This window comes from Podarcis filfolensis (assembly GCF_964270895.1).
Source record: "Podarcis filfolensis genome assembly, chromosome: 13".
Lineage (NCBI taxonomy): Eukaryota > Metazoa > Chordata > Lepidosauria > Squamata > Lacertidae > Podarcis > Podarcis filfolensis.
Genome location: NC_139615.1, coordinates 42,068,521 through 42,140,609, shown reverse-complemented (window position 1 = coordinate 42,140,609; position 72,089 = coordinate 42,068,521). Strand labels below are relative to the sequence as shown.

At 46.2% G+C, this 72,089-nt stretch overlaps 1 protein-coding gene across 1 annotated transcript; it reads right to left on the bottom strand.

Annotated features, from left to right (window-relative positions):
- Positions 1–19,497: 19,497 nt before the first annotated feature.
- On the bottom strand, positions 19,498–52,453 carry LOC310748148 (bifunctional methylenetetrahydrofolate dehydrogenase/cyclohydrolase 2, mitochondrial-like). The gene is given in 11 exon segments (XM_083583753.1): positions 19,498–20,486; positions 22,960–23,085; positions 25,781–25,873; positions 26,546–26,653; positions 29,105–29,257; positions 43,678–43,800; positions 45,097–45,281; positions 50,206–50,246; positions 50,248–50,249; positions 50,738–50,790; positions 52,287–52,453. Coding segments are annotated over 11 exon segments (1,149 nt in total). The 5' UTR covers positions 52,439–52,453; the 3' UTR covers positions 19,498–20,373.
- Between the last annotated feature and the right edge of the window lie 19,636 nt (positions 52,454–72,089).

Sequence of the window (72,089 nt, the reverse complement as noted above, 5' to 3'; positions counted from 1 at the left end):
CACACCCCCCCCTGCTGTGGTTTCCAGCAACTGGTATTCAGAAGCAGTGGTGTAGCGTGGGTTGCCACCACCAAGGGCTCCGTGGAGGGTGGTGGTTGGGTGGCGGGAGGGAAATGGACAGATTCATGCGCATTCAACTGCCTAATGGTGTCTCGGGCACCCAGGAGATTGCAGCCGCAGAGATAAGAAAAGAAGAGTCATTCCGTTGTCTGGAGAGATCACGTCCAGGTTTGCATGGAAAAGCTGTTTTCGTATACATTTATGAAGAAACCAGAAGCCTTTCTCCTTGGAATAACAGGTTCTGAACTGCCCAAAAAAGGTGTAAAAGTATTTTTGTATGCCACAACTGCTGCATGGATTTTTCTAGCCAAAAAATGGAAATCACAAGAACTACCAACGGTAGAAGAATGGCAGATGAAGATGATGGAGTTTATGGAGCTGGCTGATCTCACTGGGAGAATCCGCGACCAGAAAGAAGCGGAACACCAAGAAGACTGGAAGAAATTTAAAGACTATTTGAATAAATATTGTAATATTAAAGATATGTAGCCACTTGAAAGAATTAATTAGGCCTAGGACTAAATTAGGATTAAATAAATAAATAAGAAAATGTACGATAAGAAAAGTTAGGAAATATGATTATGACTGTGATATGGTTTTATGAAATAATGATATTGGAAACTGCTATAATTACTAAGAAATTCAGATGGAAGAGATTAGAGGAAGTCAAGTAATATGTTTATGAAGATGAATTTTAATTAATTAACTAAGTTTTAGTTTACGTGGTGATTTGATGTATTTTATGTTTCATATTCTTTTTTCTTTTCTTTTTTTTCTTTTCGTTTTCTCCCCCCCCCCTTTTATTATTGTTTACTCTTTCTTTTGTTATGTTTTTGTATGAAAAATAATAAATATTATTGTGGGGGGGGGGAGCTGTTTTCAATAGAATCCAGCAACGAAAGCACACAGCTGTATGGAGGCAGCACCAGGTGCTGAAATTTTGCACCCCTAACCGTTTTGCGTCTGGCGCAACCACCCCTGTGGGTCCCCAACGCTGTGCCACTGCTCAACCTCATCTGGTGCCAGCCTTTGGGTGCTATGTGAACAAACATGCCCTTCCAAAGGAAAGACTGAAGTACAGAGTGGAGACATGAGGCAAACAGGTAGCGTTGTTGTTGTTTTTTAAAAAAATGTTTACCCCTTTTTGTTTTAAAAATTATAACCCACCAGGTAGCTCTGAAAGCAGATTAGAACAATAAATTATGCAATATAGCGGAACCTCGACTTACATATGCCTCGTCTTGTGGATGTTCCAAGTTGCGTCTGCGGCAAACCCGGAAGTAAACACCGGGTTTGCCGCGATTCGCACATGCGCAGAAGCGGCTTCTGCCATCTGCGCATGCGCAGAAGCAGCTGCCGCTGTCTGCGCATGTGCAGAAGCGCACTACCGCCGAATGTGCACGCGCACAAGACGCCTCTTCTGGCGTCCCGTTTCGACCAGCAGACGGACCTCCAGAACAGATTACAGTGGTACCTCGGGTTACATACGCTTCAGGTTACAGACTATGCTAACCCAGAAATAGTGCTTCAGGTTAAGAACTTTAACCTGTACTCACCTGGAGTACTGTGTCCAGTTCTGGGCACCACAGTTCAAGAAGGACACTGACAAACTAGAACGTGTCCAGAGGAGGGCAACCAAAATGGTCAAAGGCCTGGAAACGATGCCTTATGAGGAACGGCTAAGGGAGCTGGGCATGTTTAGCCTGGAGAAGAGGAGGTTAAGGGGTGATATGATAGCCATGTTCAAATATATAAAAGGATGTCACATAGAGGAGGGAGAAAGGTTGTTTTCTGCTGCTCCAGAGAAGCGGACACGGAGCAATGGATCCAAACTACAAGAAAGAAGATTCCACCTAAACATTAGGAAGAACTTCCTGACAGTAAGAGCTGTTCAACAGTGGAATTTGCTGCCAAGGAGTGTGGTGGAGTCTCCTTCTTTGGAGGTCTTTAAGCAGAGGCTTGACAACCATATGTCAGGAGTGCTCTGATGGTGTTTCCTGCTTGGCAGGGGGTTGGACTCGATGGCCCTTGTGGTCTCTTCCAACTCTATGATTCTATGATTCTATAACTTTGCTTCAGGATGAGAACAGAAATTGTGCTCCGGTGGCGTGGCAGCAGCGGGAGGCCCCATTAGCTAAAAGTGGTGCTTCAGGTTAAGAACAGTTTCAGGTTAAGAACAGACCTCCAGAACGAATTAAGTACTTAACCTGAGGTACCACTTTATGTCCGTAAGTAGAGGTTCCACTGTACGAAGCAAATTTCAGACAATGAACAAAACCTCCAAAATTTAAAACCTAAAGAATTTAAAGTCTTTACAGAAAATTTAAAAATAAAGTAAAACACTTGAGTAATGTTCAACATGTTCATCTCAACTCTCTCCTGAATTTCTTGGCTTTCGAAGGGTCCCCAGATCAATTCTCATTACTGTGCAAGGCCTGGGCTTGACGTTTACCGTAGACTGCGCTAAACTGACATTTATGGCCGCTGCTGTCAACACAGATGCAAATCCACTGCCCTCTGGTTCCTTATCTCCAGGTGACTGCTTCTAAATACATCCTCCTCCTCCCCTGCCCGGCCTTTAGTCATCTAATTCTACGAAGCAGGGCCTACGGATATTTTGAAGAGTCTTACTAGATCCAGGAACATTCTGACGCAAGCTACAACGGGGACTGGGGAGGGACAGGCCTGGGAAGTGGGAAAGGGGTCTCTCAAGTTAAAGGGCAGGTGGTGAAGTCCGGGGCTGCAGGCCATAGCTGTCAACTTACAGATTTGAAAATAAGGGACCAGCAGCCTCAGAAATAAGGGATCAGCAGCCAAAATAAGGGATTTTCCAAGCACAGGTAGGTTCAACTTCTGAGCCCCTCCGAGCCAAGGCAGAAAGCCCAGCCAGCAGCCAAACGAAGCCTCAAGCGGTGGTTCCCACAGTGCAGCAACCCGGCAAAGGGAATGCGGCAAGGAAAACCACCGTCACCTCTCCGCTGGGAAGCGCTGAGCAAAGGCGAGTCCCGAGGCAACGTGGCCGATTTGATCAGCACAAGGCATGCAAACTCCACCCCCCAGTCGTTCTTAGACTCCTTATTGGGTGAGCAACGCAGCCAAGCAACACAGTTGGAGCCTCCCTCCTCCCTGGCCGGCAGGGAGGGAGGGAGGGAGAGGAGCTGCTTCCTTTGAAACCCAGGAAATTTAAGGGACATCATCAATAAGGGACAGCAGCGGGAAACGGCGCTGGGATAAGGGACTTTCCCGCCAAATAAGGGACGGTTGACAGCTATGGCGCAGGCGCAGAAAATACCCCAAAGCTTCTGCCCTCTTTCTGCCAATTGTTAAACTTTATTTGCAGATTGACTCTGGGACATAGTCAGACGTTCAGGTGCTGAACTCTGGCAGGGAGCCTGTCGGATTCAGTGTGGAAGCTTTCACTCAGTAATTCCTGGTGCTATTTTATTATTATTATTATTAAAGATTTTATTGATTTACAAAAGTGTTTGCAATGTCTCTCTCTCGTATTTTACAAATCAGTTTCATTTGTTGAGACAAAAGCCCAAGACACAGAATTTCACAGTCCTCTAGAGTACACGGGTGGTGCTATGGTCTAAACCACTGAGCCTCTTGGGCTTGCCAGTCAGGAGGTTGGCAGTTCAAATCCCTGCAACAGGGTGAGCTCCCGTTGCTCTGTCCCAGCTCCTGCCAACCTAGCAGTTCAAAAGCACGCCAGTGCAAGTAGATAAATAGGTAGCACTGTGGAGGGAAGGTAAACGGCGTTTCTGTGTGCTCTGGTTTCCGTCTGGTGTCCTGCTGCACCAGAAGTGATTTAGTCCTGCTGGTCACATGATCCGGAAAACTGTCTGTGGACAAAGGCCAGCTCCCTCGTCCTGAAAGCGAAATGAGTGCCACAACCTCATAGTCACCTTTGACTGGACTTAACTGCCCAGGGGTCCTTTACCTTTTTGCCTTCCTTGAGCTCGGGGGTAGCAGCACGGGCGAGGGAAATAGGGAGTCCCCAGGATCCATTCAGAAGCCATTTATTTTATTGTACAGTACATTCAGAAGTAGTCCCAAGCCTGACGGAGATCACAAATGCATCCTCCTTGCTCAGGGCTCAGCAAACTTTTTCAGCTGGGGGCCAGTCCACTGTCCACTGTCCACTGTAGGAATTCTAAGGTCTCAAATATAGAACAAATGTTGATAATTGCAACAAGGAAAACACACATGCATAAGTATATAAACCACATGTCTAAAATAGTGCAGGAGAGCAATCAAAAAGCCATCTTGGCTCTCCTAAAGCAGGGATCAGCAAATTTTTTCAGCTGGGGGTCAGTCCACTGTCCCTCAGACCTTGTGGGGGGCCGGACTATATTTTGGAAGGGGGAAAAATGAACAAATTCCTATGGCCCACAAATAAACCAGAGATGCATTTTAAATAAAAGGACACATTCTACTCATGTAAAAAGACACTGATTCCAGGACCGTCCACGGGCCGGATTGAGAAGGCAATTGGGCCGGATCTGGCCCACAGGCCTTACGTTGTCTACCCAAGTCCTTGCTGAACTTTAGGCTCTTGACGGAAGCTTCCTTGTGCCTTTTAAGGAAGTGCTGGGTTTTATGGCGGCTTTTTATGGCTTAATTCTCCGTACGTTTTCTTTTCAGGTACACTACTTAGAAATGCAAATGATTAAGCGGTATGCACACAGCTTTAAATAGATCCGATAAATGTTGCCCGCTTGGCCCTCAGTTCCGTGTTGAGCCAGCAACATAAAAGCTGGCGCAGCAATCCTGGCAATGAGTGTGTTTGTGTGTGTGTGTGCATGGATTCAGGCGAGGCCATTGGGGCTCCAGTTCTTTTTTCATGTTAGCTGCAGGTGAGGAAGCTGGGTGAATCCATTGCAGCTGTTCGTTAAAGGCAGAGGCAGCTACAGGAATAAGTTAGTCACTAGGAGCATGTCGGAGGGACGCGGGTGGCGCTGTGGTCTAAACCACTGAGCCTCTTCGGCTTGCTGATCAGAAGGTCGGCGGTTCGAATCCCCGCGACGGGGTGAGCTCCCGTTGCTCGGTCCCAGCTCCTGCTAACCTAGCAGTTCGAAAGCACAAAGTGCAAGTAGATAAATAGGTACCGCTCCAGTGGGAAGGTAAACGGTGTTTCCATGCACTGCTCTGGTTCGCCAGAAGCGGCTTAGTCATGCTGGCCACATGACGCGGAAGCTGTACGCCGGCTCCCTTGGCCTATAGAGCGAGATGAGCGCCGCAACACCAGAGTCAGCCACGACTGGACCTAACGGTCAGGGGTCCCTTTACCTTTACCTTGGTTTATCTGATTTACATCCTATGCCCTTTTAAAATGTGTTTTTTTGTTGGGGGGCTATTGGGTTGTTGTTTTTATTTTTATTAGGTATTTTATCATTTTATATATTGATTTTATTCTGTGAACCGCTCTGAGACCCCCGGGTATATGGCGGTATATAAATTCAATAAATAAATAAGAGACACATTTAGCTTTTATTTTGCCATGATATATGTCTGCAGATTCAAAATCTTCCATTAATTTCAGTGGGAGTGGAAACGTGGAGCTTAGCCTTTCTGTTCAGCAGTTTTTATTTGCAGGCATAACTAAAATGGTTAGTTCAGCGCAAACTAAAAATGAGCCATCGTTTCGGAAATCTGCGTAGCAACTGGAAAAAGCAGCAAGCCTCCGAAGCTGATTAATGGTGCAACAGTGGCCTCTAGAGGCGTGCGCTCTGGTTTCTGAATGGCACATGACTGAAGCCTTCTGCACATTTTATATGAATAAAAAAGTTGTTTTTCATGCGCAAAGCGATTTGCGGTCCACTCGTCTGATCGAGTTACGCTGGCTGGACATCCAAACTAATTTTCTTCTTCTAGCAGATCTTGCAACTATACCACCTTTGAAAATTCTATATTGGTGCATCACCCCATTATGCCAGCATGGGGTTACACCAGGCATAGGCAAACTCGGCCCGCCAGATGTTTTGGGACTACAACTCCCATCATTCCTTGCTAACAGGTGGTCAGGGATGATGGGAGTTGTAGTCCCAAAACATCTGGAGGGCCAAGTGTGCCTGTGCCTGGGTTACACTGATGCAACGGGGGCCAAAAATGGGTGGTGATTAGGTTACAGCATGGGAACAGTGGTACTCAGTGGCGTAGCGTGGGGGGTGCAGGGGGGGCTGGCCGCACCGGGCGCAACATCTGGGGTTAGGGCAAAACCACGGGTTAGGGGGCGCAAATCCACGGGTTAGGGGGCGCAAATGCACGGGTTAGGGGGCGCAAATTACTTGCCTTGCCCCGGGTGCTGACAACCCACGCTACGCCACTGGTGGTACTTAGTCAGGGTTCTAAGGTTACTGAGACCTCAGCTGCACCCCACTCCACCCTTCCATCAATGATGTAATTCAATTTTATACAGCAAAAGAACAGTGAAAGTTAAAGCATTCCTGCAGAACTCAACTGGGAGCCAAATAGCACCATTCTGTCCCTCTCCTCATTCCACCCAAACCATCATAACAGAGCTTAGAGTGCTGATCATATATTGGGCATAGCTGTCAACTTCCCCCTTTTTTTAAGGGAAATTCCCTTATTCCAAATAGGATTCCTCACAAGAAAAGGGAAAAGTTGACAGCTATGATATTGGGGTTCATATGACCCCGCCCTCCACAGGTTTATTCTTCCATAATATTTACAGAATGTGAATTATAAATTGTAGTCATTGTCCTATCGTTTTTTTGAATTTGGCTCTTTTGCATTTTACCCTATCTTACTGTACATCTACTGTACATCTTACTGTACAGAGGGACGCAGGTGGCACTGTGGGTTAAACCACAGATCCTAGGACTTGCCAATCAGAGGGTCGGTGGTTCGAATCCCCGCAATGGGGTGAGCTCCCGTTGCTCGGTCCCTGCTCCTGCCAACCTAGCAGTTCGAAAGCACGTCAAAGTGCAAGTAGATAAATAGGTACCGCTCCAGCGGGAAGGTAAACGGCGTTTCTGTGTGCTGCTCTGGTTCGCCAGAAGCGGCTTAGTCATGCTGGCCACATGACTCGGAAAGCTGTACGCCGGCTCCCTCGGCCAATAAAGCTAGATGAGTGCCGCAACCCCAGAGTCGGCCACGACTGGACCTAATGGTCAGGGGTCCCTTTACCCTTTACCTTTACTGTACATCTCTGGTTATGAAATGATGGATAAATCTTTAAAGAAAGAAATGGCATTTGTGGGAACACATGAGCAAGCCCTAGCCTCTGACATGGCCCAGTTTCCCCAGTGTCTGTGTATTCAAGCTATGTCAGAAGGAATTATATTCACTTACTAATGGATGAACACACAGCTCCTCCCTGTGAGGAGGGACCCTGGACCAATCAGAGGTCCTGGTCCTCACATGGAGGAGCTCTACATGCATTCCCTGGAAGCCATTCAGGCATGCAAGTAGTAGATCTGTGAGTGAAATGATAGCAATAGGAACACATGTTGGAGAGAGAGGTTTAGAAGGTCAACTGCACAATGGCAATTTCTCCAAGCACATTGGAAGTTGCTTAGATTTACATCTGCTCTCACCCACCTTTAAATAAACGTTCCCCATGAAAATGCTTAGGCTAGAATAAATCAGAGACACTTAGCTTTGCAAACAAGTGAACATTTTACTCATAGAATTTCCAGAATTTGCATCAAATAAGTCTCCATCTGCAGGTAGTGAAACAAAGATGTGGAAAAAATGGTTCCAAACAACTTAAAAACAAAATAACTTGGTTTCCTCACAAAAAGGATCATGCAATCTTTGGGTTAGCAAAGATGCAGGCTGTAAAATCTCCCTTTGGAGAGATTCAGTTCACTTGGTTATCATTGCAGCTGGGAGCCATTGGCCGCACGACTCCTTCTTTGTTTGCCCCTGGAAGCATTAAAAAAAGTCTGAGAAGCAGAGGACAGCAGAGGCTGCTGAGAGGCTGGTAGGCCACACCCACTTGCACCCTGAGCTTCTGGGCTCAGGCTAACTCTTTCATGCATGCAAGTGTGAGTCAGCTACTGTATATTACAATAACACATGCATTGGGCTGTGAGTTGAACGCCTTCTGATGAAATCCGAATGTATGGGCATCTGGGAAGTGGAGTGCAGGGCTTCCACAAGTCTTCTGCAAGTGTGTGCTTTGCCATCAACATTTGGGTCTAATGTTTTTTTTCTTTCATTTTGCATTTATTTTGACTCTGTAGAATTTCACACATTGTAACGTCGGCATCCGTCTGTCTCGCGAGACAATGGAGGAGTGCGCTTTTGGGGGTGAAGTCAAACTGTTGGAAGGTTGCGGTGCCTGCTGCCGCTGCCGCTCAGAAGGAGTGGCAGGGCACTGGCACCCACCACATTTGATAATAATAATAATAATAATAATAATAATAATAATAATAATAGCATTTTATTTATACCCTGCCCTTCCCGGCCAGGGCCGGGCTCAGGGCGGCTAACACCGAATATAAATTACAATAAAACGTAATAGAAAAAAAGGGGGGAGCCCCCAAAACAGTTAATTAAAATGTGGCTTAAAATACGGCTTAAAATACAGCTTAAAATGCAGCCTCCTTTTAGTAGTAAATCAAGACCATAAAGGGAGGAAACATCAGATTTTCACCTGAGCCAGCTATCCATGCTGGTCCTACATGGGCCAGCAAAAAAGCCAAGGGAAAATTTATATGCCAAATCCCATATAAGGGGTCAGAGTGAGTCCAAGCCGGAGGCCAGGCAGAACAGCTCCATCTTGCAGGCCCTGCAGAAAGATGTCAAATCCCACAGGGCCCTGGTCTCTTGTGTTAGAGCATTCCACCAAGTCGGGGGCAGTGCTGAAAAGGCCCTGGCCCTAGATGAGACCAATCTAACCTCCTTGAGGCTCGGGACCTCCAAAGTGTTGTTATTTATGGACATCATGATGGAAACCAGAGCGCGTGGAAACACCGTTTACCTTCCCGCTGCAGCGGTACCTATTTATCTACTTGCACTGGTGTGCTTTCGAACTGCTAGGTTGGCAGGAGCTGGGACACAGCAACGGGAGCTCACCCCGTCGCGGGGATTTGAACCACCGACCTTCCAATCGGCAAGCCAAATTCAGTCCCCCACATCTCTAGATGCAAAAAAAGAGACCCAAGACTCTGCAGCAAACTACCACTCAGAGGGGACAACATTGAACCACATAGATCAACAGTGCCAATCGGGAGGAGAGAGCACATATTTCGCCTGGTCCATGGTGCAAGGCCTCTGTAGCGTTCTGCTCAGAAGCTAAGGACAAGGCAGGCGAGAAGGGTCCTTGCAGCTAGCAGCCTGCAAAGTCTTTTGCCGACTCTGGTTTTCTTTGGCCACCACACCTAGTTCATCAGGAAACTCATACACCACCCAGAAGACCTTCACAGTGCTGTCTCCTCACGGCAGACTTTGTAGGAGTGTGGTCTTTCTGTACCTAGGGAAGAAAAGGCAGCATGAATGGAATTGAGATCTAGGCCCCCGCAGTCATTTCTGATTACAGTGGTACCTCTGGTTACTGTTAAGTTGTGGGTGAACATATCAAATGACACAACGATTCTTCAAACAGCTTGTTTATTCACAGGCCAGAACAGAAGAGAACTGAACTGAAGTGTTCAGCCAGCCTGCTTATATAGAGCTCCACTAGAACGCAACAGTAGCCATTTTCTGTAACTATCCAATCACTGAACGTCACTTTCAATCCCTTATTTGCATATGTGGACCTGAGGGAAAACTATCTACAGTATCCCCCTGCTGGCCCGGGGTGAGAACTTCAGTATATAACAGTTACGTACTTAATTCGTTCCGGAGGTCCGTTCTTAACCTGAAACTGTTCTTAACCTGAAGCACCACTTTAGCTAATGGAGCCTCCCGTTGCTGCTGCTGCTGCTGCTATGCTGCCGCGCGATTTCTGTTCTCATCCTGAAGCAAAGTTCTTAACCCGATGTACTATTTCTGGGTTAGCGGAGTCTGTAACCTGAAGTGTCTGTAACCCACTGTACATGGAACGCTGGCAAGAAAAGTTTGCAATGCATTGTCACCGGGTAACATCGTCAAAGTACCAGAAAAGTTTAGTAAAAAGGAGGTCATGTTTTGCAGTAAATGTACTAGTGCAGGGGTCAGCAAGGCTTACCCGCCATGGGCTGGATCACTCCCACAGAGATAATCCGTGGGCCAGACCGGTGCAGCGCAACGCCGAAAATTGCATCTGCACATGTATGCGGCGCCGGAAATCACTTCTGCACATGCCCAGATACTGAAAATCGCTCCTGCGCAGAAGTAATTTTTGGTCTCTGGGCATGCAAGTGATTTCCGGTATCTGCGTGTGCGCAGACGCGATTTTCGGCGCCACTCGGCAAGTCCTCGCACCGTGCCGCTCTGGTTTAATGCAGGGGGACTTGCTGAGCGGGTCGCTCGGTTTGGGGGCAGATTGGGGGCTGGTAAAACGGTCTTCGTGGGCCGCATCTGGCCCACTGGCTGCACGTTTCCGACCCCTGTACTAGTGAATGGGTGAGCGTACCTTGGCTACTTTTTTGGGGGTGGGGATTTGATATCCCACTTTATCACTGCCCGAAGGAGTCTCAAAGCGGCTAACATTCTCCTTTCCCTTCCTCCCCCACAACAAACACTCTGTGAGGTGAGTGGGGCTGAGAGACTTCAGAGAAGTGTAACTAGCCCAAGGTCACCCAGCAGCTGCATGTGGAGGAGCGGGGAATCGAACCCAGTTCACCAGATTACGAGTCTACAGCTCTTAACCACTACACCAAGCTGGCCCTCATATGGAAGCGACTCAGTGTACAAAGCATTCCTGGGAAGCGTACACAGAAAGCTTATCTGTTTTCTGAGAATCCTTTTCCAACTTGCAATGTCGGTGCAAGTGTCATCATGACACACCTAACTGCCTGCCTCCCCAAACTAGGAATGGATGGATCAGCCTATTTCTGGCCTGTGTCAGTTATGGATATATTTATGTGAATCTTTGTACTTTTGTCCATTTACTGTATTTATTTCCCCCGATTTGAACTATAAAATGGTGGTTTTCTTGAGTCAAAATGAGAGTACCCCTAAACATTTTTATAGAAAAAGAGCGCTGGATAAGGGAACTGGAACTGTACACCCAAAAACAAGACACATCCGCACCACCGGTGGAACATCCCCTACAAAATGCAACAGGCAAGACAAATACTATTGTCTTCTCTTTCATACCTTTTTCTTAGGCAGCAGTAGATGGCAGCAAAAATACCTATTAGCAATATTCCAGCCCCAATCCCGACAGCAATGTAATGGTCATAAGGGTCCTGCGCATGGGAGTTCAACATCAAATGTTCACATCTCTCGCCACTGTAACCTGCGAGGCACCTAGAGTGGGGAAAATATAATAAAATTCCTAAGGAAAGGCTGCCTGGAAGATAAAACCTAGCTTGCAGTAGTCATAACCAAAGGGGCATCAATTAATAGCCAAATCACTCGTCAAGATGGCTTCTGGAGTCCTGTGCCCCAAAAGAGCCTTTTCAGGTACATCATAACATCGAGATTGCTGCACAACTAATAATAATAATAATAATAATTTTTTTATTTTGTTTTATTTTGTATACTTGTTTACCTGCAGGTGGGCACCTGTAGTTCCTTATTAAATATGCAGATGCCATTAATACAATAGCTGTGTTGATCTTCAAGACAGGATTGTATGTTTTCCTGATACGTAGAACTGGCCAGATGTCCTGCTGGAAGGGAGGAATAGATAAGAAAAATTAACATGGACAATAAATGTCCAGAATATTGTGTTACCTTGAAATGTCTGGGGCACAGGGCATTTATTTCTTCTTCGTTAACTCTTGCCTACGAGAGAGGTTGTTAAATAAAGCCAGCCTGATACACTTTTGCATGTGAAACATTGCATTTTAAATCCTCCACAGAAACAGAACTTAAAGGAGTTCACTTCTGTATTATTTTGGGGGAAATTCCAGCATTCTGCTTGTGCACAAAGAGGATAAATAAGAACAGAGACCTGCAGCTTGCCATAGATGTGAAAAGGATCTAGGGGTCTGGTGGGCAACAAGTTTAACATGAGTCAACAGTGCGATGTAGCAGCAAAAAAAGCTATTCTAGGCTGCAGCAACAGAAGTCTAGTGTCCAGATCAAGAGAGGTAAAGGTAAAGGGTAAAGGGACCCCTGACCAATAGGTCCAGTCGTGGCCGACTCTGGGGTTGCGGCTCTCATCTCGCTTTATTGGCCGAGGGAGCCGGCGTACAGCTTCCAGGTCATGTGGCCAGCATGACTAAGCCGCTTCTGGCGAACCAGAGCAGCGCACGGAAACGCCATTTACCTTCCCACCGGAGTGGTACCTATTTATCTACTTGCACTTTGAGGTGCTTTCAAACTGCTAGGTTGGCAGGAGCAGGGACCGAACAACGGGAGCTCGCCCCATCGTAGGGATTCGAACCGCCGACCTTCTGATCGGCAAGTCCTAGGCTCTGTGGTTTAACCCACAGCGCCACCCGCGTCCCAGATCAAGGGAAGTCCCACTTTATTCTGCCTTGGTCAGACCACACCTGGAATACTGTGTCCAGTTCTGGGCACCACAATGTAAGAAGGATGTTGACAAGCTGGAATGTGTGCAGAGGAGGGCAGCCAAGATGATCAAGGGTCTGGAAACTAAGCCCTACAAGGAGCGCTTGAAGGAGCTGGGAATGTTTAGCCTGGAAAAGAGGAGACTGAGAGCAGATATGATAGCCATCTTCAAATCTCTTAAGACCTGTCACATGGAGGGTAGGACTCAAACCAATGGCTTCACGTTACAGGAAAGGACATTCCGATAATAATAATAATAATAATAATAATAATAATAATAATAATAAGAAGAAGAAGAAGAAGAAGAAGAAGAAGAAGAAGAAGAAGAAGAAGAATTTGTACCCTGCCCATCTGGCTGGGTTTCCCCAGCCACTCTGGGCGGCTTCCAACAAAGATTAAAAATACATTAAAATGTCACACATTAAAAACTTCCCTGAACAGGGCTGCCTTCAGATGGCTTCTGAATGTCAGGTATGTCAGAATGTTTATCTCTTTGACATCTGAAGGGAGGGCGTTCCACAGGGCGGGTGCCACCACCTAGAAGGCCCTCTGCCTGGTTCCCTGTCACCTCACTTCTCTCAGTGAGGGAACCGCCAGAAGGCCCTCGGCGCTGGATCTCAGTGTCTGGGCAGAACGATGGGGGTGGAGACGCTCCTTCAGGTATACTGGGCTGAGGCCGTTTAGGGCTTTAAAGGTCAGCACCAACACTTTGAATTGTGCTCGGAAACGTACTGGGAGCCAGTGTAGGTCTTTCAAGACCGGTGTTATGTGGTCTCGGTGGCCGCTCCCAGTCACCAGTCTAGCTGCCGCATTCTGGATTAGTTGTAGTTTCTGGGTCACCTTCAAAGGTAGCCCCACGTAGAGCGCATTGCCGTAGTCCAAGATGAAACATTCGTCCAAATTTTTTGACAGTAAGAGCTGTTCGGCAGCGGAACAGATTCCCACAAAAGGTGATGGACTCTAATTCCTTGGAGGTTTTTAAACAGAGGTTGTACGGCCATCTGTCATGGATGCTTTAGCTGAGACTCCTGCTTTGCAGGGGGTTGGTCTAGATGACCCCCGGGTCCCTTCCAATTCTTTGATTCTACGTGTCTTCCTGATTAAGCAGCTTCAAAGCACCAATTGCTCTTGCTGCTTCTCCAGCTGTGTTTGAGGAAACTGGAGGGGTGACTATGTGACAACAGCCATTACTTTACCCAGTGACATCATCACAGTATAACTCAAGCAGCAGGTAACTTGAGACAGACAGTTGCAGAGATATAATTTGTCCAAACATCCTTTTTGAAATGAAATGAACTCCTGCTAATTTAAATGATTCGGTATTTGTTTTGATGTAACCCATGATGACGCGGGTGGCGCTGTGGGATAAACCACAGAGCCTAGGGCTTGCCGATCAGAAGGTTGGCAGTTCGAATCCCCGTGACGGGGTGAGCTCCCGTTGCTCGGTCCCTGCTCCTGCCAACCTAGCAGTTCGAAAGCACGTCAAAGTGCAAGTAGATAAATAGGTACCACTACTGCGGGAAGGTAAACGGCGTTTCCGTGCGCAGCTCTGGTTCGCCAGAAGAGGCTTAGTCATGCTGGCCACATGACCCGGAAGCTGTACACCGGCTCCCGCAGCCAATAAAGCGAGATGAGCACTGCAACCTCAGAGTCGGTCACGACTGGACCTAATGGTCAGGGTTCCCTTTACCTTTAGCTTTTTAACCCATGATGATGATGAATTGCTTTGGAAAATATTTGAAAGGAAAATATTTGAAAGGGGGGGGGAATATTTGAAAGTCCATTGATGGACTGTCTAGAATGTTAATTGCAATACCTTCCTCATCAGACAGGTTCCTGTAAAAGGATGGACAAACATGCTGGTACACACTTAACATGCCTTTGGACTATACGGATTCTAGAAAGAAAGAAAGAAAGAAAGAAAGAAAGAAAGAAAGAAAGAAAGAAAGAAAGAAAATTCTCACTTAAATCATAAATGTTTATCCCAAAATGTAGTGGGGAAAGTGATACATTACTTAATTCCATTTAAACTACTGGAAAATATCCTCATTATTTTTTTTTAGCGAATCACCCATTTTTTAAATATTTGCATGTCTGCTCAGAAGTAAGTCCCACAGAGTTCAAGGGGACTTACTCCCAGGCAATCAGGCATCCGATTTCAGCCTGGTTGTAAATTACCTTTGCCCATGAGCAAAACTAGAATGCAGGTGTGTTTTTGAAATACTGAACGGCATGTAAGAGAACTTGGAATTTAATAAGAAAGAGCTACCGCATTATTAGAAAAGAAAAGGATATTTGGTATATTTCTTTCCTACTACAGTAACACATCAACACCAAAATGGCTTTAAAAATAAAGATGTGCCCTTCAACAGGCTCAACAGAAATTTACTCTCTCACTAATTAATCAACAAAACTTTGATTATTCTGCAAACAAAACCCGCAAGAGTTTTCCACCCTGGTTTAATCACAAAATCGTGTATTTTAGAACCTTTTAGCAATCTTTATTCCTGTCTCTGTAAAACTCAAAAGTCATACCAGTCATCCGTGCTTGTGGGCTCTTTTCCCCTGTTCTTCTTTCCAAATATTTCTGTTCTTTCTGTTTGTGTTCTTTTGCCTCTCGCACATTTATAGAGCACAAATTGCCATCTTCTGTTCTTTGCAACTGAAGAGAATTGTGCATCTGGCAACAGGAGTGAAGCCCCAGAGCGCCTAGACATTGATTTAGGAAGCCGCTATCTTGCAAAGGGATCAGGTGGGATTTCTTTTTAAAGCACCAGCTTCCTGTTACCTGCAGGCATCGTTGTGCATTCAAGGACACTGCTTGAGGGGAAAATGTGCTTTGCTATAGGTGAAAAAAAAAAGGTACCCCTGCCCGTAGGGGCCAGTCTTGACAGACTCTAGGGTTGTGCGCCCATCTCACTTAAGAGGCCAGGAGCCAGCGCTGTCCACAGACACTTCCGGGTCACGTGGCCAGCGTGACAAGCTGCATCTGGCGAGCCAGCGCAGCACACGGAACGCCGTTTACCTTCCCGCTATTAAGCGGTCCCTATTTATCTACTTGCACCCGAGGGTGCTTTCGAACTGCTAGGTTGGCAGGCGCTGGGACCGAGCGACGGGAGCGATAGGTGAAAGAAGGTGCAAAACTGACTTTGCTGGATGTGCACATATGGAACAAGCCAGACACACGTTTGTGATCCAGTTGCTCACGAGAGAGGGAGCGATTCAAGGGACAGCGCCGTGACATTTGCTGTAACCAACTCCTAACTTTTAGAAATTTTAGTCGCAGACTCAGGAATCAAAAGTTTTGTGTATCTTTTGTAGGAAATGTATATTTGTGTGCATTCTGCAATCTCCATTTTGTCTGCAAAGGATTAAAGGAGGATAATTTGCAGAAATATTGTCAAAAGCCAAATTGTGCCCCACTACCAGATTAAGGGGACGCAGGGGGCGCTGTGTGTTAAACCACTGAGCCTAGGGCTTGCCGATCAGAAGGTCGCTACTTTGAATCCCCGCGACGGTGTGAGCTCCCGTTGCTCGGTCCCTGCTCCTGCCAACCTAGCAGTTTGAAAGCACATCAAAGTGCAAGTAGATAAATAGGTACCACTCCGGCGGGAAGGTAAACGACGTTTCCATGCGCTGCTCTGGTTTCGCCAGAAGCGGCTTAGTCATGCCAGCCACATGACCCAAAGCTGTACACCGGATCCATCGGCCATTAAAGCAAGATGAGCGCCACAACCCCAGAGTCGTTCACGACTGGACCTAATGATCAGGGGGTCCCTTTACCTTTACCTTACCAGATTAAGGGGACGTGAGTGGCGCTGTGGTGTAAACCACTGAGCCTTGGGCTTGCCAATTGGAATGTCGGTGGTTTGAATCCCCACGACGGGATGAGCTCCTGTTGCTCGGTCCCTGCTCCTGCCAACCTAGCAGTTCGAAAGCACATCAAAGTGCAAGTGGATAAATAGGTACCGCTCCAGCGGGAAGGTAAACGGTGTTTCCGTGCGCTGCTCTGATTCGCCAGAAGCTGCTTAGTCATGCTGGACACATGACCTGGAAAAACTGTCTGCGGACAAACATCAGCTCCCTCAGCCAGTAAAGCGAGATGAGCGCTGCGACCCCAGATTCGTTCGTGACTGAACTGTCAGGGGTCCTTTACCTTTTTACCAGATTAAGCTTTGAGAACTGCTGAAATTTCACACTCTCCAACATTCCTCAGATAACAAGACAGACATTTTCAACTGAGGAATGTTGGAGGTATGCTGCCCCTTTGGCTTCTGTATTTCTGCCACCCCCACCACACCTGCCCTGGAGTTCTCACTCCCCCCAACTGACCCTTATTGACCCCCCTGCTTTTCAGATTTGTGTGTGTTTGTGTGTGTGTGTATTCCCTTGACAGTTTGTCAGCGCAGCTTTTTCCTGACTCACTCTTATCTTCAGTCCGGGCTGTTGTCCAAGCCTGCCATTTGAAGTTTTATGACGCAGTAAATTCCAGATTTCTTGAATTGAACGTTCTTTTGGAAGCCCAACGTCCGACGGGGCTTCCAATTGGCTGCAGGAGCTTCCTGCAGCCAATCAAAAGCCGCGCTTTGTAAGTCAAATGTTTTGGAAGTCAAACGGACTTCCGGAACGGATTCTGTCCGACTTCCGAGGTACGACTGTACTTTTAAGTCACCTTGCATCCTGAAAAATGGAATATGCAGGTTAACTGAGATACAGCTCAGTGTTTTCTGCTCAAGCATGTTCAGTCACATAATTAAATCCAAGCTTTTTGAAAGCCTCTTAGGTGCTGGGTCAGCCCATTTTGGTTGGGGGATTTTGCTGTATCTTTAATTTTTCTGCCCAAAGCAGTATCCGTATCTGGGGGATCTTGCTCTCCAAATGGATTGTGTGCTATTTTTAACATTTTCCTGAAAGGCAAATGAAACTGGATGTGGTTTCTCATTTCACTCTTGCACACATTTTTATCTCCTGATTTTAGCCAGACTCACACCACAGCTTACTTCGGTTATACTGCTCCTTCCTTTGCAGTCAAATGCAGTGCGTTCAGTCAGCGGCATCTGACATACTGGCGTTAATTTCCACCATGTTGGGAAATTGTATCTTTTGTACAATTGTATAGTGGTACCTCGGTTTTCAAACATCTCAGAAGCCAAATGTTTTGGTTTTCAAACGCCGAAAACCCGGAAGTGAATACTTGCGTTTTCGAACGCACCTCGGAAATTGAATGGTTTCTGCTGAGTTTTTTTTTTTTCAATTTTCTCCATTGAATTTGCAGACCGCCCTCGGCACCTTGGTTTTCAAATGTTTTGGAAGTCAAACGGTTTTCCGGAACGTTCGAAAACCGAGGTACCACTGTAACAGGAAATTTTATATGTCTAATGTTTTACCATTTTTTATGTGCTGTAAGCCGCCCAGAGTGGATGGGGAAACCCAGCCAGGTGGGCAGGGTATAAATAAATAAAAATTATTTTTTTAAGCACATTGACAGATATCAATTTTCAGGAATTCCTGTGGGAGGCAGTGGAATCACAAACTAGCAAATCATGTCTGGAAGTATGATGGCTTCGTTCATCATTATACTTGTTCCGATACTGGCAATTGCTCATTTTGTGCAAGTGTCGTCACAAATAACCTTGACATAGCTATTATCTTCCACATTGTAAACACTTACCCTACTGACAATTATTACATCTGTTTCTTCATTAATCACTGGAGTTGCAATCCAGCATCATTTGTGGGGCCACAAATTAAGACACCCCTGCCTCAGGTGGTTGAGGAGAGTACCTGAAGGAGCATCTCCATCACCATTGTTCTGCCCAGACACTGAGGTCCAGCTCTGAGGGCCTTCTGGCAGTTCCCTCCCTGTGAGAAGTGAGGTTGCAGGGAACCAGGCAGAGGGCCTTCTCGGTGGTGGTACCCGCCCTGTGGAACACCGTCCTTTCAGACGTCAAGGAGATAAACAACTACGGTGGTACCTCGGGTTACAAACGCTTCAGGTTATATAAGCTTCAGGTTACAGACTCTGCTAACCCAGAAATAGTACCTCAGGTTAAGAACTTTGCTTCAGGATGAGAACAGAAATCGTGCTCCGGCGGCACAGCAGCAGCGGGAGGCCCCATTAGCTAAAATGGTGTTTCAGGTTAAGAACAGTTTCAGTATGGACTTCCGGAACGAATTAAGTACTTAACCTGAGGTACCACTGTATCTGACTTTTGGAAGACATCTGAAGGCAAGCCTTTTTAGGGAAGTTTTTAATGTTTGATGTTTTATTTTGTTTTTAATATTCTGTTGGGAGTCGCCCAGAGTGGCAGGGGAAACCCAGCCAGATGGGCACGGTATAAATGATAAATAAATCATCATCATCATTTGGAAGGTCAGGGGAGCTGGCAGGGAAGGGGAAGCTGAGAATTCTTTTCCAGTTAAGATGTTAATTCAAGCCACAAAAGATTCTTGGTCTATAAAGCTCTGCTCCACTATGATGTAGGCTTTCATACTGTAACTTATAAAATAGTCATTGCGATCTTCTCCCACATCTTAGTGTAGCCAAATCTAAATGGCAAGGCAATATAGCTAAACTTTAATACTTAAACGTTCCCATCTTACATTTTTCAACATATGAAGCAACAAAAAGAGCACATTTCCCTCAATTAACTTACTGTGGATTTATCCATTCATTTGAAGAAAATCTGTCTTCGTTCAAGCACTCGCTTAAAACTATAGCAACAACTACTAAATGAGTCTTTATATTCAAGCCCCTCCTCCAGCTGGAATAAAGACCGACAGACACCTAGTTGGTCTTGCACCAGCTTCTATAATGAGTCAATGAAAAAATAATAATCAGGTCCTTCATCCGTATGGTTTAGTTTCAGCAATCATGGGTATTGTTTTAATATTACAGTTCACTGGAATGGAAATACAATTCAGAAGGATTTTTTAAAGTTGATGATCAATAATGTAGACATTTTAAAAATATTTTGAATTCTCCAATACAGAATCAGTTAATATTACAGAAGTTCTCCTGTCCCTTCTTGACGGAAATGATGCTTCTTCAATGAGAATGAAATTGGTCAGCTCACATCTATTAATCTAAATAGGAATGATACGGATACTGTGTTTTGGGACGCGAGGGCAATACTAGACATAGAAGCAGACTGCAATGAAGTGTATTAACTCCCTTTGGAATGACTTTTTCACCTCTGACTTGGGATTACAGTACAAAGCATGCTTTCAAAAATCACACACAATTCACTTTGTTTTTAGCGTTTTCATACATGTTCAGTTATCGATACCTGGCTTTTCAGAGATAAATTCCTGATTTATTTCTATCAAGCATACTGGGTTCTGGGAGTTCCCCCCCTTATGCATAATGTAGTTCAAAGTATGAGCCCTTTATTATCCTTGGCTAGAGTGTGGCATGCAGTTAAAGCTCAGGCCCAGATCTCCTTTTCTGTTGCAAAAGAGACTCGCATTGGCGAGGGATGTTTTCCAAAAACCACACACCTCAAACTTGGACCAGGTGCTTAGACTGGAATTACGTAGAGAAATCACACACATCCGGACATGAAGAGAGTAGGTGCATATTCAGCAGCAGAAGTAATAAACATTTTTGTAAGTATGCAAAGAAACCCATTGTCCATATTCTGACATGAATAAATACAATTTAGAAATAAATATATTTGTAAGAAAAATAAATGTATATGTATCAATAAATAGAATTGCTTGAATTCATAGATCTTAATAAATAAGCTTCTTGGCCGCAATTAATGTATTCTTCAAAAGCATAGCAACTGTCATTGGTCCTACACCTCCTGGGACAGGCGTGATGAAACCAGCTTTCTTCTTTACCTCTGGGAATGGGGGGAGCAATAGAAAATGCAAATAAAACTTAAGTTAATATGCTGGTCATCAAACAAAGCAACCCACAAACAACAGTGTGAGGAACAACATTTCTGTTTGCCGGTCAAATTATTAATACAGAGGCCAATAGGCAATACATTTCAAAATGGTTTTGTTTTTTTTTTTCCAATCCCAGGATTTTAGAGTCTGGCAATCAAATTTATTATTTCATAAGCTTGATTGCAGTTGATATCTGCGAATCAACTCCGAAGATGGGTTGAAGTCTTCCTTTGTTACAGATTCATTATGAGGCCTTGGAAAAACCGGTCTCCACCCGCCAATCTATACACTGAGAACAAGAATTTATTAGTGCTAAGTTCTTTAAAAGGTAAAGGGACCCCTGACCATTAGGTCCAGTCGTGACAGACTCTGGGGTTGCGGTGCTCATCACGCTTTATTGGTCGAGGGAGCCGGCATACAGCTTCCGGGTCATGTGACCAGCATGACTAAGCCGCTTCTGGAGAACCAGAGCAGCACACGGAAACGCCGTTTACCTTCCCACCGGAGCGGTACCTATTTATCTACTTGTACTTTGACGTGCTTTTGAACTGCTAGGTGGGGAGGAGCTGGGACTGAGCAACGGGAGCTCACCCCGTTGCGGGGATTCGAACCGCCGACCTTCTGATCGGCAAGTCCTAGGCTCTGTGGTTTAACCCACAGTGCAACCCACGTCCCACTAAGTTCTTTACTCCAGTCCTAAAAGTAAAGCCATGTTTATTTCAGAAGAAATTGAGGGATGCTCATAAATCTTGAAAGCATAACTCCTGTTCTCGGGGGGGGGGGGTTACCTCACAAGGAGGTGGGAAGAGCTAAAGGTTTGTTGTTTCTCAAGCAACTGTCATGTTTTCATTGAAATTTATGGGAATACAAGACCTGGAGACTGGAACAGGTCTGAGCTGATAGTGTACCGTATTTTTCGCTCTATAAGACGCACCAGACCACAAGACGCACCTAGTTTTTGGAGGAGGAAAACAAGGGGGGGGGGGGGAATTCTGAATCTCAGAAGCCAGAACAGCAAGAGGGATCGCTGCGCAGTGAAAGCAGCAATCCCTCTTGCTGTTCTGGCTTCTGGGATAGCTGCGCAGCCTGCATTCGCTCCATAAGACACACACACATTTCCCCTTACTTTTTAGGAGGGAAACAGTGAGTCTTATAGAGCAAAAAATACGGTAATTTAGGCCTGATCTGAAAAGTGTCAATGTGAGGCCATTTTAGAAGGGTCCTGTTATGATTGCCGGTGTGGTTGCTCGAGAGCAAACAGGCAAGACTGGTCTTGTCAAGGCTTTATTATTTGTCCAAAATGTTCACAATGCAGACCGAATCAATTCCATGTCTGCTCAGTCGCTAGCAGAATCTGGGAGTGGGCGGTCCTTAAACTTTCCCCAGCAGAGCAGTTTTTTGACCCCCATTCTACGCCTCCCCTCTCTGCGCGTGAGCCTACTGTGCAGAGAGGGCGTGGGCAAAGGGGGACCTGCCTCCCCCGCCCCGCTTTGTTCAGGTTCGGCGCTGCGGCTCTCCCCTGCATCCTCCGAGCTCTGCATCCCTTCCTCACTGGAGGCGTGGCTTCGCTCTTCCCCGGAGGACGAACTGCTTCTCAAGATCTTTGGCAGCTCCCTGTAACCCAACTGCCCTTCCGCCTCCCGCCTCTGAGCTGATGGCAGTTCCCTGACAGGTCCATTCCATATCAAGTTTGGGGAAGGTTGCCCACAAATACATCAAAGCATCTATTTTAGGTGGTGTGTTTTAATTCTCTAAATACAGCTAAACTTGGTGGAACAGTATCAACATTTTGCAATACCTTCGGTACTTTCAATGTTTTTTCAGCTTCTAAAAGCAACGAAATCCATCTTGACAAACTGGATCCTCAGCTTTGGAAGCCCTCATTCTTGGGGCTTTTTTTAACTGGAGAACTTCAGGCCAAATAGGATATATTAGCCCAGAATACTCATCTCCCTTTAGTTAGCAAGAGCCAAGCAAGGAGAAAATACATAGTTCTTTGAACAAACCTGGGACACATTTTACATTAGGTACTGGGGGGGGGGGTTGTGTGTGAAAGAACTATATTAGCAGAACACTGTTGGTTAATGTTTAAATCATATGAATATATGCACACACACAACACTATTAAAATGCTCAACATAAAAGAAAATTATAAGAGAAAATGGAAGTACTGATAAGCCCCATGAGATGAACTTTCTCAAAAGTTACTCAAGAAAATAGCTGGGTAAAGCACCCTTCAGATTCTCTAGGGTGTCCAATTCCTCTAAATATGTGAGTTAACTTTCAGTATGGCTCTTAATATTTCTCTTTTGGCCAAGGGAAAAATAATGTGTTATTTAAACCCGCTGCTTCAAGAGCAGTTGCAACTGGAACAGATTCCTACTCCCCCCCAAAAAACAAAAAACACACTGCCATTTTGCTTACCTTCAAAGTCCACATCCCCCACTAAGTTGGTCTTTCCTGTGAGAGGATCATGGATATGGTTGATCCCGACATCGATCACTGCTGCCCCTTCTTTAACCATATCAGAAGTAATCAGCTTTGGGACACCTGAAACCACCAATCCAATTAGGATTCACAGATCCTGAGGGGCGGGGGGGAGAAATGTGAATACTTAAGCTTTTAAGCACTTTATATTTGATGAGGGATACTAATACCTCAGTCATTATGTCCATATTTTCATCGGAGAAATGATAGATGGTATGGTTATGCGAGCCAAGGAGACGAGTAACTATACAGCCTTTAGAACATGGGTAGGCAAACTAAGGTCTGGGGGCCGGATCTGGCCCAATCGCCTTCTAAATCCGGCCTGCGGACGGTCTGGGAATCAGCATGTTTTTACATGAGTAGAATGTGTCCTTTTATTTAAAATGCATCTCTGGGTTATTTGTGGGGCATAAGAATTCGGTCATTTCCCCCCCTTCAAAATATGGAGGTCTGAGGGACAGTGGACCGGCCCCCTGCTGAAAAAGTTTGCTGACCCCTGCTTTAGAAGACATCTGAAGGCAGCTCTGTATAGGGAAGTTTTTTAAATGTTTAACGCTTTATTATGTTTTTATATATGTTGGAAGCTGCCCAAAGTGGCTGGGGCAGCTCAGTCAGGTGATTGGGGTATAAATATAATAATAATAATAATAATAATAATAATAATAAGAAGAAGAAGAAGAAGAAGAAGAAGAAGAAGACATCACTATTGTCATCAGAGAAATGTTGGGAGGGTATGTAGTGGTGTGTTTATAGCACTGTGCATGGCTTGAAACGAATATTTAGAAACCATAAGGTCCCTTGAACCTTATAGACTAGCAGAATAGCAAAGAAGGCCAGCACTGCCACTACAACCTTCAAGGGCAAGTTACGAAGAAGAATTACAGACCTCTGGAGGAAGGGCAAAGCAGTGACAATGTCAGAGGAGGGGAAAAATAATACTCAGAAAATGTTGGTATTTGTAGAATTAAACAGGCCTATAATTATATTGGCGTACCAAGAATTCTGCAAATACTCAGGTGTAATTAGGCAATTAAGGCATTTCTAAGTTTGAGGTTGATTTTTTTCCACAGACATTTTGGGCTACCATGAGCTACCAGCTCCTCCTCACCCCCAAGGATTTCAAAATAAAACCTCTTGCTTATATAACTTAAACCTATTGCATAATAAATACAGCATTTTTACAATTCCAATACTGCAACTGTAAACCTTGCTGTAATTTGGATATAAGGATGGTAGAACCCAGGACCAAAGTTTTCCATCTCCCTATTTATTAATTCTGTACTATTCTTGTAAATGCTAGACACTCTGAAATTTTTTATTCCTAAAATGCCATTGTTCCCAAGCTCTTGCCAAATTCTAGGCAAGTTAAGTAAATGCTGGGCAACTTTGCATAAATAGCTGCTAGTGAAAACGTGAACTCTTCAGTGCGAAAGTGAGCCTGCGCCATAGCTTGCACCCATAAAATCCATATTGTATGCAATTTTCACTTTACTGCGGCACAAGCATGAAACATGCGAAGTTTGCGGTCACAGAGACAACATAATAGTGACTGTCAGACCTACGACACACAGGCCCCACTTACAAAACATAATGCATTCCTTGGAAATTGTTAACTAGGCAAGGGTTCGCATAAGAGTTGATGATTGCAACTGATTCCTATGGGAAATTCTCTAATGTGTTCCCTGTTAGAATTCCTGCTCTGTGATTGCAGTCATGGAATTGTTGTCTGTCACATGACGGTGTATGTTTTGACTCCACAGTGTGGGAAGTGACGGAGACAGGATGTTTGTGTTACTGTGTTCTGTGAAGTGGGACTATTGTCCTTTGTTCTTTCTCTCTTTGCTGTCTGATGCTAGAGAGGGAGCCATGTTGCAGTGCTCCGTGCGCGTAAATAAAGAGGGACGTGGGTGGCGCTGTGGGTTAAACCACAGAGCCTAGGACTTGCCGATCAGAAGGACGGCGGTTCAAATCCCTGCGACGGGGTGAGCTCCCGTTGCTCGGTCCCTGTTCCTGCCAACCTAGCAGTTCGAAAGCACGTCAAAGTGCAAGTAGATAAATAGGTACCGCTCTGGCAGGAAGGTAAACAGCGTTTCCATGCACTGCTCTGGTTCGCCAGAAGCGGCTTAATCATGCTGGCCACATGACCCGGAAGCTGTACGCCGGCTCACTCGGCCAATAAAGCGAGATGAGCTCCGCAAACCCAGAGTCCGCAACTGGACCTAATGGTCAGGGGTCCCTTTACCCTTTACCTTTAAAGTAGATTAGCCAAAATGCGGTGTTGCTGAGGTCTGTTATGCAAACTGCGAACACTCTGCGGATCCCTAAGTGTGCTGGTGTCTGTTGGCATCGGTCGCTGGTGTCTGTTGGCATCGGTCGCTGTGATGTTCAGGCTGAAGAAAGCTTTTGAATCTCCCAAACAAAAGACCAGGAGGGAGAGAACATGCCAGTCGGGCATGTGTCTCTGCCAGGGTCCTACTCGAGTGTAGGACGAGCTCCTGACATTCCCTACCACACCCTCACCCAAAAGCAAAAAGACCGAACAAACCCTTGGAAACACCTAGAAGAAATGCTCTCTTATTTGTTCAATCGCTCCCTGCTCCTTGCAGATATCTGAATCTGTCGAGTGTATAGCTAGGTTTGGGTACTAATTCCTCATGCTTGGACATGAGAATTTTTCCATAATAAACGTTTGTAAAGTGGGATGTGTGTGTATATTTGAATTTTATCGTATTTTAAAACATTGACAGTGCTACATTACCTGCAGCAACTATTACAATATCAGCAAGCTGTGTATGGATCTTCAGCTGATCTTTGGGTGTATATCTGTGAGCAATTGTAACTGTAGCATCACCTGAAATACATATATATTAGTCCCAATTACTGATCATTTACAAAACTGCAATGCAGTTGTGATTAAAATGATCTTCCTAGTGTTAGCAAACTGTTTACAGCACTTTCTTTAGTTTGCCATTATTTTGGAAGTACGGTATCAGGCCTGCAAAATAAATTCTATTTCTGGAAGCCTCAAAAGCAATACAAATGTCTTATCACACAAGGTTTTCATTCTAGAATGCACTTTTGGCACAATCCACTGGAAAATTATTCTGTGCAAGGCCCATTGAAATCAATGCAAGAGAACTTTGTAACCGTGGCCTTCTTTTTCCATACAGACATTAAAAAGAAACACTGACATCCGAAAATATCCTCATCTTATCTCAAACTCAAACTCTAGAGTAGTCCAAATGATCACAGTTTGGAAGGTCAAAATTACTCAGTGCCAAATGTCCAGCAGATTCTGTTAAGAACAGCTGCCATTCATCATACTATATGGGCAGGTAAGAGTATACAAATAGCAAAATGGGTTATGTCCCTAACAGCTAAGGATCTAAAACATTATTTTGAAAATCAGACATTCTAAATCCTGTTATGCATTCAGATGCTTACGAACTATTTTTTCTTCCTTTGCACCTTCCCTTTTCTCTGTGCTGAGGGTTTCAACAAAACAGAATGTTATTCAACATACCTCCGGGCCTTTCATGTCCTCCGTCGGTATGCAAAAGCATTGAAATAGGCATTCCAACATTCTTTGATCTCCCAACGACAACGACGTTTCTTCCAAATGTTTGTATTCCTTTCAGAACAAGAAAAATAATATCGAAGAGAGTGACTCATTCCTATGGAATGAAAGGCTTTTGATCGTACAGATTTGAAATGTTAGATTATTATGAATTGTGATTAGTGGCTTTTCTTTACAAAACATAACCCAAAACGTCTAACAAAATAGTACGAAGATTAAAACCAGCATAGTGTCAAAACAGAATAAAACCTTTAAGAAATCCATACATATAAAAGGCAGGTCTAACGCACCCCACCAGTTGAAAGAGGGCACAAATATCTGAAACTCTCCAAATTAAGGGCTTGGGTAAAGAAGGTCTGGGTAAAAAGAACATTTTTTGCCTGGCACCTAAAAGTAGATAGTGATGTCATCAGAAATACCTCTCTGGGGAGAACGTTCCATAATCTGGGAGCTACCACTAAAAAGTTCTCATGTTGCCACTCTCTGTACCTCCTTGAATGCCACATGCAGAGTCCAGTTTGGTTCATGTGGCGAGTGGCAGTCATTGAGATAGGACAAAGTCTGCACCAGTAAAACCAGATCTAGCTATCATACGTCATTTTCCTTTTGGAAACATTTGTTCTTTTTCTAGCATAGAAACTGTGGTAGGGTACCATAGTTAAGTGTTCCTTGTTGCTGAATTAACCACTATGTGACTGACATTACAGTTGTACCTTGGAAGTCGAACGGAATCCGTTCCAGAAGTCCGTTCAACTTCCAAAACGTTCGGAAACCGAAGCATGGCTTCTGATTGACTGCAGGAAGCTCCTGCAGCCAATCAGAAGCTGCGGAAGCCCCATCGGACGTTCAGGTTCCAAAGAATGTTCGCAAACTGGAACACTCACTTCCGGGTTTGCAGCGTTCGGGAGCCAAAACGTCCGAGTACCAAGGCATTCGGGATCCAAGGTACTACAATACAGCAATGCTGTATGCCTTTTGGAGGTAATAGTTTGCTAGATAATTTCTTCTTGAAATACCACATCTTATATCGACACCAGACTTTATACCAGAGCTTACATATTTATGTAGCTCTATATAGAAGGAGCGTCTCCACCCCCATCATTCTGCCCGGACACTGAGGTCCAGCGCCGAGGGCCTGCTGGCAGTTCCCTCGCTACGAGAAGCCAAGTTACAGGGAACCAGGCAGAGGGCCTTCTCGGTAGTGGCACCCGCCCTGTGGAACGCCCTCCCACCAGATGTCAAAGAGGAGAAATAACTACCAAACTTTTAGAAGACATCTGAAGGCAGCCCTGTTTAGGGAAGCTTTTAATGTTTAATAGGTTATTGTATTTTAGTGTTCTGTTGGAAGCCGCCCAGAGTGGCTGGGGAATTAAGTTCTGGAAACATCCTGGGCTGGGTTAAAGTAATGCACTGCCTTGGGGGCTGCTGCTAAAAACAACCCAAAAAATTAGTGCAGAACTCAGCTGCCCAAATTTTGACTGGTCCAGCCAGAGTGACCATATTACACATCCAAAAAAAAAAATTGCAAACGCTCCCTATTTGGGAAATTATTATTAAATTATTACATTTATGTCCTGTCTTTCCTCCAATGACCTCAAGGTGATGCACATGGTTCTCCTGCCATTTTATCCTCATAAGAACTCTGCCAGGTAGTTTAAGCTGAAAAATAGTGACTAATCCAGTCTCCCATTTGAACTCCAGTTTCCTCATTTCTAGCCTACCACTCTAACCACTATACCACACTGTTCGCCTGAAAGCAACAGGGATCAAAAAAGAGAGAAAACTGTGGTTTCTCTGCACCTTGTACCAAGCAGCTTCTCCCCGTTTGCTAAATATTAACAAAAAATATTTTGGTGCAACAAAAAGATGGACTAAGCATATCCAATGCAACAAACCACAGTGCAAATCCAAATTTTATAGCATCTCCTATTTCATTTTTAAAAAGCAGAGACATCACCTTGCCAACAAAGGTCCGTACAGTTAAAGCCATGGTTTTCCCAGTAGTGATGTATGGAAGTGAGAGCTAGACCATCAAGAAGGCTGATCGCCGAAGAATTGATGCTTTTGAATTATGGTGCTGGAGGAGACTCTTGAGAGTCCCGTGGACTGCAAGAAGATCAAACCTGTCCATTCTGAAGGAAATCAGCCCTGAGTGCTCACTGGAAGGACAGATTGTGAAGTTGAGGCTCCAATACTTTGGCCACCTCATGAGAAGAGAAGACTCCCCTGAAAAGACCCTGATGTTGGGAAAGATGGAGGGCACAAGGAGAAGGGGAGGACAGAGGAAGAGATTGCTGGACAGTGTTCTCGGAGCTACAAACATGAGCCTGACCAAACTGTGGGAGGCAGTGGAAGACAGGAGTGCCTGGTGTGCTCTGGTCCATGGGGTCACGAAGAGTCGGACACGACTAAACAACTAAACAACAATTTCATTTAGGATTTAAGCACCGTAGGATCATATAACTTGATACCCCATATTTCTCTGAAATACCTCATTTCTCTTACCTGTTCTTTTTATTATTTCCCAGACAGCAGCAGCAGTGGCAGGTATAACAGAAGGTTGGTCAAGACACAGTTGTCCTATATTGAAAATATGAAATCCATCCACATCCTTTTCAGGGGCAACAGTGTTACACACAGTTCTTTCATCAACGTGACCTGGAAAATACGATTTCATGTCCTTTTTGTTATTTGGAACTTGTCTGATGGGCTTTATGTTCAGTGGATAACAAACAGTGCTGAGCATAAGGATGTTTCTAGGATATATTTACCATTACAGTGGTACCTTGGTAGTCGAACAGCTTGGCTCCCGAACAAATTGGCTCCCGAACGCCGCAAACCTGGAAGGAACTGTTCCGGTTTGCGAACGTTTTTTGGAAGCCGAACGTCCGACACAGCTTCCAGTTGAGTGCAGGAAGCTCCTGCAGCCAACTGGAAGCCGTACCTTGGTTTTCGAAAGGTTTCAGTAGTCGAACGGACTCCTGGAATGGATTAAGTTTGATAACCAAGCTTCCTTTTCTATTACACATTGTTATCCATCTTATTTAGCATTCCAGTAAAACGGAACTTGTTTATTCTAATAGAAAAAGAAGCATGAAATTAGGTTAAAGGTGTGTGAAAGAAAGTAATAGAAGTGGAAAGAAATTACAATCCATCTTATTGTTATCCATCTTATTTAGTATTCCAGTAAAACGGAACTTGTTTATTCTAACAGAAAAAGAAGCATGAAATTAGGTTAAAGGTGTGTGAAAGAAAGTAATAGAAGTGGAAAGAAATTGCAATTGAGTAGATTGGAAGTCTAACACAAAGGTGGGGTGAGGGGTGGTGGATGGTGATGGGAAAAGGAATTATCTGTGGGGTTGAGTGCAGGTATGTTTGAACATTTTAAAGGATTGTATGAAATGTATGTTTGTATGTTTGTATATTCGCAATATGTGTGTAATAATGCTGAATTATTTTAACAATAAAAACTTTTCTAAAAAAAAACAAAAACAACCAAGGTACCACTGTACTCCTAGATTTTTGATGTCCACAATCTGTCCTGTGGGTTTCTGGAGATCACCAGCACATATCCTTAGCATTACTGTCAACATGATCTGGACAGATGATCTCCTCCCACAGACCACCCACAAAAACAAAACCTGTTTGTGCTGCCTTTAGAGGATGAAGAGGCTCTGGTGAATTTTCATGCAGAACTTCTGGTCAATAACCTGGACTGTGGCAATTTGGGCTTATACTTGGTTGAATGGGAGAAAAATGAATGTTTTTTGGCTGTCCAAAAGGACTGCTGTGGTTTGGCCTGCCTTCTTATTTTTGGTTTCAAAATTCACCAAGCCAAAGAACTTGGCAATGGAAAAGGGGCACCCTTTTATTACAATTCTAGGTCCACAATCCAGTGACAAGAGCCATGTGTGCATTCTGGCTATGATCTTGGAAATCATGAGTTTGGAGTTAAATCTAATCATTTCCAAGGACAAATTTGTCAACAGTGCAGCATACAAATAGTTTTTCCTCAAGACATCTTTTACTGCCTTTGGAGTAAGGTAAAGGTAAAGGGACCCCTGACTATTAGGTCCAGTCGTGGCCGACTCTGGGGTTGCGGCGCTCATCTCGCTTTATTGGCCGAGGGAGCCGGCGTACAGCTTCTGGGTCATGTGGCCAGCATGACTAAGCCGCTTCTGGCGAAGCAGAGCAGCGCACGGAGACGCTGTTTACCTTCCCGCCAGAGCGGTACCTATTTATCTACTTGCACTTTGACGTGCTTTCGAACTGCTAGGTTGGCAGGAGCAGGGACCGAGCAACGGGAGCTCAACCTGTTGAGGGGATTCGAACTGCCGACCTTCTGATTGGCAAGTCCTAGGCTCTGTGGTTTAACCCACAGCGCCACCTGCGTCCCAACCTTTGAGTAATGAGGTTCAATTATGTCAGTGATACGGAAAGGGGGGGGGTACCATCTTCGGCCCCTCCACCAGCTCCAGGGGACTCGAGGCGATGACCTCGACAGCTCCCTAAACCCCCACACTGTCGCACAAGCACCACACTGCACCCTCTGCACCCTAGTCCTGTAAATAAAGGACTTCTCTTTCCCTCTCCCTATACGGGCGGAATAAGCCCACCATCTTTCCTTCGTTTCCCTCTCGCTCCATTCTTAACGTGAATAGACCGTGTCAAAATGTATCTCCCATTGACTATAATGGCCGCGCTTTGGCCAATCAGAACCGTGCATTCGCCTTGCAGAGGTAGCTCAGCTAGCTTTGCACGCCTCATTTAACCTCCTGACAGGTTGTTGACAGCTCCCCTGCTGGGAGAACAATGGAATCGAAACTCCTGGACCCCTGAATGTATCAAGAACTGCAACAATGTATCCATTCACTTCCGACTTTGATTAGCAATATGAGAGTGAACTTGAAATAAGCTGAAACTTCTAAAATTCATATAAAATCAACCCTAGCACCGATTTCCTTCGTTCTGGTGTCAATCAGCTCAGCTCCCTTCGGACTCTACGATACCCTATTCCCCTCCATAATCTCCTAAGCGACAGGTCACGTACTCAGGAAGACCCTAATCCTGTCAGATCGTTCTGCCAAGCCCTTCCTCCGGGCAATGCCAGGTGGCAGACGATGCATATCTGGACTATTGTTCTATCACCACCGGTGCTCAGGAAGTGCTTATCTATGCATATCTCTCACTCCGCACACTGCCCCCCTCCCTTCCCTGAAATGCTAATGTGTGTAACCCCACCTTTCTGTAACATATTCATGATGTAAGCTGTGAAACCCAACCTTCCCATAATGTATTCATGACGTTTATTGCACTGTATTCTGGGACTTGGAGGGAACTTTTAAAAGTTCATGTCACCCATTTCTGGCTGTTCAATCTTGCCTTGAACCTGTTGCGCAATAAACCTTGGATCTCCGCATCTTGCTCCTGTGTCCGGCTGAGCTCATTTTTCCGCTAGGACCCGCGGACTTAGTCCGACGAGCCGGGAGGCTGAGCAGACTCGCACCCGGAATTTTACCGTAACATTTGGCGCCCAACGTGGGGCGGGCGGTTCTCCCGTGCTGCTGACCGGGGGCCCCGAAATCTTCAGCCGGCTCCGGGCCGCTTTGCCCGGGAAGACCTTTTGGACCCCCGGCCATCCTTCGGGCGGTAATCAAACGTCCCAGGGTTCAGCCGGGGAGCAAAGGACATCCAGCCGGCTTCTTCGATCCCGGGATCATCATAGAAGACACGTGAGTATAAGGAAAAGGAAAACCCAGTGCACTGGTGGGAAGGGGGTGGAATCTCCTGGCAACTGAATTCTCTGCCCTCCTCTCTATCGCTCTTTCTCGCTTGTCTCTTGGTCCAGTTGCTGAGAGAGACCGTGGACTGCCACTCGACCCGAAAGGGGGGTTCTGAGCTCTATCTCTTTTCCTCTCAAACCCTCCAGTCAGCCGCACCAATTGAGAGTCCGAAAGTAAGACGGAGAGACCCGGCTTGGAAAGACAGCCGACTCCCCGCAACGGACATCTCAGTTGAAAGCAAGGGGCTGGAGTTCTTCTTCCGAACTTCCCGAGCGCCCTTACGGAGGGGGCAGGAAGGGGTCTTGCTTTCTATCAATAATCCCAGCCGCACCGGTCGGGCCACGTAACACGTGTATCGTGCGTGAGCCCGCTTCCGAAAGCAAGGGGGATTTTCCGTCAACAAACAAAAAACTCTATCAAGGGACTACCCGATCTGGCACCGCACGGCGCGGGCGTCCAGTAGGGCCCCTTTTCCTGAGATTGTAACGATAGGTAGGAGGTTGCCAGGAGGGATAGCTCAAGAGGAATTGGGCGGGATTTGGCAGAGTGGAAAGGAAAACCCCAGGAAATAGATAAGTAAGGAAGAAGAAATAAGTGAGAAAGGAAAGAATTTTAGGAAATAGGTAGAAGAGCTCTCTAAAAGAAACCCTGTTAGGAAGTTGCCAAGCAACTGAGGATAGCATTCCCTGATAAACCCCAGCCCCCCTTTCAATAAACCTCTCTTCTTTCACCCCAGACACACGTGGATTTAAAATGGGTACCCAAGCTTCCAAATACGAGCGGACTCACTCCGGGAGGAAGGCTTCCAGAAAGCCATCCGAATCCCAGAGAGACCCCGACTCCCCTCTCGAGGTTGTCATCTCTTATTGGAAGGCTATTCCCGGGCATAAAGTACTATCGAGACAGAAGTTAGAAGACCTTTGCAAAGAAACCTGGCCTACAGGCACAGCCTCCGCGAGACCTGAGCTACGATGGCCAAAAGGAGGCTCTTTTAATGAAGACCGCCTACGATACCTCAAAAAGTATCTGATGGAGGAGAAGCCCCGTCAGTTAGAATACCTAGCCGCCTTCGAGACGGTCAGAGGAATGTTCCAAGTTCCGAAGGAGGCTACGAACTATCAATTGCCAATCTTAAGTCCTGCAAGGCAATCTCTACCCCCCCCGTATGAAGGATATCCTGCAGATGACCATACGGAACAGACACTCATCCCCTTCTATTATAGGGGAACTACTCGACCCGCTCTAGATGAGAATTCAGACAGCGATGAAGGGACAGGAGAACCAGGAGCACAAGGGGGCATAAAACAGAGATTGCGAGCTAGAGATAAAAGGAATGTTACCGCAGGAGACTCTAGTCATGCAGAGAAATCCAAAGAGACCCCGGGGACGTCTAGGGACACGGATCCGGTAGTCACCCAGATGCCCTTAAGGGCCCTACCGATCCCACCCTTGCAGCCGGACGGACCCCCTCGGATGGTATACACCCACCAACCATTCTACACGGCAGACCTGGTAACCTGGTCAAATCAAATGCCATCCTTAAGAGATGACCCGGACAAATGCCACCGCCAGGTCAGCGCCATTTTTTCAACCCATAACCCGACTTGGCCGGACGTCCATGTTCTCCTGAACGCCCTTTTTAACGAAGCCGAGAAGGCAGATATTTTAGCCAAGGCTGCAGAAGCAATTGAACTCCCGGATTATCAAACGGGACGCCCAGAAGGGGTAGAAGCACTCACGGCTCAATGCCTGCGCGTCGAACCGGCCTGGGATTATAATACTACAAATGGGATTTGGTGTTTAAAGTTATTCAAGAAAGCGATCCTAGACGGCATTAAGGCTGCTGGACAACGTACTGTTAACTGGACGAAGGTCCAGACCGTGTTACAAGGGACCAACGAACATCCGTCCGACTATTATACCAGGCTGGTATCAGCCATCAAGACCTGGGGGGGGATTGATCCAGATAACCCCCAGCACGAAGTTATAGTGAAGGGCTTCTTTAAAGACCAAGCGTGCCCTGACATTAGAAAGGCTCTGAATCTACAAATAGGGTATGACGGAAAAAGCGTCAGTGAAATCCTCTCTATTGCAAAATCTGTTTTTAACTCTCGAGATGAGAGGAAAAGAAAAGACCCCAAACCTGAAACTGAGCAGATTCTGGCCCTTAGTATGGAACCACACTCCACCAGAGGTAGAGGTTTCAGTCGAGGAAGGGGGGTCCGGGGAGGAGGACCTCCGAACCCTCATAGACCGTGGGGACCCACTACTGGGGGATGCTTTTACTGTCAAGAAGACGGGCACATAAAAAGGTTTTGCCCCTACCTCAATAATATGGCCTACGGCGTACCGCAACCTAATATGGCCCACGGGTATGGAAACCCCACACCCACCACCTATACCCCTCATACAAACCCCTCGGCCCCCTTCAACCAACCGACGCCTCCAAGTGTACCTGCTCAAACCCAAAGACCCCTACCAGGACCGAGGACTCAGATGCCCGCAATAATCCCACCTACTCACCCTTGGACAAACGCCACCGCACCACCCTTGCACCCACCTAACCAACCTCCCCCGGACGATATAGAAACCTACTGACAATTAAAAGGGGATCCCAACCAAACTCAAACTATCTGTCCGATCCTAACCTTATCTCCAGAAGACCCGTTTTGCACCATAGAGATTGACGGCCATCCTTATCAATGCCTCTTAGATACCGGAGCCACATATTCCACCCTAACGAATAGCCATTTGGAACCAGGCTCAGAGACCAGAAAAGTTATGGGACTGGATGGGATACCCCGTACTTGTCCACTTTCACGCCCATCTAAAGTTACCCTCGGACCCCTGCTCGCCGAACATACCTTCCTCTTAACCAGCAGCCCTGTAAACCTCCTCGGAAGGGACTTACTTTGTAAATTAAATGCGACAATTAAATGTTCCAAGGAGGGCATCTACCTACACATGCCCGAGGAATCTATCCCCGCATTCCAGGGAATAATAGCAGAAGAGAAAGCAGACAGGCAATCTCCAGAGCTCCCTCCAGAGTTGAAGGACTTACCCTCCTCCCTATGGGGCACCGAGTCAACATCAGTGGGCCTCCTACTCTCAGCAACCCCCGTAAAAATCACCTACAAAACTGACCTACCTTTCCCGTGCACAAAACAATATCCTTTGCCCAAGGAAGCCATCGAAGGACTAACACCCATGATAGAGGACTTCCTTGAAAAAGGGATCCTGGTTCCTTGTGCATCCCCATGCAATACCCCAGTGCTCCCAGTTAAGAAACCGTCCGTAGAAGGAGCCCCAGTCCGATACCGCTTTGTCCAAGATCTCAGACTGGTGAACCAATTTGTGATACCCCGCCACCCAGTGGTGGGCAACCCAAATTCCCTCTTGAACGCCATACCGGCAGAGACTGAATGGTATACAGCTGCGGACCTATGCTCTGCCTTCTTTAGCATACCCCTAGACCCTGCCAGCCAATTCCTCTTCGCCTTCACATGGGGCCCTAGTCAGCTAACCTGGACTAGGTTACCCCAGGGGTATGTGGAGTCACCCGCGATCTTCTCAGCCATACTGCATCAAGATCTGCAGGATGTACACCTCCCTGCTGGCTCCTCCCTCTTGCTTTATGTAGACGATCTGCTCCTCTGTTCTACTAGTGAGGAAGCATGTAAAACCGACACCAAACATCTTCTTGCTGAACTAGCCCGGAAGGGACATAAGGTCTCACCAAAAAAACTACAATACTGCAGGCAAGAAGTAAAGTACCTCGGGCACATCCTAGGAGTGGGCACCCGAAGCTTAGCCACTGACAGAATAGAAGCAGTGACAAAAATTCCCCTTCCAAAAACTAAGCGGCAATTGCGGGGTTTTCTGGGCATGGCTGGCTTCTGTAGAGCTTGGATCCCAGGTTACAGTGAAATAACAAAACCCCTGTCCGCCATGACCCGCCAAGACCACCCGGACATCCTAATATGGGAGGAAAGAGCCTATAAATCTTTTGAGCGGCTAAAGCGGGAACTAAGGTCTGCCCCCGCTCTAGGTTTACCCGACTACAGAATCCCCTTCAACTTGTTCGTCCATGAACACATGGGGGTAGCCTCAGGGGTACTGACTCAGCCTTTCCGAGACCAAGAGAGACCGGTAGCATACTATAGTCTGCAATTAGACACCACCGCGAAAGGGGCAGTAAGTTGCCTAAGGGCCATAGCCGCCGCAGCAATCCTCCTTGAAAAAGCCCAAGAGACGGTCCTAGGACACGAAATCATCATTCATGTTCCCCACTCTGTCTCCACCCTCCTAACTTTGAGAGGCTGCCATCACTTTTCAAACTCCCGACTAAACAAGTATGAAGCCCTCCTATTAACACCATCAAACGTTACTATCAAACGAGTCAACTCCCTTAACCCAGCTACCCTTCTGCCTCTCCCTGAGGACGGAACCCCACACCACGACTGCGCCACCATAGTTCGACAGGCAGAAAGACCCAGGGAAGACTTAGATCATCTACCTTTGGAGAACCCGGACCTAATACTTTACACAGACGGTAGCTCAAAGGTTGTGGAGGGGGAGAGGAAAACAGGATACGCCGTGGTCACTGATTTTGAAATCTTAGAATCCAACCCAATTAACCCCCAATATAGTGCTCAAGCTGCAGAATTAATAGCACTCATACGTGCCTGTGAGATCAGCGAAGGCAAGCGGGCTACCATCTATACCGACAGTAAATACTGCTTTGGATTGGTACATACTACCGGTCAAATCTGGCTACAAAGGGGCTTCCTGACGGCAGCCGGCTCTAAAATTTCACATGCTGCCTTAGTAGAAAGGCTCCTGACTGCCATCCACCTACCGGCCGCGATCGCAGTTGTGCATTGCAAAGCACACACCCGGGGTAGGGACCCAGTATCAAAGGGTAACAGACGAGCTGACAAGGCAGCTCAATCAGCAGCACTCCGCCCCCCGAACAACGAGTCAGAATTTCAGGCCGTACAAATCCCAGCCAACATAGATCCCACACAAATTTACAAAGAAACCCCTGAAGAGGAAAAAAGCCTCTGGCGCTCTGTGGGTGCATTCGAGCAAGATGGCGTGTGGGTCCTCCCAGATGGCAGGACCGTCCTTCCAAAATCCTGGGTTCCAAAATTGGTGAGGGTCCTCCACCAACGAACACACTGGGGAAAGGGGAGGCTCGTAGAGCATGTTAAGAGGTCCTGGTACGCTCCGGGACTTGCAGTCGCAGCCACAACCGCATCAAAGAACTGTACCACTTGCAACTCCTTTAACCCCAAGCGACAACCCCGAAAGCCACCGGGAGCCAGGCCGTGGGCATTCGTCCCCTTTGAAAGCCTACAATTGGACTTTATCGACCTACCACACTGCCAGGGCTTCAAACATGCCTTGATCATAGTAGATAAGCTCTCCTCCTGGGTAGAGGGATTCCCCTGTAGGAAACCCACCGCTTCTGTAGTAGCCAGAGCCCTCCTACAAGACATCATTCCTCGGTTTGGCATTCCCCGCCGCCTAGACAGTGACAGAGGAACCCATTTCACTGCTCAAATAGTGCAATCAGTGGCAAAAGCTCTACAAATAAAATGGGATCTCCACACACCCTATCACCCTCAGTCCTCTGGTCAAGTAGAGCGCATGAACCAGGAGATCAAAATACAACTGGGAAAACTCTGTAAGCTCACTGGACTGAAATGGGTAAATGCACTCCCACTAGTTCTCCATAATATAAGGAGTGCCCCTACTGGACCACTGAAACTATCTCCATACGAACTCTTATTCGGGAGACCTCCCCCTGTCTATAATACCATCTTTCCCCTCTCTGAACTCGAACTAGGGGAGGCAGAACTCACTAATTATGTCATTCAGCTTCAGACACAGCTACAACGTCTCCACCAGTACGTGGCTCTCGAAGGACAGAATCTGCCCATCGACGTCGAAGCCCACTCCTTCCATCCAGGTGACTGGATCCTCGTCAAGGTCTATCAAAAGGAACCCCTTCAACCTGCGTGGGAAGGCCCCTACCAAATCCTGCTGACTTCACCAACCGCCGTGAAAGTAGGTGAGAAAAACTCCTGGCTACATCACACGAGGTGCAAGTCGGCACCCCCCCCTCCGGAGACGGAAGAAGACTGCGGTGACGACTTCACCTTTTCAACTCCGCCCGCTTTGCCAACTTCATACATCGACGACGAAGATCAACAGACCGGACCAGATCGGAGCCAAGATCGGGCTCAACAGACCGGACCAGATCGGAGCCAAGATCGGGCTCAACAGACCGGACCAGATCGGAGCCAAGGTCGGGCTCAACAGACCGGACCAGATCGGAGCCAAGATCGGGCTCAACAGACCGGACCAGATCGGGGCCAAGGTCGGGCTCAACAGACCGGACCAGACACCGCTACATCCAACTGGACTTCCGAGATCATCCCCGACACCAACGCCATCAAACTCCGCTTTAAACGGGTTTGACAGCTCACTTTGACAGCCGCTTTGACAGCTCCATAGACTTCCGCTGGTTTTGACAGCTCGCTTTGACAACCACTTTGACAGCTCCATAGACTTCCGCTGGTTTTGACAGCTCGCTTTGACAACCACTTTGACAGCTCCATAGACTTCCGCTGGTTTTGACAGCTCGCTTTGACAACCACTTTGACAGCTCCATAGACTTCCGCTGGTTTTGACAGCTCGCTTTGACGGCGATTTGACAGCTCACTTTGACAGCCACCCTGATACCTCGCTTTGACGATTGGCTTCGCAGCTTACCCTGACGACCCCGTGGATTGCCTCCTTCCTTTAACCCCGTGTGACTATGAACCTGATCCTTTTCCTCCTTTTCCTCGTCACCCCGACCGGAGCATCGCCTCCCTCATCAGACCACTGCACCGGACTGCAAACGGACTATCATTTCCTCGACTACCACAAGGTCGAGACCGGAGGAAAGTCCAACCCTGACCGAATGGGGGACTTTGACTTCTGTCTCCCGGAATCCCGGACCCTTCTGCGCCATTCGCTTGTACCCCGGCTCACAAACAATGAATATTGGGAACTCTTCATCCGCGACAAAGACCTACACCGCATCGGGTCAGCTGCCCTCACGCTCGATCACTCGTTTTACCGATTGCAGTGCTATAACGGGACGTACCTTCTCTACCAAAATGGAGAGGTCACGCGGAGCCCTAATTGGACCGAAAGCAAGGTACGGAGAGCTTCGCCGGCATACACGGACTCGAACCATCCCTCCGAAAACCTGATCTTCGGATTCCAGTGCCTCCTCATGACCCCAGGACCCCGGAAGCCTCAACTCCAGGGACTTTGTCTGAGGCGGTTCTGTTGCTTGTGGGACCTTGGAGTCACCCATGACTGGAAGGGAGCCGAATACCTGGAAGGATGGCATCATCCCGTGCACCCTTCACGCCCCCCCATATGGGACAATGTCGGACCACTAAGGTGCGGAGGCATCGCCAAGGAGAGGCGACTCCTCAATACTACCGATCCTCTTCACCCAGTAGGTACTGCACCCCGACGACTCGGCACAGACCCCTCCATCCCCGGAGAAGACCTCCTCTCATCCTGGGAACAAAACTCTTACATCAAGCTTCTCAGTCAGGTGGCAAAGGAGGCACCCTACTCTGACTGCTGGATCTGCGCCCATGCACCCAGCCACCTCCAACAAAGCTTACCCCTGGTCCCAATACCAGTAACCTTGGAGCAGTTCCGCTCCGGAGACGTCACCTCCTGGAACCTAACTGCACTGAACTTAACACATCAATACCTCTATCTCACCGGACCCACGAAGGGACCCCTCTGTCGTGCCTTCACCGGAGACGGGACCTTCATCGGATCTAGCACATGTAGTTCCAATTTGGAAATCCTGTCCACCGGCGAGGTCACCGTTACCGACACCACTGGCTCCCACACCTACCCCAACCTCACCAGTGCTTGGGCCACTGTGGTAGGGCACCAACCCCATTGGAAACCCCAGCCTACGGACTCTATACTGCTGCAAGCTCTTGCCTCCGGGAGGATGGAATCTTACCTTAGCGGCTTATTCTGGGTATGTGGACACCGCGCATACACCTGGGTAAGCCCCCATATGTCGGGATCCTGCTTTGTTGGGTACATTGTTCCCGGAATCAGAGTGGTTCCACACCTACCCCCCGGGAGGCAGAGGAACAGGAGAGAACAGAAGGGGCTGTCAGACCTGTCAGATGTCGCTGCCAATGGGGAGACGGTAGGCAGAGCCCTCTTCCCCGCTTATGGAGCAGGATCCAACCATGTGGACATCCTCCGGCTCACTGACATCCTACTTAAATTCATGCAGGAAGCCACCCAAATTACAGATTCCCTCATGTCGGAACTGTCCGAGGTAAGGCAATTAAGTTTACAAACCCGAATTGCGACAGATTTCCTGCTGTCCAGTCAGGGAGGGACGTGTGCCTTAATAGGTACCGAATGCTGCACCTATGTGACCGACCAATCTCTAAATATCACCGGACATTTAAATAATATCCATGAACTAGCAGGAAAACTAAGCGACATACAGCATGAGGGACTATCCGATCTAGACCTGTGGGGGTGGCTACCGAAGCTCGGATGGCTCCGACAATTACTTAAGGTTATGCTTGTTACTGTCCTTGCTGTTGTCCTTTGCGTCTCAATGTTCTGCTGTACTATCCACTGTGTGACTCCTTGCTGTTCTCTCTTTCGCTGTCCTAAACAATCTGCCCCTCTTTCCTTCCAAGCCTATTCCCGTTCACACAGTGCCCCTGTCTTCCCTGAATATGTGCAGATGAGACACCTAGGAGAAGGGGAGTATGAGATCACAGAAATATAGGGTGCGGAGAAAGGATTTGCAAGTTCTTACAGAACTTTAATGCAAATCTATCTCCGAATGGGGGACTGATACGGAAAGGGGGGGGGTACCATCTTCGGCCCCTCCACCAGCTCCAGGGGACTCGAGGCGATGACCTCGACAGCTCCCTAAACCCCCACACTGTCGCACAAGCACCACACTGCACCCTCTGCACCCTAGTCCTGTAAATAAAGGACTTCTCTTTCCCTCTCCCTATACGGGCGGAATAAGCCCACCATCTTTCCTTCGTTTCCCTCTCGCTCCATTCTTAACGTGAATAGACCGTGTCAAAATGTATCTCCCATTGACTATAATGGCCGCGCTTTGGCCAATCAGAACCGTGCATTCGCCTTGCAGAGGTAGCTCAGCTAGCTTTGCACGCCTCATTTAACCTCCTGACAGGTTGTTGACAGCTCCCCTGCTGGGAGAACAATGGAATCGAAACTCCTGGACCCCTGAATGTATCAAGAACTGCAACAATGTATCCATTCACTTCCGACTTTGATTAGCAATATGAGAGTGAACTTGAAATAAGCTGAAACTTCTAAAATTCATATAAAATCAACCCTAGCACCGATTTCCTTCGTTCTGGTGTCAATCAGCTCAGCTCCCTTCGGACTCTACGATACCCTATTCCCCTCCATAATCTCCTAAGCGACAGGTCACGTACTCAGGAAGACCCTAATCCTGTCAGATCGTTCTGCCAAGCCCTTCCTCCGGGCAATGCCAGGTGGCAGACGATGCATATCTGGACTATTGTTCTATCACCACCGGTGCTCAGGAAGTGCTTATCTATGCATATCTCTCACTCCGCACACTGCCCCCCTCCCTTCCCTGAAATGCTAATGTGTGTAACCCCACCTTTCTGTAACATATTCATGATGTAAGCTGTGAAACCCAACCTTCCCATAATGTATTCATGACGTTTATTGCACTGTATTCTGGGACTTGGAGGGAACTTTTAAAAGTTCATGTCACCCATTTCTGGCTGTTCAATCTTGCCTTGAACCTGTTGCGCAATAAACCTTGGATCTCCGCATCTTGCTCCTGTGTCCGGCTGAGCTCATTTTTCCGCTAGGACCCGCGGACTTAGTCCGACGAGCCGGGAGGCTGAGCAGACTCGCACCCGGAATTTTACCGTAACAGTCAGATACCCAGGTCACACATCGACTGCCTTTGCAAACATCAAGTTGGCAACTGATGCTCTGAGCAATACTGCTGAGGCTTTAAAGCTTGTCTTTAGAGCTACCTCCATGGACATATCACAAGAATTCATAGCTTTGCCTTTGCTCTCTGCAGTACATAAGAGCACAGCCTAACCTGCATTCACCACACAAGTTTTAAGTTTGTCTATGGTGCAAAGAGTCAACGAACAGTGCTGAGCCAGGTTCAGTTTATGTTACACTGCCACCATGTGGTCAATCTTTCATTCTCATTTATTTATGAAATGTATAATTTGAACCAAATAGTTCTAGGGTAGAAACTGCAAGCAGGTGAATAAAATCATCATCATCATCATCATCAATCTTTATTACGGTCCAGTGACCCAACAAATCGTTACAAAGCAATACACAATTCATACAGCCTACCTCCAGGTTAAACAAGCATTTTGTTCAGAATATACGTATCGTTGGTTCTTGCAACCACCGATAAAAACTTTGCCACTGCTAATGTTCTAGCGTTTGTCCGGTCTTCCAATAGGAACCTGACATAGTGAGCCTCTGATTTTCCTGGGAAAGGTACCAGCAAGGGTAATATCAGTTCAGCCCTGGCTTGCTCATATTTTGCACAGTGCAACAAAATATGTTTTATGGAATCGATGTCTTGTGCACACGAGCAAAGTCTGTCCTGGTAGGGAACTCCTCTCAACCTGCCATCCATAACTGCAGAAGGAAAGACGTTTAGTCTGGCTTTGGTGAAAAGCCTTCGATAATTTGGTACTGTCAGGTTTTTAATGTAAGATGTTAACTTAAAGACATGCCCATATTGTATTCCTACTGCCAACGGACTACAGACTGCGTGTGATCGAGATCGCAAGTCACTGTGTGCATTATCCCATAATCTTTGCTTTAACGTCTTTAGGGCGCCTTCATAACCCAGGTAATACAGTTGGGGGGGGGTGACAGGGTGGATGTGAGGGCGATCTGGGTGCGACATCTGTCACCCCATTGATTGCCAGGGTTGATTCGGCTGAATAAAATCAGCATTCTAGCCTGCAAGCACATTAATAAAAAGTGGTATTGAAAATATGGCCCCCACTGGATGTTGGAAAAATAATTACCAATACGGTCAAGGTACTGAATAGTTTGGTTATTTATAAACCCTTTCTCTCATTGCAAGGTTTATATCAAGTTAAGTGCACTTGATTTTTCTCATTTATTCCTCAAAACCACCCAACTTTGTGACATTGTATAAAATAACATTACCTGGCAGAGGTAACTGGACTAATATACCACTGACTCTTGGATCCTTGTTTAATCTGCCAGTCAGATCTAAAAGTTCTTCCTGAGAAATATCTTTGGGCCTCAGTATTATTTCACTACAAATGCCTAAAGTAAAAAGAGGAAGCAAACAATATCATCAGCAAAACATTAGTTCCGTTTAGTCACATGCAACAAAATTCAGATTGTGCAATTCTATCTATCGGTAGCATTTTTAATTAGAATACTAAAATAAATTCACACTCAGTATTTAATGGTTTATTTATTTTTTAAATATATTTTTCCTTACAGATAGTGGGTGAGGAACCCACAGCCATGGGGATGCTACAAGCCTTCTCTAGCTCTCAAGATCACTCTTCTGTAATGTATCTCTCTGTGTGTGTGTGAAAGAGAGAGAGAGAGCGACAGAGAGACAGAGACAGAGAGAGATGCAGTAGCCTGGGAAAAAGAACCTTGCAATGAGCCTCAGGGTGGGGAGCCTGGATGGGAAAAGAGAGGGGAGGGCAAGGGGGAACACAAATAAGAAATATTTGAGGGCGGGGGGTTTGCCCGATTTTGTCCTCGCTCAGGGAGCCATATTACCAAAGTCTGGCCCTGGAGGAGGAGCCTTCTGCAAGTCATCAGTTCCAAAATTTGTTAATTTTCGTATTTTTCGCTCTATGGGACGCAGTTTTTCCCTTCTAAAAAGGGAAGTATGGAGCGAATGCAGGCCGCGCGGCTAAGCCCAAAGCCTGAACAGTGCTCCGTCTCACTGTTCTAGCTTGGGGATGGCTGTGCAAAGCCTCCGCAGGGCAATGGGTGAGGCTGCCCTGTGGAGGCTTCACAGGCTGTCCCCGAAGCCAGAACAGCAAGAGGCTATCCCAGAAGCCATATCCCTCTTGCTGTTCTGGCTTCTGGGGTTCAGAATTTTTTTCTTCTTGTTTCCTCCCCCCCAAACTAGGTGCGTCTTATCGTCTGGTGCGTCCTATAGGGCGAAAAATATGGTAATGGGGAATAGCGGGGAGCCAAAATGGAGAGATGGGAGTGGGGGTAGGAAGGGGAGTAGAGAGACTGACAATGCTCCCAGCAGGTGTCAAGCCAATAAACAACGATTTTACTTTTAAAAGACAACTGAACTGTTTAGGGAAGTTTTTAATGTCTGATGCTGTATTGTTTTTAATATTCAGTTGGAAGCCGCCCAGAGTGGCTGGGGAAACCCAGCCAGATGGGCGGGGTATAAATAAATTATTTATTATTATTATTATTATTATTATTATTATTATTATTATTATTATTAATGCCACAAATTCTGCCCTCTGCCAGCATGGAGATTACCTCCCGGGGAATGCAGCCTCTGAAAGGAAACACACATTGTGTCCAGAAAGTTGCCATTGTTCGGAAAACTGTTTGAAGAAAAAGGCATACCTACGGCTGCCGCTGCTTTTACTTTATTTCTCACATACGTGTGACTGGCTGGGTTGTCTCCTACTAAAACAACGGTGAGATGAGGCCTCTTGTTCCCAAGGGCAAGCCAGGAGTCTACATCCTTTCGTATCTCCTCGCAGACCTGGGCAGCCAGCTTTTTCCCTGAGATAATAGTTGCTTCGGTACTATAAAATACAAAGGATAAAAACGAATTGTTAAAAGGCTAAAGTTTTAAGGCGAACATTTTACCGCTCAGCAAATATGTCGTCCTAAAGTGCACATTAATAAACGTTGCCATTATAACACTTTAACCTGCGTATAAATGGCATGAGCACAATATAGCTACCGCACCTAGGACAGGGATCAGCAACCTGTTTGGATCAGTCGACAGGTTTGGGAATTTGAGAAAGTGCTGTGTAAAGGTAAAGGTAAAGGTAAAGGGACCCCTGACCATTAGGTCCAGTCGTGGCCGACTCTGGGGTTGTGGCGCTCATCTCTGTTTATTGGCCGAGGGAGCCGGTGTACAGCTTCCGGGTCATGTGGCCAGCATGACTAAGCCACTTCTGGCGAACCAGAGCAGCACACGGAAACACTGTTTACCTTCCCGCTGCAGTGGTACCTATTTATCTACTTGCACTTTGACGTGCTTTCGAACTGCTAGGTTGGCAGGAGCAGGGATCGAGCAATGGGAGCTCACCCCGTCGCGGGGATTTGAACCGCCAACCTTCTGGTCGGCAAGTCCTAGGCTCTGTGGTTTAACCCACAGCGCCACCCGCGTCCCTAAAGTGCTGTGTAGGGCATAACAAAACACACGAGAGCTGTTACGGGGGTGCAGCACAAACACAACATGGCTGCCATATTGAAACAGAGGGAAAGCCAGACATTTGCATGCATCTCCTTCCACTCAGTCACAGTGAATCTATCAACAAATTCTGCAGCAAAGTGCACGACACCAACAGCAACAGGCAAACCCCAGGAAGGAAACACACAGCTCATAATGCAGAATGTGGAACGAAGCTGTATCACTCTGACCTCAAGCCAGGAGAGTTTATATCAGTGTTTCCCAGCCTTTGGTCTTTGGCAGTTTTTGGACCTCAATTCCTATCATCCCTGACCACTGGTCTTCCTAGCTAGGGATGATGGGAGTTGTAGTCCAAAAACAGCTGGAAACCCAAGGTTGGGAAATGCTGGTTTATACAGTATCCCAGAGGGAGTTTGATGATACAAACCCTTATGCAACAGCGTGGCATCCTGTTCCAATAAGACTGATCAAAAAGGCATATAGCCAAAGTTGACGCTCTCAAAAATCCTTACCAAAATCCTCACCTCAGAAACTCTGAACATTAACATCCAACATAAAATTGCACTCTGTTCCTCCAACTAGGGGTGCAAACCTTCCCTCCTCCTCCAGAGCTAATCAAGGAAGAAAGAATCTCATGCCTTATTGTATTACCATTGTAAATATTTCCTCCTCCCCCCCCCCCCACCTTGCGATGCATGGAAACTGCACTGGCTGAACAACCCTTCCTTCCTCGGTAGCCAATACAGTGGCACCTCGGGTTAAGTACTTAATTCGTTCCGGAGGTCCGTTCTTAACCTGAATCTGTTCTTAACCTGAAGCACCACTTTAGCTAATGGGGCCTCCTGCTGCCGCCACGCTGCCAGAGCACAATTTCTGTTCTCATCCTGAAGCAAAGTTCTTAACCTGAAGCACTATTTCTGGGTTAGCAGAGTCTGTAACCTGAAGCGTATGTAACCTGAAGCGTATGTAACCCGAGGTACCACTGTAACAGTGTCTCCCATACAGGTAGTGCCAGATTTACATATAAGCAAAACAAGCTATAGATTAGGGCCCCACTCTCTTGGGAGCCCCAAAAAAACTTAAAGGAAAAAAATAACCCACATACAGCAACAGTGTTTTGTGTTGTGTAGGCTCCTATGATGTAAGTAATGGGCCCCGACTGCTAGCCTGCTCCCTAAAATATGCCCTCTTTCTCTTTACATTTCCAACACAGTTTAGAACTTGTTTTGTACATTTTAGCAATTTTACTCGGTGTAGTTGACAAAGGACAGCTGGACATATAAAGGGCCCCATTACCTTCAGTAGGTAATCACGGAAATAAGAGTCTAAGGGAGAAATGCTATAATAATCAGCATTTTATACTGTATTAATATTATTACGAGTTTAAGGTAAAGGTAAAGGTAAAGGGATCCCTGACCATTAGGTCCAGTCGTGACCGACTCTGGGGTTGCGACGCTCATCTCACTTTAGTGGCCAAGGGAGCCAGTGTACAGCGTCCGGGTCATGTGGCCAGCATGACTAAGCCGCTTCTGGCGAACCAGAGCAGCAGACGGAAACACCGTTTACCTTCCTGCCGGAGTGGTACCTATTTATCTACTTGCACTTTGACGTGCTTTCGAACTGCTAGGTTGGCAGGAGCAGGGACCAAGCAACGGGAGCTCACCCGTCGTGGGGATTCGAACCGCCGACCTTCTGATCGGCAAGTCCTAGGCTCTGTGATTTAGCTTAGGGCCTCATCAAACCTAAATCCGGCCCTGCATACAGGGTGCACAAAATCAATGGGCTGTGTGTTGAAAAGTGGCTCCTAGGCACTCCCACCCCCCAAGCTTCCAATATGTCAGGGTGGAGGCAAATGGTGCAGAGACACCTATGTAAGCACCAATTTATTCCAACCATATCTATTGTTGGCCAAAGCACTCATGACCTATTTTATCTTGGAAGTATGAGCCTAACTACACAGAACAATACAAACCGAAACTTCAGAATTCTCCTGCAAGTCCCTATGCCAGGGTGCTGTGGGGATCATGGTCTTACTAATCTTCTTTTTTGTCGATCACTCGTAGCAGAGTAAGATTGTCTTCCATAAACATGGATTTAACAATGAGTCCGTAAGTGACTGTGAAGGCCAATTCTGGAGGGCCAGAGTTTGCCTATGCCTGTTCTAGATCATTCCTATCATCAGCAATGGAGGGATTTTCCCACAGTGCACTGGGCAGGTTGAAGAGCAGCCTAGCTCTCAACCACTCTTTGTTTTGGTGGAAAACTAGGCCCAGCTAGACTTCTCCCTGAATTCATGAGCTCCCCACAACCCCTTTTCTAAATTTGCCATATTAGAAGGAAAGGGAGAGGCAGCGGGAACGCATAGCAAAAAGAATAAAAGGAAGACACTTTCCTGTTAAAGGTAAAGGTAAAGGGACCCCTGACCATTAGGTCCAGTCGTGACCGACTCTGGGGTTGCAGCGCTCATCTCGCTTTATTGGCCGAGGGAGCCGGCGTACAGCTTCCAGGTCATGTGGCCAGCATGACTAAGCCGCTTCTGGCGAACCAGAGCAGTGCACGGAAACGCCGTTTACTTTCCTGTCGGAGCGGTAGCTATTTATCTACTTGCACTTTGATGTGCTTTCGAACTGCTAGGTTGGCAGGAGCAGGGACCGAGCAACAGGAGCTCACCCCGTCGCGGGATTCGAACCGCCAACCTTCTGATCGGCAAGCCCTAGGCTCTGTGGTTTAGACCACAGCACCACCCGCATCCCTTACCCCTGCTATAGCCTATCCCAAATTGCTTGGGCAGAACAGGTACATGTCATCACAATGTAAGGAGAAAGCCTGCCCCTTGCCTGTGCTGCCTGGGGTTGATGGGAACTAGAGTCCACCAGCAAAGGGAAGTTCTATATCTAGCCAGACCCTTGGTCCATCTTGCACAGTCTACTGACCGACAGCAGCTCTCTAGGCAGGGAACACTCCCAACCCTATCTGGAGATTCTAGGGATTGAAACTGGCACTTTCTGCATGCAAGGCAAATGCTTTATCATGGAGCTATGGCTCTTCCCCAGTCTGGGAGCTCACCCCGTCGTGACCTTCTGATCGGTAAGTCCTAGGCTCTGTGGTTTAACGCACGTCCCTTTGGAGCCAAATCAAGACTTTTTGCTGTTGCTGTTGTAAACGACTGGGAGCCAAAAATCTTTGCTGATCTATTGCCAGATATTTTGCACTACCTCCCCATCCACTCACCCTCAGGTTCCTGCTGCTATGGGGAGAATGAGCGGTAAAATCCGTAGCTATTTGCAGGTTATCACTTGGACAGAGCAGGTACCAGGGTGACATTAGCAAAGACACTCTTATGGTTTGCTCCGATGGCGCCTGGGTTCTGTAGGGAAGCAAATCCATTTTGCAGGAGGGAGTCAAGAGTGTTGTGGAAGTTTCCATGACAAATCCACTTTTAAAATAAGGGGGGGGGGGGGGGAAGACTGGTTTTAAAAGTGATGGGGGAATATATTGAAAAGTATGGTATGAATAAATAACTAATGGGAAGAAAAAAATACTACAACATGCTGATCCTTGTTTTCTGCAACATTAGTATCTCCGGTGTGGTGATAATCTGGACATCAACACTGGCACCCAAATTTAAAGCAGGATTTTTTCCTCCAGTCAACTGAGACTGATGAAAAACATGTCCATGACGCCTGTAATCAATGGTGCCCAGATATATGCCTTGAGAACACAACAGCCACTTCCATAAATAGTTCAGGATACTGGTAGGGAAAACATTTGAGAGAAAGTTATTTAATTATGGTAAACTGGAAAAAGTATATGGCATAAGAAAGCTAAAAACACACACAGAAGGGTTGTTTAAATCATTTGTTATCACAGCTTTCACCCTTAGAGAAAAAGGCAAAGACAAGGCCTTTTCCCTCCAACAAAATGACTTCCCAAAATTTGTGAGGGAGTTTAAAAATAAATAAATCATCTTGTCTTCTTAGCATTGGTTCCTAGGCTCAAGGACAAACACAACCCTTCATGTGGTTTCCCAAATTTGCCACCTTCCACATTCAAAGAGAAAGCTAGTCGGAATTAAAATTAAAACTTCTGAGAAAGAATACAAAATATCCAAAAGAGATGTAAGATACCAGGAACCAAAATTCACAGCAAACAAATAGCCACACATTCCAGTCCTCCACATAGACAGCAGCTCAAAGTAACAGATAGATCCTATAACTTTTTGTTGTCATTTTCTGTTGTTCTTTTCCTGCTTATTTTAATTTTATCTGATTTATCTTCTTTTAAAACCTTTTTAGGATGTATGTTACCTTGGGTGATTTTGGTACGAGGCAGAAGGTTGGTAAAAAAAAATCTAAAATAAATAAAATGTACACATTAGTGAGTTCTCACTGCTGTTAAAGCATCTCGTCAGCAAATAGGCATTTGTCCAATAACGATCGCTCCTTAACCCTTCTCTTAAATGGGGAACTACAACTAAAAGAAGGAAATCAGCCCTGAGTGCTCACTGGAAGGACAGATCCTGAAGCTGAGGCTCCAATACTTTGGCCACCTCATGAGAAGAGAAGACTCCCTGGAAAAGACCCTGATGTTGGGAAAGATGGAGGGCACAAGGAGAAGGGGACGACAGAGGACGAGATGGTTGGACGGTGTTCTCGAAGCTACCAGCATGAGTTTGACCAAACTGCGGGAGGCAGTGGAAGACAGGAGTGCCTGGCGTGCTCTGGTCCATGGGGTCACGAAGAGTCGGACACGACTAAATGACTAAACAGCAACAACAACTAATAGGTTGCCTGGCTCACCCTCCCTCCTCTCTGGATATTCTAGAAATACTACACATACCCATGTTGCTTGTGCATGTGGTCATCCTCATTTTCCTGGAAGGGTCAGTGGTCCTTTAAAGCAAGAAGAGGGATGGAGTTATGCATACAGCCAATATACAGTGTCACACCACTATGAGATGCTACTTTCCATATCAGAATTCAGGTGGGCTGCATGCATGGCTTACGCTCTTCTTGCCTTAAAGGAGTTACCGACAATCAAGTCAATACTGTTTCCATGGGAAGACCTCACGGAAAGGAATCACAACACCTGAAAGTGATGTTTCTTCAAGCGGCCTCCCTCACACTTCAAATTAATTAAAATGCACAGTAAACGCATAATGTGCAACACATGTATTGCTCGGGGAATTGTTGCTCCTATAGCATCTAGAGCAGGCTTCCTCAACCTCGGCCCTCCAGATATTTTGAGACTACAATTCCCATCATCCCTGACCACTGGTCCTGCTAGCTAGGGATCAGGGGAGTTGTAGGCCAAAAACATCTGGAGGGCCGAAGTTGAGGAAGCCTGATCTAGCTTTCTGAAAACAAGCTGGGAGTGCATTCAATGATCCTTTACACATGAACAAGCCAACTTCACCTAATACACACACACACCCCGCAACACAGGAATCTTTTGCCCAACGTGGGGTGCCAACATGAATAAAATATTGGGGAGGCCCAAGTAAGCTCTGCCCCACATAATCAATCACATCTATCAGGTAAGCTCCACCCCACATAATCACATAACCAATCAGGTAAGCTCTGCCCCGCATAACCAATCACATAACCAAGCAGGTAAGCTCCGCCCCACATAACCAATCAGGCAAGCTCTGCCCCACATAACCAATCTCATAACCTATCAGGTAAGCTCTGCCCCACATAACCAATCTCATAACCAATCAGGTAAGCTCCGCCGCACATAATCAATCACATAACCAATCAGGTAAGCTCCGCCACACATAACCAATCAAGTAAGCTCCGCCCCACGTAATCAATCACATAACCAATCAGGTAAGCTCTGCCCCGCATAACCAATCACATAACCAATCAGGTAATCTCTGCTCCGCATAATCAGTCACATAACCAATCAGGTAAGCTCCGCCCCACATAACCAATCACACAACACGGCAAGTGCACGCCATTTGAGTGGCAAAACCCATCTACTTTTATTTGTGGGGGGGACAAGCTCCCTCAAATGTTTTATTGAGGGGGGGCATTGAAGGGACCTCACCCCCCACGAGCTGCTCTCACAGCTCGAACCCACAACCCTGAGAGGAAGCCCCGCGGCCGAGCCATCTGGGCAGCGGCTGCGGGCAGCTTCCAAGGAGGCGAGCCCACCTGAGGCGACCACCAAAGAGCGCCCTGGGATGACGGAGTGAGGGAAGAGAGCCTTGTCGCCCCTACGAACGCTGACGCCTGAGGCCGCCGCCTCCCCTTGCCTCAGGGGTGGGCCGGCCCTGACCCCAATATCCCCACTTAACGACTTGGGGGGCGCTCGGGTCGCCCCACCCCACCGACGACGACCCCCTCGGCCCCCGCCTCCCACGACGCCCTTCTCTTCCCCTCAGCACCTGACGACGCCGCTGCTGAGGGAGCTGCTGAGGCGTTTGCCGGCCGACGGCAGCCGCGGGGAGCCTCCGCGGCGCCTTCTCCGCAGCAGCAGCAGCACGAGGCGGCGGCAAACGGGGGCGCAGGTCGCCGCCGCCGCCGTCGCCGCCGCCATATCCGAAGGCCGTGGACGTCGCCGGCCTCTCGCGCCGGCCGGCTTCGGGGCGGCTCCGCCTCTGGCTCCTCCCTGCGCCCGCCCAAAGGCAGGCCTCGCCGCCGCCGAGGGAGGGACAGGGGCGCTGGGCGGCAGGGAGGAAGGAAAGGGGGACCGGCTTCCTCCGTATCAGGGAGGGAAGCTGATCTGTCTCTCTATTTTTATTTTTATCTTTCTCTCTCTCTCTCTCTCTCTCTCCACCACCCCCTCTCGCTTTTCTCCCTCTCTTTCTATCTATCTCTGCCTATCTCTCGCTATCTTTCTATCTACCGCTTTCTTTCTTTCTCTCTCTCTTTCTATCTGTACATCTCTTTCTTTCTGTCTATCTCAACCTCTCCCTTCCTTCCTTCCTTCCTTCCTTCCTTCCTTCCTTCCTTCCTTCCTTTCTCTCTCTCTCTCTTTCTGTCTCTTCCTTCCTGTCTCTCTCAACCTCTCTACCTCTTCCTTCCTTCCTTTCTCTCTCTCTCTTTATATTTATTGAAGTTTTACAAAAACATAAGTTTACAAAATAAAAAAATGTCATATAAAAAGAAAAGGATACAAAAAAGAGAACATAGAAAAGTACATGAAAAAGAAAAAAGAAGAATAAAAATACAAAATACAAAAGACAAATAGCTAAAAAAGAATTAAAAACAAATCCGTTTTTTGTAACTTTGAACTCATTAGCTTATTTCCTTGGCCTCCTCACACCTCCCCTTTTTGTATTCCCATTTAAGTAATCAAATCAGCAAATCCTTACCCTCTTTCGTTTATCTTAACTCTGTATCTTAACATATTATAACTCTATATTTTCACCCATTATCAATTCATTTTTGCATATTCTTATTAACTTTGTTGCTAATGCCACTTATTTTCAATCCAACATCATTTTAACATTCATTAATTTTACAGTATTTCTGAAGATAGTCTTTAAATTTCTTCCAGTCTTTTTCCACCAACTCTTCTCCTTCCTTTCTCTCTCTCTCTCTCTCTCTCTCTCTCTCTCTCTCTCTCTCTCTCTTCTTTCTTTCTGAATGACGATTAAATTGATTTTGTACTAATGACTGAGCCATATTAACTTTAGTGTAGTTTCCTGGAATTGGAAGAATTACCAGCTTCATTATAGCTTTGCCTCAAGTTATTCCTACAATTTTCTTACAGAATGCCACTATTTGGTAGATATAGTGTGAAGCTGTTCCCATGGAAAGATCACTACCTGCTGAAGGCATATGTGTGGATCTGGCTGCCCACCTTTGCTGTGGGCTAGGATGGTCCGGTCATAGAAGCTGAAAGATCGCTTTGAATTCCAAAATTCTCTGAGAATGATGCTGTCCTAGGAAGATGTGAAGCAGGAGGCTAACTGGGGCAATTGACACTCCCACCTAAACAGCCTGGCTCCCTGCAGTTTTATGAGGAGTTTCCCCCTGTATATTTGGGATTACCCAATATGGGGATAACCCAATAAACTGGGGAAAATTGGGGTTGGTATTGAGGTTGCAGACAATTTATTTTAGGGTTTTGGGGTGGGTGGATCAATTGTCACTTTTTGCTGTTCTCCTTTCAATGCCCACTACTCCTCAATGCTTTCATTTATTATTATTATTATTTCAGCTGTGCTTGTTACTATGTCCTGTGTGCTCCTGAACAGATGAATATTCTCCTCCGGCTTTTGATCCCTGAGATTTGAGATCTATCTATCTATCCCTCAGATTTTCACAAAACCAGAAAACCAGCAAATTTACAGTTGCATAACTGTGTGCTTTTGCACACTTCTTGGGAAGGGAATTCCTTTTAGAAAACAAACAATCCGAGGTGCATATAAGAGAATCAACAAATTAGAAGGCATAGGCAAACGAAAAAGGGAATACCTTCTGAAGTAGCTCCTCGTATGCAAATTCAGATTCCTGTGGGTGCAGACTACACCAGTCTAATTCAAATGGGGAGAAAGTGGGTTGACATATAAGTAGTGCCCAGATGTGTACAAGCCCTGTGAGTGGTGCACATATGTTCAAAATGTGGCTGCAGATGCCCCTGGGAGTAATGTGACATGGGGGCCTGCTATCTATCCCTCCCGTGGACATTGTATTGGGGTGGGGGAGAAGTGACTGTCTGCAGGGGCATCTATGCCCACATATTTAATGTCCATGTATAGGTCTCATATAGAATAGGGACGCGGGTGGCGCTGCGGGTTAAACCACAGAGCCTAGGACTTGCCGATCAGAAGGTCGGCGGTTCGAATCCCCGCGACGGAATGAGCTCCCATTGCTCGGTCCCAGTTCCTGCCAACCTAGCAGTTCGAAAGCACGTCAAAGTGCAAGTAGATAAATAGGTACCGCTCCAGCAGGAAGATAAATGGCATTTCCATGCGCTGCTCTGGTTCGCCAGAAGCGGCTTAGTCATGCTGGCCACATGACCCAGAAGCAGTACGCCGGCTCCCTCGGCCAATAAAGCGAGATGAGCGCCGCAACCCCAGAGTCGGTCATGACTGGACCTAATGGTCAGGGGTCCCTTTACCTTTATAGGTCTCATGGCCAGTTGGACTGTAAAGAAAGAAGTGAAGTATTGTTTGAAAGGCAGTTCTTCGGCTACCTCCTAAGAGTGTGAGTAAGCCTCAGCCTTCCCCTGCCTTCTCAGAACTGAGTAATCTGAGGGATACGTACACACTGATCCACAACAGGGTTATTGTCGTGGCCTTGGACCCCAATCTCCTCTTTCTGCAGTTCTGTCCCTGTTCCTCCAGGGTCAGGGACAACTGAGGCTTTTGTTGTTTAGTCATGTCCGCCTCTTCGTGACCCCATGGACCAGAGCATGCCAGGCACTCCTGTCTTCCACTGTCTCCTGCAGTTTGGTCAGACTCATGTTTGTAGCTTCGAGAACACTGTCCAACCATCTCGTCCTCTGTTGTCCCCTTCTCCTTGTGCCCTCCATCTTTCCCAACATCAGGGTCTTTTCCAGGGAGTCTTCTCTTCTCATGAGGTGGCCAAAGTATTGGAGCCTCAGCTTCATGATCACTCATGAAGTGAGCTTCCAATGAGCACTCAGGGCTGATTTCCTTCAGAATGGATAGGTTTGATCTTCTTGCAGTCCATGGGACTCTCAAGAGTCTCCTCCAGCACCATAATTCAAAGATTTTCCCTTCTTTATCACTTATTCTGCATTTCTTAATTTCTCTATTGCTCTTAAAGGTAAAGGTACCCCTGCCCGTGGTACCTTTGACAGGTACCTTTGACAGGTACAACCCCTTTGACAGGTACAACCCCTTGACAGACTCTAGGGTTGTGTGCTCATCTCACTCTAGAGGCCGGGAGCCAGCGCTGTCCGCAGACACTTCCGGGTCACGTGGCCAGCGTGACAAGCTGCATCTGGCGAGCCAGCGCAGCACACGGAAATGCCGTTTACCTTCCCGCTGGTAAGCGGTCCCTATTTATCTACTTGCACCCAGGGGTGCTTTCGAACTGCTAGGTTGGCAGGCGCTGGGACCGAACGACGGGAGCGCACCCCGCCGCAGGGATTCGAACCACCGACCATGCGATCGGCAAGTCCTAGGCTCTGAGGTTTTACCCACAGCACCACCCGCGTCCCTATTGCTCTTAATTATCATTAACTAATAATTCTATTCATAGTCTTTCTTGCAATATTTCAAATAGTCCTCCTTACAGAACTTCTTGCAGTCCTACTAGCGTAATCTGTTCATTACAATTGCTTTTCAAATAGTTCATATATTTACTCCAATCTTCTAAGAATCTCTGGTCCCGCAGGTTTCGAATCCTTCCTGTTAATTTATCTAATTCTGCATAGTCCATCCAGGAGCATCCCTATGCAAAATCTGACATGCCATAGAACCACCACCAGGAGGTAGTGGTGGTAAATAACTTTTTCTTCCCGCACAACGGCTGCTTAAGCAAAATTGTGTCTGGCAGAGCTTCTCTGGTGGATTTCTAACTAGCTAGTAAAAATGATTCACCAAAAGACAAGTCGTCTACATCCTGTTGGAACAATATCACACAATTCTTTGCAGATAAAATCACCCAGCTTTGTTCCAACTTGTATGCCACAGTTCAGCTTACCATAATTATTTGGATAATCACTTTGGCACTGTTTATCTCAAGAATGCCGACAACTCACTTGGCATTGTGAAGGGTACCACATGTAGCTTGTTCCCCAATCCATAATGTGAAAGTCACTTTGAGTGGCAGGGGTTTGGTCCAAATAATAAATATCTCCTTGAATGAGGAAGGAGTCTCATCTCATTATGAAGGTGATGGCAATCATGCATTACAAAACAGCTGATATGCATGCAAGGACATTGAGGCACCCCAAGTCTGAGTCATGCAATCTTTTTGAATGCCCAGAGAGTGCTAGGGTATCAAATGGTTGTGGAGATCAGGAGTTAAAAACTTAGCTGGAGCAGAGCATAAGGGAAGTATTTTTTTTCCACTGGCAAGCCAAAATCCTACACCTATAAAGCGTCAGGAGTGAGCTAGCAGTAAATCACTCCATGCATGTTGGAGTTAACTCTTTATTAGCAAAAACACAATCTGTACTGGAGTGTCAGGCCTAATGGGCACAGCAACCCATCTCCAGTAGGTCTTGCCCCCATGAAGCAGGTGAAGGACTGAAGGTCCCTGCCTCCCCACAGCTGCCTAACTACCCTCTCCAGGGTTCCCCCCTCCCAAGCAATTGGAAACTGGGTCTGCGCATCACTAATCTCTCCTCCACCTTCTTCACTCTCTTCTGGTTCTGGGAGACAAGGTGGGAAGGGAGCTTGTCACAGCAGGATGGAGAGACACCAGCCTGACTCATCTCTGCCTCTTGGCCTCTCCTCCTGATTCTGGACTGCCGTCTGCCACAGACTCTCCCTGCTCACTAAATCCTGTTACCCCTTCAGCTTCCGACACCACTCTCCTCCCTCTGACCACTCATCATAGTTCCACCATCAGGGGCTCTGAGCCTTCTTCCTTTGGTGGTTCCCCAGCTGGTTCCTCCCACCATTCCTCTGTCTCCAACCCATCTGTTATGTACTGAAGTTCTCACCCTGGGCCAGCAGGGGGATACTGTAGATAGTTTTCACTCAGGTCCGCATATGCAAATAAGGAATTGAAAGTGACGTTCAGTGATTGGATAGTTACAGAAAGTTGTTACTGTTGCTTTGTAGTTGAACTCTATATAATCAGGTTGGCTGAACCCTTCAGTTCAGTTCTGTTCTGGCCTGTGAATAAACAAGAGCTGTCTGAAGAATCGCTGTGTCGTCTAATATGTTCACCCGCAACTTAACACCATCCATGACATAACCACTGAGGCTTTAAGAAATAAAAGATGATCTCTGCGCATGCATAAAATAATGGGCTTGGTTCCAGCCTTGATCATTTAAAGTGACAGAACAAGTCTCTCAATATCTGCAGCCAGCAAAGCCTTAGCTTAGTAAAAGGTAAAGGTACCCCTGCCCGTACGGGCCAGTCGTGTCCGACTCTAGGGTTGTGCGCTCATCTCACTTAAGAGACCGGGAGCCAGCGCTGTCCGCAGACACTTCCGGGTCATGTGGCCAGCGTAACGAAGCTGCTCTGGCGAGCCTGCACCAGCGCAGCACACAGAAACGCCGTTTACCTTCCCGCTATAAAGCGGTACCTATTTATCTACTTGCACTTAGGGGTGCTTTCAAACTGCTAGGTGGGCAGGAGCTGGGACTGAACGACGGGAGCTCACCCCGCCGCGGGGCTTCGAACCGCCGACCATACAATCGGCAAGTCCTAGGCACTGAGGTTTTACCCACAGCGCCACCCGCGTCCCTAAGCCTTAGCTTACCGCACAATATTTTCAGGAGATTTTTGGAGAAGGAACAGGTGGATTCAAGTCTCAGAGACCATAACCTGAATATAAAACTAAACTCAGTCTGCAGCATCTCTAGTTAAAAGATCCTTAAGTCATAGCTGCCAACGTTTCCCTTTTTTAAAGGGAAATTCCCTTATTCCGAATAGGATTCCTCGCAAGAAAAGGGAAAAGTTGACAGCTATGCCTTAAGTGGCAATGCTATAAAAGACCCCCCACTCAATTTGAGACCCTGAGGAGTCGCAGCTCAGGTAGGTGGATCACTAGTGCTATACAGGAATTTATTAAGTTCAGTGATACATGTTCAACACTCAGAGAGAATTGACAACTAGCTTGATAGGTACCCCTGCCAGTACGGGCCAGTCGTGTCCGACTCTAGGGTTGCGTGCTCATATCGCTCTAGAGGCCGTGAGCCGGCGCCGTCCAAAGACACTTCCAGGTCACACGGCCAGCGTGACGAAGCTGCAGCTGGCGAGCCAGCACCAGCACAGCACACGGAAACGCCGTTTACCTTCCCGCTATAAAGCGGTACCTATTTATCTACTTGCACTTGGGGGTGCTTTCGAACTGCTAGGTGGGCAGGAGCTGGGACCGAACGACGGGAGCTCACCTCGCCGTGGGGATTCGAACCGCCGACCATACGATCGGCAAGTCCTAGGCACTGAGGTTTTACCCACAGCGCCACCCGCGCCCAAGCTTGATACCGTATATCAATGAAAGCTTGCACCTAGCTTCTTTTATGCCAATGAGTTCTTCAGAAAAGTGATTGAACTGAATGACTACTCAGTGACTAAAATAAATAATAGGGGTAGGCCATACACTTCATGTTTCCTTTAATGAATCCATTCAGTTATTTCCCACAATATGGCACTCTTTGGGAACTATGCTTTTGGCTACGCAATAGGCCAGTGGGTGTGGTGATCGTCATATTTGCATGCATATCTCTGAGATCTTGAGCCTGCAAATAAAACACATTCCGTGTCTTTCCAGAGAAATTGGTTTTATTTCACGAGATCAGGCATGTTTGTAGAACGCTCTGGAGGGCAAAGCCACAGTGGAGAGGCAGAGGGAGATTCTGTTGTTCAAGCCCTGTGATATGAGCACCATATGCATGACCAAATTGCAGCTTTAAGGTTTTGATCAGCCACATCCTAATTCTGGCTCAGTGTGTGATCCATCAAGATACCTGGATCATTTTTACTTGTAATGCTACCAAGCCAGGCCTCACCCATCCTATGCTTTTTTTAAATAATAATAATAATTTTTATTGAATGGTTTTATGTTACCAAAAACAATACAGCCATACTACCACTAAATATAATTAAGAAATAAAAATTACATACATCGATATTTAGTTTGTTATTTGTTATTTACCGTCTTATTTCCTCCCAAACATTGCATACAACACACCCACACCCGCACAGAAAATGATAATGAAAGTAAATATTTTTCCCCCTTTTATCTTCCAAAGTCTTTGACTTCCTGTCAAGTCCCTTTGCATATGTTTTATCTTACATTCGAATGTACACAAAACAATAAACCTTTCTATATAATTTTTCTAATACATTCTGAAAACATAATAAATCTTTAATTGTAGTCCACCTCCTTTTAGTTCCTTTATCACTCAAATGCTAGCACGGAGTCAAAACTATTATTGTATTTTTGAACATATTTTTTTATAAACATCCCATTTTCCCGCTAATTTTTGCTTTGAGTTTCCTCTGAGTTTACTAGTCAGTTGAGCCGTCTCCACCAATTCCTGTAATTTGATTTGCCAATCTGTTATTTTTGGAGCCTCGTGATCTTTCCATCCCTTGGCCACAAGTATATGAGCCGCTGCGGTTGCATACAAAAATACCTCTCTTAGATCCTATGCTTTTGCCTTGTACCTGTCCTTTGGCCTCAACCCAGGTGTAGCCACACACAGTGAGTTGCCTTTAGCAACAAGTGATGAAGATGTGCATCTCCGTTCACAACTAAAGATGCCTCCGGCCAATGGAAAAGGCCTTGGATGAGCCTTATATTGCATTCAGATGCACATCACCACCACATGCAGAGGACTGCCTATGCCGAGCAAGTGAGATTAAGCTAGATATGGTTGCCCAAAACATAATCATCTTGCTTACAAACTCCAGCCGTTATCTAGGGGGAGAATTGCTTGTTTTGCTGATAAATAGCATCCCAATCATTTCCTAAGCTGCACAAACATCACCAGATGGATTCTTTTGCTGACATGCCCGGTTGAAGCATGTCTCGCTGCTGTTTGTTCATGCCTTTTCAGGAAAACACAAGGCGTCTTCCAGTAACTGTACACAACTCCAGACCAAAAGGTAAAACCCCATGGTTGCGTAATGGAACGCTTCACTCCTCACATGTGGCGGAATGCAAATGAAAGGAAGTGGAAACATGGTGCAGATGGCTGAGGAAGAAGCGAAAGGAAGATGTCTGTCAAAGGATGCCTAACTCTAATTTTGAAGTCGCAGTGATCAAGGAAATTTCCCCGACACAAATTAAGAGCTGCATAGAAGAGCAGTACCCTGCGCTTGCAAAACTCCCATACATTTCAACAAGAAGACTTGAATTAATCCTTGGATTGTGCCCTTAGCATACAAAGTCCCCTTCCAATATGATAGGGCTGCATTCCTTCCAGATTTGGCTGAACTCCAAATTTCATCACCACTGGCAGGGCTGGATTTAGGTTTGATGAGGCCCTAAGCTCCTGAAGGTAATGGGGCCCTTTATATGTCCAGCTGTCCTTTGTCAACAGCAAATTGTCGCTGTTTTTTGTTGTTGAATAGATGCTGTATGGTAATTTATGGACCTAATAGGTTTCTAAAGCCATAATGGAATCAAAATAAATAAATTATGTATTACATGAAATCAATCAGTAGGCATAAGACTCTTAGTCTATGCTGCCTGATCATCAGACTACAAGCACTCTTTAATATTAGATAATGGTACCTCTGGTTGTGAACAGGATCCGTTCCGGAGGCCCGTTCGCAACCTGAAAAGAATGCAACCTGCGTCTGCGCATGCGCAGGTTGCGATTCACCATTTCTGTGCATGTGCGTGACGTCATTTTGCGCGGCGAAACCCGGAAGTAACCCTTTCCAGTACTTCCGGGTCGCCGCAGGATGCAACCTGAAAACGCACAACCTGAAGCAAACGTAACATGAGGTATGATTGTACAACAGCTTGACCTACATTCATGACCTACATGCTACATGTTGCCGTGCAACCATGCAGAATATAGGCACCCTATATATAGAAATGAGCAAACCAGTGATATTTTAGGGAGCAGGCTAGCAGGCTTACATTACTTACATCATAGGAGCCTACGCAACACAAAACATTGTTGCTGTACATAGGTTTTTTTTTGTTTGCTTTTTATCTTATATTTTGGAAATGCACATCCAGGTGTTTTTTTCCTTTACATTTTTTGGGGGGGCCCAAGAGAGTGGGGCCCTAAGCTATAGCTTGGATTAGCTTATACGTAAATCTGACACTGACCACTGGGCACACTGACCAGGGCTGAATGGAGTTGTAGTCCAAAATATCCCAAAGGTGCACCAGATTGGGGAAGGCTGTGTCCCAAGGAGCTAAGCGAGGACCATGAGAAAGAAGAAAATGTGGGACTGCGTTTCCCACCCCCTCCAGATTCAGGCTCTATGGAATATATGTGCATGCATGATAGCAGATCTCATCAGGTGTTCCTAACATACACAGGGGCCTGAGGGACTGTGTGGGGCTTCCTCTGCCCGCTTTATTGCACCACGGTATGCTGGCAAACCCAACGTGCAATTGGCTCAGCGTGACGTGAGCCAACTTCTCTGCATGTCAGGTTTCCAGCACGGGGGTCAGGACTCCTGAGGGAACAGGGACTGTGCCAGACAATTCCTGAGGGCTCCTTCACATTCAGAACAAACAGCTGAAGAGAGCTGGTGTTTCTAGGCAGACGCGTGACTGCTCCACAGAGTGCGCTGGGGAAATCTGCGTACGTGTGCATTTCCTTTCTGTGTAGCACTTAACCTGTTATATACTGAAGTTCTCACCCTGGGCCAGCAGGGGGATACTGTAGATAGTTTTCACTCAGGTCCACATATGCAAATAAGGGATTGAAAGTGACGTTCAGTGATTGGATAGTTACCGAAAGTTGTTCCAGTTGCGTTGTAGTGGAGCTCTATATAAGCAGGTTGGCTGAACCCTTCAGTTCAGTTCTGTTCTGGCCTGTGAATAAACAAGAGCTGTTTGAAGTATCGCTGTGTCATCTGATATGTTCACCCACAACTTAACAGTAACCAGAGGTACCACTGTAATCAGAAATGACTGCGGGGGCCTAGATCTCAATTCCATTCATGCTGCCTTTTCTTCCTTAGGCACAGAAAGACCACACTCCTACAAAGTCTGCCGTGAATAAACAAGAGCTGGCCTGTGAATAAACAAGAGCTGTTTGAAGTATTGCTGTGTCGTCTGATATGTTCACCCAAAACTTAACATAACCTTTCTAATCAGAATTTCTATACCTCTCAAGATATAAATACCTAAGTGGCCTGCACTTTAAAAAACATCACACTTGGTATATACAAGACAAAAGAGTGTATTGTGTTCAGCAGTAGCATGTCTGGGTCGCACTGCAGGGAATGCCTATGACAGCTAATAAATAAAAGAACTCTAGAAACAGGGCCTAAATATGCATATATATATATGCATATATATATATATATTAAGAAATATTTATTAAGATTTTACAAAGACAAATATACAAAAACACATAATAATTAAAAAAAATAAAAAATAAAAAGGTAAGTAAAACATACAGAAAAAACAAGAAAAATTAAAAACAATTATTTTTCATAACATAAAACTCATTTGCTTGTTTCTTTGACTTCCTCACACCTCCCCTTCTTGTACTCCCATTTAAATAATCAAATCAGCAAATCCTTACCCTCTTTCATTTATCTTATCTCTATAACTTAACATTTTATAACTCAGTATTTTCATCCATTAGCAATTCATTTTTGCATATTCTTATTAACTTTGTTGCCAATACCACTTATTTCCAATCCAACACCATTTTAGTTATTTTTTTTTTACCTAATTATACCCTTTTTCCATATTCTTAAAGCATTACAGCTGGAAACCACTTAATTTCTATCCAACATCATTCTAACATTCATTAATTTTGCAATATTTCTGTAAATAGTCTTTAAATTTCTTCCAATCTTCTTCCACCGCCTCTTCTCCCTGGTCCCGGATTCTGCCAGTCATTTCTGCCAGTCCCATATAGTCCATCATCTTCATCTGCCATTCTTCCAAAGTGGGTAAATCTTGTGTCCTAAATATGCATACTTATATGCTGTGCATAGTGCTTGCCTAAGGGAGGGAATTTCATAAAATTTGTGCAGTGGCTCTAAGGCTCTGCTCTTGAGTGGTCATGGTGCAGACTTTCCAGGGACAGCTCCGGATTTACAGAAGCCGTCCCAGTTTCTGACTTGATCCTGGAATGCCCCGCTTTTCCTTAGGACGTCCCTATTTTCATCGGAGAAATGTTGAAGGGTATGGAGTTAAGCGACCCCTGAGCCAAGGAGATAAGTAGCTGTACAACCTTTTAGAAGACATCTCAAGGCAGCCCTGTACAGGGAAGTTTTCAAAAAATGTTTAATTCTGTTTTTATATACAGTGGTACCTTGGGTTAAGAACTTAATTCGTTCTGGAGGTCCGTTCTTAACCTGAGACAGTTCTTAACTTGAGGTACCACTTTAGCTAATGGGGCCTGCCGCCACCGTGCGATTTCTGTTCTCATCCTGAAGCAAATTTCTTAACCCGAGGTACTATTTCTGGGTTAAGGGAGTCTGTAACCTGAAGCGTATGTAATCAGAGGTACCACTGTATGTTGGAAGCTGCTCAGAGTGGCTGGGGCAACCCTGTCACATGGGTGGGGTATAAATAGTATAATAATAATAATAATAATAATAATAATAATAATAATAATAATGGAATAGGATGTCCCTATTTTCATCAGAGAAATGTTGGAGGATATGGGCATGTGGTACAGTCAAATGTGCTTCTCCCAAAAACCAAAGTGATTGGGGCAAGCACATACAGAATAAGATGGCCCTTCAAGTTGGGAAAGCCTAGCCAGATGGGTGGGGTATAAATAATAAATTAGTATTGTTATAAATTATTATTGGTTGGTCCCAGGTTGCTTAGGTCTTTACCAGTGAGACCTGAAACTAAGCCTGGTAGCCAATGCAGTTTCTTCAGAAATGACATTATATGCTGAGAACAGGCCACGGCATTCTGTACCTCCATCTTCCAATACAGTGGTACCTCGGGTTAAGAACTTAATTCGTTATGGAGGTCCGTTCTTAACCTGAAACTGTTCTTAACTTGAAGCACCACTTTAGCTAATGGAGCCTCCTGCTGCCGCCGCACCACCGCTGCACGATTTCTGTTCTCATCCTGAAGCAAAGTTCTTAACCCGAGGTACTATTTCTGGATTAGCGGAGTCTGTAACCTGAAGCGTATGTAACCTGAAGTGTATGTAACCTGAGGTACCACTGTATTCAGCTTCACTGGATGCCCCATGAATTAAAATCTGTATTTTCCAAGTGTCTACAACCCCAAAGGCAGCACTTGCGCACAAGAAGGTGGAGTCTGCATACTTGGGGGAACCCTACGTGCAGAAGTCCAATAAATATTTTGGGAGCATGGGAGAGGGTAAGGAGACCTCAAAAGCAATCCACTGAGCATTCTGCGTGTTCAGTTGCCATGGAATTGTAGCTGACCTTTCTTTTGCGCAGGGCACAAAACAAGGCTGGAGGGGGGTTGGAATGCAATATCCTGTGGTCGGCCAATTGGTGTCAAAGAAGGACAGAACATTTTTTATGTATGCCACAACAGCAGCAAGAATACTCATCACAAAGTATTGGAAGACAGAAGATCTACCCACCGTGGAAGAATGGCAGATGAAGGTTATAGATTATATGGGACTGGCAGAAATGACCGGCAGAATCCGAGACCAGGGAAAAGAGACGGCGGAAGAAGATTGGAAGAAATTTAAGGACTATCTTAAGAAACATTGTAAAATTATTGAATGTTAGAACGATGTTGATTCAGAAATTAAGTGGTTATAAGCTGTAATGATTATGTAATCAAGAAAAGAAAGATCAAAAATTATATAGAAATTAGGGGAAGGATTTGCTGAATTGAATTAATTAGAGAATGGAATACAGAAAGGGGAGGTATGAGGAGGTCGGGAAAGTAAGTTTTATGAGTATAAGGGATTGAAATTATACTTGTTGTTGTATGTGTTCTGTATGTATTTTTACTGTTTCTGTTTTTTGTTTTTTCTATTTTATATAAACTTTTAAAACTTTAATAAATATCTTATAAAAAAAAATGGAATGCAATATCCTGGAAGGGGTTGTGGCTGGCTGGAAGACTCCACGTTGCAACATTTTTGTTGCAGGCCCCACTTAAATACTAATTCTTCTTGTTTATAGTTATGTAAAAAATGGCCAGGATCTATGCAGCACTTGGAAACAGCACAGGCCATGTCTGGGTTTCACATCTAAGACCAAAAGGAGGCTCAGGGGGATGAAAGGTAGACGGGAGAATCCATCAGAGAAGGCCTGGTTTAGTCATAAGAGATGGCCCCTTTGCCGACAGCTTTCTGTTGTGACTCAGAATCTTAGGCTGCCTACACAACACCACGATGTGGCTCCAGCGCACTCCGACCGCTGGTGTCTGAAGCCAAGCATGCATGACATTGGCCATAGGCACCCCGTGGCTTCTTGAGAAATACCCCTGCTCGGTTAGCTTCCCTGTGGACCAGCTTCCACTGGGTTTGAAAATGGAAGAGGGGTCGACTGTCAGGGGAGCAGGTTCATCAACAGGTCAGAAGGGAGACTTGAAGTAGAGTCAGCTGTTCTATTTAGGAAATTAGTATACAGTACAACAGAAATCACTTGGGCACAGCTGCCTCCGTGAAGATGTTGCCAAGTCTGGCTCTTGACACCTCCTCTTCCTTCTACCTATCCTCTTCTGGAGATCTTCCAAGCAGACACAAACTCCGGCGGAGAAGAAGAAGAAGAAGAGGAGGAGGAGGAGGAGTTTGGATTTGATATTCCGCTTTATCACTACCTGAAGGAGTCTCAAAACAGCTCACATTCCTCTTCCCCTTCCTCCCCCACAACCAACACTCTGTGAGGTGAGTGGGGCTGAGAGACTTCAAAGAAGTGTGACTAGCCCAAGGTCACCCAGCAGCTGCATGTGGAGGAGTGGAGACGCGAACCCGCTTCACCGGATTACGAGTCTACCGCTCTTAACCACACTGGCTCTGGAGAGGAGGACATCCCACCCCCCTTGGGCTTTCCTAGCTTTCCGCTCAACTACGTGTAAAGTTGTGCATGACCTTGGAGTCAAAGTGGGAGGGGAGCTCAACGCAGAGGGACCGACCTGCTGCTGGGAGGCTGTCGCTAACGCCTGGCCCCTTCCTGTCCTCTCCTTCAGATCCTGAGCCCATAGTGTGTCCCTCTGCAGCCAGCCCTGTCCTTGGAGGGCTCCCTGCGTCTGGTTCTTCTTGTTCTTCCACCTCCCAGCTTCCTCCCTTCTCTGATCTGTCTTCTGTGTCCCACCACCACTCCTCTAGCTCTAAGCCTTCTTCTTCTGTGGCTTCCCTAGGGGGTTCCTCAGCTGGAGCCTCCCATCGCTCTTTGCCATCCAGCCAGTCCCTGAGACCAACTTTTCGGACAGCCATCGTGTTTGCACTGATGAAAGCTTCAGGGAACTGGAGTTCCAAGCTGGGAAACAGATCAGGTAATGGCCATCGGTTGAAGACATTCCTGCCCCTCTCCAGTCTGTACAGCAAGATAAGAATGAGACTTGAAATGCAGTTGGTGGTGGTGTGAGAGAACAACCGCACTGCATTTCTGGCCATTAATCTGTATATAGCCTCAGTTTTGAATTATGGTGCTGGAGGAGACTCTTGAGAGTCCCATGGACTGCAAGAAGATCAAACCTATCCATTCTTAAGGAAATCAGCCCTGAGTGCTCACTGGAAGGACAGATCCTGAAGCTGAGACTCCAATACTTTGGCCACCTCATGAGAAGAGAAGACTCCCTGGAAAAGACCCTGATGTTGGGAAAGATTGAGGGCACAAGGAGAAGGGGACGACAGAGGACAAGATGGTTGGACAGTGTTCTCGAAGCTACCAGCATGAGTTTGACCAAACTGCAGGAGGCAGTGGAAGACAGGAGTGCCTGGTGTGCTCTGCTCCATGGGGTCACGGAGAGTCGGACATGACTAAACAACAAAAGCCTCAGTTGTCCCTGACCCTGGAGGAACAGGAACAGAACTGCAGAAGGAGGAGATTGGGGTCTGAGGCCACGACAATAACCCTGTTTAGTCTGAATTGGCTTCAGCTGCTACAATTCTTGAGGGTCAGCATGTGAAGCTTACACAAACCCTGCCGCAGATAGTTCCGGAAGGACCTCAGTAACCTTCAAGAAGACTGGAAATGGAGATGAGGGCTTATACAATAATTCAAGGTGTTTATTTAATTTATTAGCAGGCTTTTAAAATGATGGCTTTGGATTGTTTGCTGCAGTCCCCGGCTAATTAGCACTTATTTGTCTTGCTTCAGACACAGGCGTTTCCTCAGTGCACTCAACCGCTGAATAAATTTGCTGAAATCCAAATGATCCAGCCTAGGCAGAATGGCGAAACCTGGGATCTAAGACACAGTTATTTGTAATTTTAAGAAGCTTCAGAGATCTCCCCCCATAATTCCCTCTCTGTCCTCGTTTTCTTAAACAGGGCAAATACTAACTTCAGAAAGGCTGATTGTGATGGGTAATTCCTTTGTCAGTCAGCCACCAAAGTGCCACAATAAAAAGCTTCTCAGCAAGGTAACTTGTGGGGAAGGAGTGGGCTCCCAGACTGGGGAAGAGCCATAGCTCCGTGATAAAGCATTTGCCTTGCATGCAGAAAGTGCCAGTTTCAATCTTCAGATAGGTATGGGAATGTGCCCTGCCTGGAGAGCTGTTGTCGGTCAGTAGACTGTGCAAGATGGACCAAGGGGCTGGCTAGATATAGCACCTCCCTTTGCTGGTGGACTCTAGTTCCCATCAACCCCAGGCAGCACAGGCAAGGGGCAGGCTTTCTCCTTGCATCGTGATGACATGTAGCTGGTCTGCCCAAGCAATTTGGGATAGGCTATAGCAGGGGTAAGGGACGTGGGTGGCGCTGTGGTCTAAACCACAGAGCCTAGGGCTTGCCAGTCAGAAGTTCGGCGGCTCAAATCCCCGCGACGGAGTGAGCTCCTGTTGCTCAGTCCCAGCTCCTGCCAACCTAGCAGTTCAAAAGCACGTCAAAGTGCAAGTAGATAAATAGGTACCGCTCCGGCGGGAAGGTAAACGACGTTTCTGTGCGCTGCTCTGGTTCGCCAGAAGCGGCTTAGTCCTGCTGGCCACATGACCCGGAAGCTGTATGCCGACTCTCTCGGCCAATTAAGTGAGATGAGTGCAGCAACCCCAGAGTCGTCCGCTACTGGACCTAACTATCAGGGGTCCCTTTATCTTTACCTATAGCAGGGGTAGGCAACCTAAGGCTCAGGGGCCGGCTGTAGCCCAATCTGCTTCTCAATCTGTCCTGCGGACGGTCCAGAAATCAGCGTGTTTTTACATGAGTAGAATGTGTCCTTTTATTTAAAATGCATCTCTGGGTTATTTGTGGGGCATAGAAATTCGTTCATTTTTTTTTCCCAAAATATAGTCTGGACCCACCACATGGTCTGAGGGATGGTGGACCGGCCCACAGCTGAAAAAGGTTGCTGACCCCTGGGCTATAGCTTACCCGTCAACCATCCGTATCAGTGACACAGCGTGGGTTGCCAGTGCCCGGGGCCGTGTGAAGGGGGTGGATGGGTAACGGACAGGGTAAGAATGCACATTCAACTGCTTAACGGTATCTCCATCACCCAGGATCACAGCCTCAGAGATAAGAAAATAAGAGTCGTTCCGTTATCTGGAGAAGTCACTTCCTGGTTTGCATGGAGAAGTCATTTTCAATAGAGCCCACAGAGATGTATTGAGGCAGCACCAGGTGTTGAAATTTTATGCCCCTAACAATTTTGTACCTGGGGCAACCCCCTCCCCCCCACACAACGTTACTGGTCCCAATTTGAGTGGGACATACCAGAATACTGGACATACCAGTATAAAGCAGCTCCCAATGTTCCTTACTGTGATTCTGACGTTAAGCTATAAAAGTTGATGGAGTTCAACATTTAATGTTGAGCTCTGCCTCATCCAGAATGTGGTGCTAATTAGTCCAACAGTGTTGGACTAACACCAGGAGGGAAAGCCAAAAATTCAAACCTGCACTTGGCTATGGAGCTCACGGGGCTATGAAGCTCACCATCTCCCAGCCAAACGCACCTTGCAGGTAATTTTACCTTTACAGATTGTTGGGAGGACAAAAATGGCGGTGGGGAAGATAATCGTGTATGGCACCTTGAACCCTTTTGAGAAAATGAAGGATTGAAAAGTCATTAACGCAATAAAAACGATTCATCTTATCTCATTGCGCGCCTCATTTTTGGCAAAATAAGTTTAAAAGGATGAATTAAAATAAATAGAACAAATCATGACACGTGCCAAATCCATTTATTTGCTCAATGTTCAAAAATTCCGGAAATGGAATGTGACTATTTTAGAAGTCTATGTCATTGCTATGCCCCCCCCCCCCGTTTTTTAAAAACATGGTTGAGCTACTGATATCCTGGGCTTTTGTTTTGAGCGTGTAATTCCCAGTATTGCAAAAGAGTTGTGGCTTGATCAAACAGCAGTGATTCAGTCTATGAGTGCTCTGTTTTCAATCTCTCAGAGCCCGCAATGACTTACTGATCAGAAATGTCCTGCTGTGAATTAGAATTGTTTGTTTCAAAAAAAAGCCTCTGAACATGTTGCATGCACAGATCTCATATTGACGCTAAAGAGCTTCTCTGTTGCAGGAGTAAAACCTGAGTAACAGTCCCCAAGGAGAATTAAAAGTGTTCAGTGGCCATAAAATGCTAACTGGGGTGTGTGTGGGGGGGGGAATGGAAAACCAGATATTGTGGTGAGCATGACTGATTGGCTGGTATCCTGAACAGAAGCAACCCACACTGCAACACTTTGTTTTTTTTAATAATATTTTTTATTCATTTCCAAATACAAATTTATAAAACCATATCAAAATTTTCCACACATTTTTCTTTTGGACTTCCCTCAGTTTCTCTGCCAATCTCTCATTTTAGTTTATTGTTTATGCATTTCCTAATTTCAATATTGCCTTTTATTATATCCTCCCCAATCCTATTCCCTTTTTTTACAATATTCCTCATACTTTCACAGAGCTTCTTGGAAACCCGCAAGCGTTATCTGTTCATCCCATGTACTTCACACTGCAACACTTTGATGCAGGTCCCATTTTTAAATTATGCAATTCCTAACCACAACCTGGATGTGGATTTAGTCAGCTGGTTCAGATGTATCCTGACAGTAAGAGTGACTCCAATTCTCACCCCATTATATGGGCGTGATCCCCACAGAATTTGATAGAACTTCCTTCTAAGTAGACATGGTTGGCATTGCAGCCTTGCTTTGTTACTCTAGAGACTTCTGACAAATCATTATCAACAGCTATAGAGGAAATCTGGTAAGAGCTGTTGAGGAAATCTTCCCCTTCTATCATAGCTGAAACTAGAGGGAATGCTTCAGAAAGTACAGAAAAGGAGTGCAAAATTCATCACTCTTAACAGTCACATTTATATTTTCTCTAATCCAAGGCTGCAATCCTATACACGTATACCTGGAAGAAAGTCCCATTGGATTGAATCAGATTTACTTCTGATTAGTGAGTAGACATGCAGAAGATGGTTGTCTTTATTTTTAAACACATTTTCCATCAAAAATGCCCTGCTTTTTTCCACTGCATTCTACATGCTTTCATCCCTTTAGATCATCAGTTGCCAGGGAACTGCAGGCAGCGAGGGAGGAAAGAATTAGAGGATACAGGGAACGATCTCCACTGCTCAGTACTGAGTCCTCCTCAGAAGACAGAGAAGAGGATAGTGAGTCTGGGGAGGAAGGGGTGCTTCAGAGAGAGGGGGATCCACGGTCACAGGGGAAAACGGAAGGGGCTGAGCCGTTGGCTCTGTTGGTCTCGCTTTGTTGATTCTGCATGTAATCTTGTCAGAAGGAAATAAAGAAAGGAATTTATGGCTGGCTGCCGGGAGTGTTTCTCTGCTAAGTGCAGCAACGCATGCAGCTGGCTAGCTGACATCAGTGGTCTCTGTCTGTATCTCACTTCTCGTTTAATAAATCATGCCTTAGCATTATGTAAGTCAAAAATGACTTAACCATGGTTTGTTTACTGCCAAGAAACCATGACCTGAAGCCATGGTTTGTTGCTTCTTACAAACCTTGGTTTGGCTCAACTATGGATTGGAGTTACCACAGTTTGTTCAGCCATGCTGTACCCGAAACTCTCCAAGCCACAAAGGCACGAGACAGAAACAGTAAGAAAACAAAAACTTTGGAGAAAAACCATGCAGTGTTTGATTATCAGCGAGACAGCTTATTGTTAGCTCATAGTTTGTTAAACAAACTATGGCTTCGCTTGGTGTGCAAACCAGGCCAATACGACCTCAATAAACACGCAAAGGGATCAGGATCTTTGTGAATCTTCCTCAAATTTCTCTCCGCATAACTATAGCAGCACTGTACAATATCGTGTAGATGTGACTGAGGAGGAACAAAC